Source organism: Rhinolophus sinicus, chromosome 7, assembly GCF_057876585.1.
Source record: "Rhinolophus sinicus isolate RSI-liver-muscle chromosome 7, RSI-T2T, whole genome shotgun sequence".
Lineage (NCBI taxonomy): Eukaryota > Metazoa > Chordata > Mammalia > Chiroptera > Rhinolophidae > Rhinolophus > Rhinolophus sinicus.
Genome location: NC_142507.1, coordinates 47,771,365 through 47,832,312, shown reverse-complemented (window position 1 = coordinate 47,832,312; position 60,948 = coordinate 47,771,365). Strand labels below are relative to the sequence as shown.

The 60,948-nt window shown below is 46.1% G+C and overlaps 1 protein-coding gene across 2 annotated transcripts; it reads left to right on the top strand.

The window, feature by feature from the left end:
• The first annotated feature begins 416 nt into the window (after positions 1-416).
• CD58 (CD58 molecule) lies at positions 417-44,613 on the top strand. Of its 2 annotated transcripts, none has more exons than XM_074319317.2 (6): positions 417-574; positions 16,658-16,948; positions 28,481-28,744; positions 35,340-35,408; positions 37,676-37,709; positions 43,781-44,613. In XM_074319317.2, the coding sequence occupies exons 1-6, from the start codon at positions 508-510 to the stop codon at positions 43,815-43,817; spliced, it is 762 nt and encodes a 253-aa protein (XP_074175418.1). In that variant the 5' UTR covers positions 417-507; the 3' UTR covers positions 43,818-44,613. The 2 variants fall into 2 exon arrangements, with proteins under 2 accessions (XP_074175418.1, XP_074175419.1); XM_074319318.2 differs by having other exon boundaries at positions 41,415-44,613.
• Positions 44,614-60,948: the final 16,335 nt, after the last annotated feature.

The window sequence follows — 60,948 nt, the reverse complement described above, 5'->3', positions numbered from 1 at the left end:
CCCATCCATGGCTCCATTGGTGTTCCCTTTTGGCCTCGCCATATCCTGCGTTCTTATGTGCGAGTGGGACCAGAGACCCCCAGCATGACAACCTGCTTTTAAAAACGCAAGCCACTTTTAAGGGCAAGTTCCGCAGAGCATACAGGGTGTTGGCCATGGGGGCGTGGTGGTGGTGGTGGGGGGACAACAGGAGGGCCCCACTGGGGAGACTAGAGGACATTCCAAACATAGAGGAAAGCGGCCCCGGGGCGCGGGGGCGCGCCAAGCGGCTCCCCCTGGAGAGTGCGAGGACATGCAGGATAGCACCAGCTCCCGGACTGCTCACTGGGGTGAGAAGGCTGCACCCGGGCCTCCCACACGAGAGAAAAGGAAGTGGGCGGAGACTGCGCTGCTTGGGACTCGGGCTGGGCGGGACCAGCGGGGCGGCACCTTCCGGGGTACAGCGACCGCCCTGACAGTGGGCCACAGCCCTCTGGCGCCCAGGCGCGGAGGCCGGTGAGACGAGCTATGGGTGCGGGGAGCACGAAGCGGTGGGCCCTGGCGGTCCTCGGCCTCGTCTGCGTGCTCCCGTTCGGTGAGTGGCGGCTTTCCCCGGAGCCCCGCAGGGACTGGGCAGCGCCGGGTGTGTCCGTGGCCCTACGGGTCCGGAGCCGGGTGGACGGGGGGGGGGGGGGGGGGGGGTAGGTGGGGGGCGCGAGGCGACTGCAAGTTGGGTTCAGGATGGGACGGGAACGGGACGCGGAGAAACGCAGCCAGCGGGACCTTGTCAGGGAGAGTTGTGATTTCAGCAAGTCCCCTTGGGTGCGCAGGAAGAAGTTTGGGCGGTAGAGGGACCGGACTCCACCTCGTGCACCCCACGTACTGTTTCCTGTCTCTGGTGACCCCACCGTCCCGACCCCACCCAGTGTTTCTCCGAAAGGGTGTGCCTTTTCCCCCAGACTCTAGAGGCTGTTGAGTTACAGGCGCGGTACCTTCGCCGAGAACTTGAACTACTTGCCGGGTTTCTACTGCTTGCCCAACCTGTGCACTTTTCCAGAACGGGGTCTGGGTAGCGGGGCCGACGCGCTTGACTGGGGTGAGTCCGTACCCGCCAGCCAGCGTGATGGGAAAGCTGAGATAAGCTCAAAGAACCTATGTTATAAGGCACAGAAGTAAATGTCAAGAGAGGTTGAAGTGTTATGGGTGTGCAGAAGGGAGAAATCAAATATCTTTTGTGAAGCAAAGGTTTCATGGAAGGGAGGGTATTTGAACCTGGCCTCAGGACAGGTGGTATGTGGACGTGCCACGATGGGGGACAAGATTCCAAGAGAAGACAGGGGAGCAGAGTGTACAGGGTAGGCTTGGGCAATGGGACTAAATGTGCCCACGGGACCTTGAGGCCGCAGGGGGGCGCACTGATCGTCCGCCCTTTGGGACTTTGGTTGATCTTCTGCAGGCAAAGGAGAACTAATCTGTCAGCACCAAACACCAAAGAGGAAGGACTGCAGTGCAGAGGAATAGAAGACAGGGAGGCCAGGGCAGAGACAATGGTCCAGAGGGCTTGTGGGTTTCGTATGCTGGTGGCTATGGGAAAGAGGGAGAGACATACCCAGCGCATGGCTGGATGGGGTGACTCTCCTCTTCCAGATGAGCTGGTCTCTCCTTGGCCCCAGAATGCACCTTTGGTGACTGCTGCTTGAACCTGTGGTCTGTCTTCCACTGAAAACCCAATTTCCCCAAGTCCCACCTCCTCCACAAGATTCTCTGAACAGTTCCCTCAGGGTGGTCTCTGCCCCCTACTTCACGCATTCATTCCCCGAGTATGAATACCACCTGCTCTGAATAGGCCTTGCCCTAAGGCCCAGGCTGATGTATGGTACACCCTGCGGAAGGTGAGCCCTCGGGGGCGGAGCCTGCCTCGCTAGGGAAGCTGCCTACCTGTGATTGACAGCATCGGCTCTAGAGTCAGATGCTTGGCGTCAGACCCGGGCCCCACCCCTCCACCTGAGTTATAACTTGTAGAAGTGAGCTCACTTCTGTGTGCCTCAGGATCTTTGCCTTTGAAGACAGAGAGCACCAGTCGTACAAGACAAAGCATAATAACAGTATCGACTTCATAGAATGATTGTGAACATCAGTCATTCAACAAATACTGAGTATGGAGTATGTGTCAGGCACTGGACAAGGGCCTGGAGAGGCAGCAAGGAACAGAATCCTCCCTGCCTTTGTGAAACTGACATTAGAGTGGGGGTGGGGGAAGCCAGAAAGCAAATAAATGAAATATGTACTCATAGACACTTACTAATTAATAAACATGTACTAATACAGAGATTGGTAACAGAAGAAGGGAAGTGGGAGTGGTTTGTATTTCTTTGTAAGTTTTTAAAAATTTGGAACATTCGAAATCTTTGGAATTGTTGCAAAAGTAGTACAGTGAACATTCATGAGTGAGTGCACACTTTTCTCCTTGAGTTATTAACATATTGTCACATTTGGATTACTTCTCTCTCTATACATACACACATACACTGAACAGATTTCTTTTATGCTGAACCGTTTGGGAGTTGCCTTATCTCCCAATATTTCAACATGTCTTCTAAGGACACTTGGTCTTCAGTAAGTCACAGAACCAGTACCACCGAAACAGTGTGACTCATATTTTCTCATAGAGCCCAGAAGCCAGTGTGCAGATGCTACCTTTGATTATTTGGTTAAAGGGAGGTTTACCAGATTTCTCCATTGTAGAGATCCATTTCCCCTTTGTAAAGAGCATGCGATTTATTGATACTTTGACGTTGTGTGACTGTTCTCGTCCCCCACGATCTTTCACCGATGTTTTAGCGTCCAGTGGCCATCCTTCCCCACTGAATATGTACAGAATACTGGATTTTAAAGTTTCTTGGATTAATCTTTTTTTTTTCTTCTGTGTGGTTGTGTATCAATTTATATACTCGTATACTTGCATTAATTTATTTATGTTTCTATTCAATTTTAGGGTTCCCCCCGGCTTTAATTTTTAAATATGTAATATATTAACACGGTTCAAATCAAAACTATGTAAAAAGATTTGCTCAGAGAAACCTTATTGCCTCCTCTCCCTTCCCCCCACAAACATATAACTTGTTTCTAGTTTATCTTTCTTGTTTCTATTTGCAGATATGAATAGATACATATGTTTATTTCTAACTCCCTTTGTTAAACAGCAGGTAACAGACACTGTATTCTTTTGTACCTTGTTTTTGCCAATTAACCATCTGTCTGGAAAATCGTTCCATACCACTTCACAGAGCTCACCCTCAGTCCTTTTGCACAGCTGCATAGTACTCCGTGGCATGGAGATAATGACATTTCATTCAGCCACTCTTTGATGGTTAGCATTTTATATAGTGTGGTCAGGGGAGGGTCTCTTTAAAAGGGTGACAGTTGAGTGTAGACGTGAGGAAGTGAGGGAGCAGGCCAGGTGGCTAGTGGGGGAGGAGTATTCTAGGCAGAGGAGACCTCAAAAGCCCTGCGATAGGCTTATAGCATTTTAGGAACTTCAAGCAGATCATTTTACTGGAAAGTAGTAGGAAAGGAGTTGTTAAGGTAATCAGGGCTGGATCCTAGAGACTCGGGGCCCTTTGAAGACCGATTTTGTATTCCCCGTGAAATGGGAAGTTTTGGAGGGTTCTGAACAGGAGTGAAATTATGATGAGTGTTTAAACACATTATTCTGGCTGCTGGGTGGAGAATAGTTTGGGGTGGGATCGAGGGGGGGGGCAGGGAGCAGAGGAGAAGCAGGGAGACCAGTTAGGAAGATGCAGGAACAATGCAGGTGAGAAATGACCTGGATGGAGGTGGGGGAGAAATGGGAGAAACTGGGGTATAGAGCCAGCAGGATGAGGTGCTCGGTTGCATTGGGGTAATGTGGATAGGACCGAGGTACTGCTGGGCAGGTAGCAAGCACCAAACCCGCAGCCGTTGTATTAGTGTACCCTGTTCTGTCTGCTGCTGTTGACCTTTTATGGATCTTGCCAGCTGTCTCCCGACTAGATTTTAGTTCCTTGTATACAGGAACTCAGTCGTTCACCACTTCTTTAAAAATTCCCTTCATTGATTTGTTTTCTGTTTTTTTGTTTTTAACAATACAGATTGTTAAGTCTGGACATTGGATGAGGCAGTACTTGTCACGCATGCCTCCATTTTAAGTTATTAAGTTACCTTAGACTATTATGGAGACGTGCTCACAGGCTTTGCTGCAATCAAGTTTGACTAATCCACGTCCAAATAATGGGACGCATTCCAGTCGGAAAACTAGACCCAGTGTGACCATGGGGTGTGAATAGTAATAACTGCCGTGAGTTTAGCACAAGCTCTGTGCCAGACCCTGTCCTTAGCATTTTCGGTTTTTGTTTGCATTTCATTGTCACACCTTTTTATATTACTTTGTCGAGAGCACAGAGCTGAGGGTGGTGAAGTACCTTAGCCAGGTTCACACAGCAGGTAAGTAGCAGACTGTGTCAGCTCCCAGGCCTACCTGCATCTTTAACCCGAGATTAGATAAGTAACTGAGGATTGGGGGACCCCTAGGTGACCTCTTCTATATGACATGTGTATGTGTCCAGTGTAATTTTCCTGAGGCGTGTGAAATTATATAGGGCAACACAATTACCAGTCCCATAAGATTGTACTCAATAGCATCATCTAGGATCGGGAGGTAGGAAAACCTTCCTTGGGCCATAGAATTCAGAATGGGGGTCTATATCCATATTTATTTATTACCATTTTGCCACAGTTATACTCTATACACCCCCACTTGACTCCTGGATACTGTTGCATCATCCCAGTAGCATAATGTTTATGAAAATTAACAGTAATCTCCTATCACCTAACTGCTATCCTTATTCATAATTTTTCCCACTTGTCCCAAGAATGTCTTTTTAAAAAAAACCAGGATCTAGTCAAGTTTCACATGGTACATTTGTTGCTGTTTTGGGTTTAGTTTTCATGGGTAGCTTTCAGCTACCGTGGAAGAGACTTAGAAGCACTTTTTAAGAACTGCGTCTAGGAATTTGTGTTACTGCCCTCTGTCACTCTAACGTCTCTTTAGTAAATATAGGCTGTGCGGGTAGGCATTTGTTTCTCTGTTTAAAAGCAGAAGGTTTGCCTGCATAGACCAGCCCTTATTTGCACGCATTTTCTGGCTTTTGATTTCTTCTCACATCATTTTTTCTCGAGGGCAGATGGTTATTTTTTTTCGAAGGTCTCACTTGAGGGCACAGCCCCTTAGATCCTGCAGTCACAAATCGAAACTTCTTTCTCAAGCTCAGGATTGCAAGAGTAACCAGGACCCCACCACTTCCATTTGCTCAGACAAGTTAATGTTTGAATGTGTATGTTTAAAATGGTGAGACGGTTCCCAGAAAAGTGCTGGGAAACATTTCAGCTGATCCTCTTGGGAGGTTGGCTTCCAGTGCGCGGCCAGTGGCCTCAAAGGTAAAAGTCTTTCAGTTTTGTTACAGGCCCCTAGCTCCTCTCTTCCAGCCACTTTCCTTTTTCATTCCCTTTCCCTTGGTGCCCTTTGTCTTCCCTTTTCAGCTGCTGCTGGTACCTATACTGATGAGTTCTTAGCCCGAGGACTCGAGCTCAAAATGAAACAAGTGGAAGCGAGGGAAATTCTTGACCAGAGTCGCTGAAATGAATTCCTGTCTGCTCTCTGCCCCCAGTTGGGAGACATTAGTTCAGAGGTCTACCCTTCTGTGACCTTCATCTGTTCTATCAACCACGAATCCATCTGAGCGAACCAAGTTCTTCTGCGAGGCTTATTCTCAGGAAATGAACCCCTTAGGAATCCTAGTGGCCGTCACTTTTCATAATGTTCCCAAAATGTCTGTTGAGATGAATGTCTGAATTTCCATCAGGCTCACTGGTCTGTACTTTCTTGTACGTTTCCCCCATAGAACAGTTAAAAACTAGAAGGAAATGCAGTTCACATACACATTCAGAAAAACAACAGGAAATTCAGATTAATAAGAAACCAATAAGGCTGGGTCGTACGTTAGTTGTAATAGAGTTTCTTGACTGTGAATTGAATCCATGGAAAATAAGAGGGATTCCAAAGAAAAATTTTAATGGAACAATCGATCGTGAAATACCTTGAGTCAGACTTTGGAAGATGGATTTAAAAAGACTGACAGAGTCTGAAACAGCTTGGGTAAGAACCTTATTCCTTAAAAGCAAGCTCCGATATAGTCTGTCTAAGACAAGAACAGTCAAAGGGAAGGGTGGCTTTGAGTACGGTCGCATGTCGGTATCTTGAAAGCCTAGGTTAGAGGGTTGCTGTCAAACAGACATGCCACATGAAACAAGTGAAATTCATTTTAATATAGTAATTTATTTAACCTACTATAGCCACCATCTTTTCATTTCAACATGTGGTTGATGTAAAAAGGTGTTAACGAGAGATTTTACATTTCCATTTTCATACTCCATCTTTCAAGTCCGGTGAGTACGTTTACGCCCCCAATCACACCTCGTTTCAGACTGACCACATTTCACGTGCTCACAGCCACGTGTGGTTCATGGCAGCTGAAGTGGGCTGCACAGGGGCAATGTCTGGGAAAGGAGGGCTTGACAGGAGGACAGGGAATAAGAAGGAGAGTCGTTTCGCATGACAGACAACAGAGAAGCTCAAATGGAAGTCGATTTAGGGAACCAACAACTGAGTTCTGGTGAGCTCAGCCGAGGCAAGGAGTAGCTTGACAGCTGAGTGCACATGGAAGACAAGTTCTGGGGAGTTTTGGGGCCTCGAGGACCAGGGACTTTATTGCGTGCTGGGAGTCGGGTGACTGCAGTTTCGAATTGACGGGAAGCAGTGGTATTGTACCTGAGGCCAGTTGATTTCTGCCTTTAGCAATCATGGAAACAGAGTGTGTGACAGGGGCCGGATGAGGGTGGAATCAGCAAGGAAAGACCAAGGCCTGTCACACGGTGACTAGCTGCGCAGTCCCCAGAATTAGGGTTGCCCATGTCGGGACCCCAGCTTTGTCCTGTGCCAGCCGTGTGACCTCAGGGAGCTTCTGAACTTCTCTGAGCCCCAGTTTCCTCTTCTGGTACCTGTGGGTCCTCACTCTTTGGAATGCCCTTCCCATATTCCCAGCTCCCTCCCTCACTTTTTGTGGGCCCTTCTCCCATGCCAGTTGTGACCACCTCACATACCACAGCAACCCTCCTCTTAGTCCCCATCCCTCCCCCGCACTCTGCTTCATTTGTCTCAGGAGCACTTAACCCCACCCCACATGGAAGATGCTTCCTTTTCCGTTTATTGTGTTCCTGCCTCCACTGTGAGGTACCGTTTCCCCGAACATAAGATCTAGTCAGACCATCAGCTCTAATGCGTCTTTTGGAGGTAGGTCTTATATTATATAAGACCGGGTCTTTTATATTATATTACATAAGACCGTGTCTTATAGTAAAATAAGACCGTGTCTTATATTAATTTTTGCTCCAAAAGACGCATTAGAGCTAAAGGTCCGGCTAGGTCTTATGTTTGGGGAAACACGGTAAACTCCAAGAGGGCAGGATTCTATCTGTTTTGTTTACTGCTGTATTCTGAATGCTAATTATAGTGCCCGGGACATAGGGTGAGCTAAATATTTGATGAAGGAAAACATGAATAAGACCTACCTCACAGAGCTGAGTTGAGGAGTGGATGGATGGATGGATGGATGGATGGATGGATGGATGGATGGATGATGGATAGATAGATAGATAATAGATTTAGCTTTTAGAACAAGTGTTTGGCACACTGTAAGCCCCACATATAGTCAGTGTTTGTGCCACTGCTGTTACATATTATTATTGAGGCCGAGCTGGCCTAGGGCTCATATGGGTTGGATTTACTAAGAACTAGGTTCAAGAAATGAGCTGCACTAAACTTCCTTAAGTAAAAAGACTGTGTTCTTTACTATCCACATACCTGGGGAGCACATCTCAATCCCCAAACTGGGACAGGGGGTCTGACTAATACGAGGATATTTGTGAACTTAATAAGGGATTATTTGATACCAGTACTGGCCTGGTCACTTTAGGAGAAGGGCCGCTCTCCAGTGCTCCAAATGTGTGCACATATGTGTAGATAGGGATTGTTGCCCAGACTATGAACACCCAGGACTCCAGTGGGTGTCAGCTGACAGTGGGCTATGATGCAGAGAAGTGAGCGGACCGAGGCTGTGGTCACAGGCCTCCCTGTCCTTCCTAAGACCCTGCTACCCCCAGGCCGGACTGAGCCTTCAATCAAGGCATCATTAGTGTCACACATGCAGGGGGAAATACCAAGCTTTATATATTCGGGTACTGAAACATTTAGGGGATTTTTTTCTTTGCATCAAGTGAATTTTTACCTTAACTGCTGATATCTGCAGGGCATGTGAACCCTAAAAATGTTTTAGAGAAAGAAGTATTTTAAAACCACATTGTTCATTTCTAAGGAAAACCTCAAGAAAAGCATTTTCCTCCAAGTCCCGGAGGAGTGGTTAGTAACTGACAAGTCGCGTTTCCTCCAACCAGAGACGGGCTATTTACTTGGATTGGGGCTGACTTTCCTGAGTAGGTATAGGCGCGGGGGGGGGGGGGGGGGGGGGGGGGGGGGGGGGGGGTCGGTTTTAACCACGCCTGTCCAAGGGGTCCCAGGCCATTTATTCTTCGCCTCTAGTTAAACACCAACCTCTCCCTCTCCTTGCCAAGTCAGGGTTTTTCAGCCAGCTTCCACAGCAGTTTGGGGGCTTGCTTGCAAAGCTCAGGGTTTGGGGTGCCTGTCAAATTTCCTGCTGCTATCCTGACAATAAGCCCTGCCTTGTGGACAACATTCATGTTGTATTTTAATCAGTTCAGTTAATTCACTGATTCAAGAGAATGTCCCTATTTTAAGGCCAGCTGATCAGCAGCCTTAATTCTATTTGCAGTACTAACACAATTTAATCCAATTTATTTTTATAATTTGTCCTGTACCAGAATATAGTCACACGTTCAAGGACATAGGCATATTTGGGTGGCCATCCTTCTGTCTCCCACACAAATGTAGAGAGAGAAATTTCAAGAGATGCTGTTAGTAACATAAGAAACTTTGCCATAGAGGTAACTGTGAAACTTTCTGACTCTCTCAGTAACAACAAGCTCTGCTTAGTCAATATATTCATGATTGCAGTGTGGAGTGGACATCGTTCTTGGGAAAAGGGGCCACTATTCCAATACTGTGAGGTGAGGCCTTCTTGGGGCAGTAGTGTCTGTTCATTGTAAGCTATAGGCGCAGTCATTCTGGAAAATTATCGCCATCATTTCCTTGTTCGGTGGGGAGGGTGGGGGGCAGATGCTGCAGAGGGCCTTTTCAGGTTAGGAGCTGGAGTCACTCATCTGTGGCAGTTTTCAAAGGAGAACACTATGGCAGAAAAAGAGTTGCACAGCTAAGCAGTATACTCTGTTTCATTTCTGGGATACGTATACTCGTTTCGTGAAGTAAATACTTATCGGCACGGGATGGAAAAGCACAGTATCAATGTCAGGACTGAGGGAGATAACTTGCAAGTTTCCTTTTTTCCACGAGGTTGATGCCTGAAAATTGTGACGGACACCCTGAGTAGGTCTGAGAGTTCACTGTCGGTTGATTCTCAGGTCTCTGGTATGGGCTTTGTGCAGTGTGGTCCCATAGCTGTACCTTGGGTGACACTCTGGAACATTGCTGGAGGAACTGGTTGGCTGAGATCAAACGCTTCAGTGCACACTGAGGAGGCCATTTTTAGGAAGTTCTTAGCAAAATAATAAATGCCCTAGAAAAAATGGAAGCAATACAAGAGGGCGTACGATCAGACCATGTCTCCCCATCTAGACCCCTATGTTCTGTGGCAACATTTTCCTGCATGTTCCTTTAGAACTCTGTACTTAAAGTGGACATTGAGTTGAGTTTATGTACGATTTCTTTGCCGTGTGTGTGTGTGTGTGTGTGTGTGTGTGTGTGTGTCTATGTCTATCTATTTGCTCAGGCTTTTCTTCCTCCCTGTATTCCGGTCTCTCTTGTTCCCTTCCCCTTCTCACTCTTACAGCTCACATTTTAGTTGCCTTTATATATGAGAAGTGCAAACTTCTAGGCCTTCCTTTCAACTTTGTTTCCCATGTTCTTTAATTATTGAATCCTGTCTCATTATCCCTTTGTAGCATCTTTAAAGAAAACAACACCACCATTGCCACACTGGGGTTTAAATTGGGATTCTTGTGTAACGTCTTGGAGATTTGCGTCTGTCACTATTTTGATAAATCCAACCTCCTCCATTTCCTGCCTACGGGAGGTGACGGAGGGGGTGGGGAGGCTCAGGTGCCTGCTCCCCTAGGTCCTCTGCGACCCTGGGATCCCGTGGTTGGGAACCACTGAGCTTGGTGCCTCGCCTGGGTTTCAGAGGTTTCCCACCTAGAGCCCTTTGACTTTCTCATTCCCAACATCTACTGTTCCCGTCCAGTCTAGAAATGGTGACCTCAGAAATCCGGTATCACGTCAGTCACTGTCTGTAATTGCCATGTGCCACCTAGCAGGGTTCAAAGGAAGAAACAATAGCGAGCGAAGAGCATTCTGGAGTCAGACGGTCTGGGTTCAAATCCAGTGTCGCTGCTTAACCAGCAGGTCGCTTAACCTTTGCGTGACTCAGTTTCCTCATCTTGCAAAACAGGGTTCAAAATAACACCTGCCTAATTTTTGTTTGTTTGTTTGTTTTTGAATTTGTATAAGAGTTTGACTTGAGCCAAACTGAGGACATATGCTGGGGAGCAAGATCTCAAATGCTCCCCTAACATGGTTTTTAAGAGGATTCACTGAATACGTATTTGTGGAGCTCTTCCAATAGTGCCTGCTGGATAGTAAGTGTCAGGTTAAATAAATTAAAGTAGTAGTCAGTCAAAATCCCAGAAAGTGTGCAGAGGAATTTGTGGCTGGTAGTGGGGGTCCCTTTTCATCAACCCAGTAATATGGTGACCATGTTTTCTAAACCAAAAATCAGACACTTCACCTGCAAAATATTTGGGGTCTACTCCTGATTGTAAGCCGTATAACAGCTCAAAACTAGGGTGTAATGATGCTGTTTTGTAAGGATACTGTAACAGATTATTTGAAATTGAAGTTGTTTTTAGATGTGTGATCACTCTACATATAGGCATTAGATGCCCTCATAGCTTTTAAAGAGATCATTCAAAATGCTTCAAAACAAATAGACCTCCAATAGTTTAAAAAAAAAAAAAAAATTCTGGCTCGCATGGAATATCTGCTTAGGCAATCACTGATCATTTTTTTTCCCCTCCCTCTCTCTCTCTCTGTGCTTTTAAACAGCAAAAACACTGTGTGCTCAATTCTCACACATCCACGATCACCCATAGTAAATGCGTTGGTGGTGGCCTGACTCACTGAAAGAAAAAGGGGAAACCCAAGCACAGGGAATATAGTCAGTAAGGCTGCAACCACTGGGTGTAGTGCCAAGTGGGTACTAGACTCATCAGGGGCTCAGTTCTTAAATGATATAAATGTCTAACGACTATGCTGTACACCCGAAACTAATATTCAGGGTCAAAGAGGGGAAACCCTGTTGAACACCTACTTCAGGTCAAGCAGTTAGTAAAGACTCTCAATCTTACTCAACCTACCAATCTTTTGTGAGCAGCCTCGTGATTTCATTTCGTAGCTGATGGAGCCTAGCATGAGAGGGTTTTGAGAGGTCACCCTGGGCCCCCCCAGCTTGAAAGTCTGGGCACGTCCCATTCTGCCCCTGGCATAGTGAGTTAGTCTCCCTGTGGTCCTTTTCTGACCACTCAATGTTATTAGCAAAGCAACCAACTCATTGCCGACTGCTTTGCTTTGCTTCTATTAGTTTGCATATTCATTCATTCATTCATTCATTCATCCATGCATTCATTCATTCATGGTGTGTGACCTTTGAGAAAGAACTCACTCCCCTTTCTCCTCGTCTTAGTTTCCATTGGAAATGATCACACCAGCAACTTACTTAGAGTTAGTCTTAAAGTACAACAGTAAAGACTAGTAGGGAGGAAATGACAGTCACTACGAGTGTGATGACCCCCAACTCTGTGCCTCCTCTTGTGAGTACCCAGTAGCCTACTGGACATTGCCACTCCGGTGTCTTGCAGTGTCTGAAACTAAAAGCATCCTTTTCCAGCTTAAGCCTGGCTCTCGTCCTCAGTGGTCCCTATTTTAGGGACTGACACTACCACTCACCTTTATAATACAGGTAACAAAAAAGTTATACCATGCCAGGAACTCTTATACTTTGACAACAAGCAATCTGATAGGCAAGCAATCTAATAGGAAAAAAACAACAACAACGACAAAGCCTATAAAAAGACAGTTCTCAAAAAAAGGAGATCCCAATAACCAATAACCAGAAAGATACTTAAATGTGTAGAGGTCAGGAGGATGCAAATTCAAGTAAGAATGAAATGTGACTTGATGTCCAGTTGTTAAACATGCAAAAAACATTACGGAATGCCTGCAGGAACGCAAAGAAAAAGGTGACTCAGGCATTACTGATGGAAATGTAAATTGCAAGAGTCTTTTTTGTAAGCAGTGTGGCAGCTTCTATTATAATAAAGAAACGATTTACCCTTTGATTCAGCAGCTCGGGCTCCACTCCTTAGACATGCCCCCATAGATACGAAAAACCATAAATACACAAGGACAGGTACATACAGGTAATTATTGCAGTGTTGCTGCAATAGAAAAGACTGGGGACAAAAAGGGTATTCAATGGTCGTGCTCACTAATTAGTTATGGACCACTCCATGTTCCATACCCTGGAATAATGCGCAGTCATTAAAAAGAATGAAGTCAAGTCATACCAGTGGATTTGGTGGGACTTTTAGGAGGTATGATTTTTTTGTTTGGTTTGTTTTTGTTTTTTATTTTTTTATTAGTTTCAGGTGTACAAAGCAATGTAATAGTTAGATATTTACACCCCACACAAAGGGATAATCCCCCTCCCCCATCTACTACCCCTCTGACATCGTAGATGTAGCTGTTACAATTCCACTGAATATTCCCTATGCTGTACTCCACATCCTGTGACTATATATGTGTTAAATTATAGGTGACATTCAGTATTATTCAGCTTCAGCTTCAGGTGTACAGAGCAGTGGGCAGGCATCTACATGGTCCATGAAGTGGTCTCCCTAATGAGACAAGTGCCCATCTGACACCCTATGAAATCTTTACAACATTATTGATTATATTCCCCAAACTGTCTTGCATATCCCTGTGGCAATCTTGTGGTTACTGATTGTGCTGTCTAATCCCCTCCCCTTCTCCCTCATCCCCACCCCTCTCCCAGCTAGCAACCCTCCGTTTTTCTCTACATCTCAGACTATTTCTATTTACTTTGCTCCTTTATTCTGTTCTTTAGATTCCACATATAAGTGAGCTCATACGGTATTTGTCTTTCTCTGTCTTTATGAGGTATTACTTGATGAGGAAGGCAAGATGTAGAAAAGTGCTCATAGACCATTTTTGTTAGACAAAGGATGGCAAATTTCATAAATATATATGCATTATATGTGAGATGTTTTTGTCTCTATTTGATGATATGAGCAGGGAGAAAAATATCGAAGGACGTTTTCTGAGTCGTTGACGTACATTATACGTCACAAGGGTTGTTGGGGGGGTTGGCGGAAAGGGTAAGGCATCCATGCAAAACAAACAAACAAAAAACCAGAGAAGAGAATTGTGCAAAACACGTATGTGATCATTCTGCATCTGTGTAAAATTCTATGTGTGTCTGTAGAATTGGTGTTTAAATATATGTTTTCAATAAAGAGTTAACCTTATTTTGTCCCCTTCTTGTTTAAAAGTCTTTGGTGGCTTTCTCATCATACAGTAATGGGCAGGGTTTCGTTGGTACAAGGCCCTGAGAGGACTGGTTCTGCCTGTGTGTCCCCCCCACTCACACTTCGTCTTGTGTCATTGCCCTCTTGCCTCGGGGTCTTTCCTAGAGTCGTTGTCTCTGCACATGGACCTGCCCCACTCCTTTGGCACAGCGCACTGCTACTGCTTCTTCAGAACTCGGGGAGCCTGCCCTAACCCCTCATTGGCTCCCTAAGTCAGTGCTCTTAGTGACCAAAATGACCTAGGATAGGGTGTCTGAGTGACACTCTGTGCTTGTACTGGGTGGCGCTGAACACAGTTGCAATTGTTGGGTGTTGGTCTAATCTGTGTACAAAGTCCGACTTCTCTAACAGAAAGTAAGTTCTAAGTGGGCAGGGAGTGTGCCTGCCTTGTTCTCAGAGGTCCCACACAGAATAGATGCCCGGTGGGTATTTCCAGAATGCATGAATGAATAAATGAACGAATGAATGAATGAATGAATGAATGACGGGACCATGCTGTTGTGAAAGGGGAGCTGAACAAGGAGACAGAAAATCTGTGATCTGGTCCCTCTGCTGCCTTAAACTTGCTGAGTGACATTGAGCAGTTGGTACGCCTCTGGGAGCCTGTTTTCACATCTGCAAAATGGGCTGAGCCACACGTCGGCCCATGGATGTGGAGAGGGGTCAAGAGGGGCTCAGGAGTGTGTGAACACACACCTGGCAGGAGTTGGCATTCAGTAACTCGCTCTTCCATTTTCCTTGGGGCCCTGTCACTTCTCCTGTGAAATAAGAAGCTCTTATTTTAACTAAATAAGAGTTTCTTCTAGCTCAGAATTCCTGCGATCTTTGCACTGAAGCCTCCCCTTTCTCCACCCTTGCTTCCCTGCTACTCCTGACTGCTTCCTGTTTTCACTCTACAGGGGACATTGCTTCTCCCAGGGAAAGGCAGACGCCATCTTATGCAGCCAGGGTGCAACAGGTCATCTCATACCTCTTCCCTTCCACCTCCACCCTACCCACTCATTCATTCACTCACCCATCCATCCATCCATCCATCCATCCATCCATCCATCCATCCATCCACAACACAGTTCAAGCCTCCACCGCAGTGTGTGGATAGACTCTCCGCCCTCGAATCCCGTTCCTCTCATCTGCCTTCCCACCTGTTGTTGAGTGGGAGAGAGAGTACATAATCAGCAAAGCAGCAGGAGGATGCGGGTGTATTTTTGAGGGCACTGTCCCTTAATTAAGGGAGATGGGTTCTAAAAATCCTTGCAAATGGACAAATGAGGGATATTTGCTTCTTATTTGAAATTACTGGACACAGTTGCCTACAATCGGTCTACTTAACGTTCTTGATTTTTCCCATGCTCTTTCAATTACCCTGATTGCTACTAGGCAAAAACTTCAATCAAGTTTTAATTTATCTTTACTGTCGTTCCCTTAACAGCTGTTCTTCTCTCTTAACAAGCAAGTCAAATCTGGAGCAGGATGCATTTAAAACCCTTTTGGGGTATCAAGAATACCCCAGTCTTGGTAGTAAGCGTGTCATAACCAGATTGGTGTGGAGAGGGCAGGAGGCTCTGATTTGAAGTCTTAAGTCAGTTTGAAGACCCAGGCTGATCTGACTGGAGTCAACCAGAGACGTGAACCGTGGCTCGTGAGCGATGGTTGGAATCAGCTCCAGCTCACCCAGTCCCTGAGTCTTTAAATCAATGTACTTGGACTTCCTTCCTGTCATTGTTTCTGATCTCGATGGCCCCATGTCAGCAAAGAAAGAGGCCTGGCAGTCACCATTAACCCCTCCCTTCCCCTGTACCCCACAGCTATCAATAAATCCTGTGTTTCTCTCTCAAACTGGTCTTGAGTCTGCCCACTTGTCCATCCCCACCACCAACACTTGGCTGGTCTGTCCGGTCGGCCACTCTCTTGCTACAATACTGCCTCTGTTCTGCTTTTTCTGCCTCCACACTTGTGCCTGTCAACTGCTATCCACTCTGCAGATTTATGTCATGCTGCTCTTTTGTTTAAAACCTTTCTGTGGCTGTCCCTTGCCCTTAGGGTAAGTTCCAAACCCTTGGCATATCTTACCCAACATCCCCCAACCCCCCACTCACATACACTGTGATCTGGCCCCTCCCGGCCTCTGCAGCCTCTTTCCCTACCCGTCACCGCCTTGCTCTCTGCATTTCGGGCATTTGGAACTGCTTGTATTTCCTCAAACCCACCAAACTCCATCTTGACTCAGGGTTTGCCCCTTGGAGGAGCTGCTTCCTCCAACTGTATAATCACCTCTCCTCCCCCTCCTTATGCAGCCCTCAGCTGGCTAACTCCTCTCATCCTTCAGGACTTTGTCACCTGGGTCACTTTCAGCATGACTTCCTGGGGAAGGCCCTTGCCTTGTTGGCTCTCCTTGCCTGCTCAGGGTCTTCTCCACAGAGCGAATCTCCTTGTAGGCCTGTGGGAGCGTTAACTGTCTTGTTTGCTGCCAGCATTTCTGGCGTCGCCCATGGTACCTGGCATATATTGGTGCCCCATATATATTGAATCCACTTGGATTTATGTGGGTCCCAAGTCCCCATTCAAGAGTAAACTCTCCATGGTCAAGCATCTTCTACTTCCTGTACTTTCTCACAGTAGTTTATCAGCTTAGCAAAAATAGTAGGTGATGAATAATTTTTACCACTAAATTTCACGTTTTTTATCCCCCAAAGAACATCTTGAAAGGTAGTTTTCTATTTTCGACAAAGTTATGTTATTTCTCCTAAGCAATTTATTTTTTCCCTCCTAGATTTCATCAGCTGTGATATCCCACCGACATATGGAGTTGTGAATGAGAATGTCACTTTATCTCCATCAAACCCTAAATCCTTTACAGAAGTTTTATGGAAAAAAGGAAAGGATAAAGTCATAGAGTGGGACGAAAAGTATGGTCCCAGAGATTACGGACCTTTTAAAGGTAGGGTTCAGTTAAACACTACCTTCGGTAACCTCACCATCTTCAATTTAACGTCATCGGATGAAGATACGTATGAAATTGAATATGAAACCGGCAAGGAGACATTTGTCCTTCAAATCCTTGGTGAGTATTTCACATATTGGTTTGTTTCAAATGGCAAAGTTCCAACTCTTTAAAGAGACTAATACAGGTTAGTTGTTTACGAGTATGAGAAACAAAATAATTCATTATCACGTTGTCAGGATTTTCCTGTCTTTCTGGTACACACTTTCAATTCCCCTGTCATCCATCATCTGGGTGAGGAGAGGTTGTGACTGAGTTGGGGAAAATAACACCAGCTGGGTGGAGCCGCTGCGAGCAGTTTCACTTGTCTTGCTAGAATGTTCTGGAAAAGGATGTCATGGCAGCAATGAACTCAGAACTATTTGAGTTCCATTAATAGATGATGGTGCACTACAAACTAGACTTCCTACTTCTTCTTGGAGCCCACCCAGGAGATGGATTTGTTGTGTTTTTTTCTCTCTCCTCTATCACTCTAGAACTGGAGAGAGAATACAGGTTCCTCCATGTTTCTTGTTGATGTTTCTGCTTTATTCTTCCCTCGTCTCGAAAGCCCCTTCCTTGTTACAGTCATCTGTAGGCACATGGATACCGCCCAGTGTTTTTTGTTTTTTTTTCAGTTTTATTGAGAAATAATGGATGTATATCACTGTGTACGTATAAAATGGCCAGCATGATGGTGTGACGTACATGTATTGTGAAATGATTGCCACAGTAGGATCAACTAACACCCATCTTCCCACAGAGATCCAATAAAAAGAAAAGAAAGAGGAAAAGAAAAAAAAAGGGATAAAAAAAATTCCTTCTTGTTACTAGAGCTCTTAGGATTTACTCTCTTAACAGCTTTCCTGTATATTCTACAGCCGCGTTAGCTGTAGTCACCATGCTGAATATGACATCCCTAGCAACTTATTTATCTTATAACTGGACGTTTGTACCTCTTGACCATCTCCATCCAATTCTCCCTCCCCTCCCCTTCACCTCTGATCTTTTCTTTTTCTATGAGTTTGATGGTATTTTTTTTTTTTTTTGATTCCACAAGTAAGTGAGATCATACAGCACAGTGTTCGTCTTTCTCTGACTTTTTCCACTTAACATGTAATGCCTTCAAGGTCCATCCATGTTGTCCCACATGGTAGGATTTCCTCATTCTTTATGGCTGAATAATATTCCGTTGTATGTATGTACTGCAAATTTTTTATCCATTCCTCCATCGATGGACACTTAGGTTGTTTCCATGCCGTGGCTATTGTACATAACACTTCAGTGACCATCACCCCATTGTTTCTCGATGCTTTTAGTGCCTGGTTCATTTTCACTGTTCCTGATGTTGCTGCTGTCCTAATTCTTGGTGGTTGTAATATTTAAGTAAAAGTTCTTTCTCATATCCTGACTTCTCAGTCCTTGCTCTCCTGTCCTGTAATGAGCTTGTCCTCCACGCTACCTTACCTCTCCCCATGGATATAATCTAGAACTTGTCATTACCAGTGATTCTGATCCCTCCGTTGTCTCAGTGTCAGGCATCCCTCCTCTTCTACTTGAAGCTCACTTCCTCTGCTATGCTGCCTGACAGTCCTTTAGCCCCCTGATGTCCGCCCTGCCTTCCTTAGGTAGCCCAAGTGCCACGGTCATTTGCTGGGCTCACTCTGGCAGATGCAGTAGCTTCCTTGCTCCCTTTTTTTTTTTTTTTTTAAAGATTTTATTGGGGAAGGGGAACAGGACTTTATTGGGGAACAGTGTGTACTTCCATGACTTTTGCCAAGTCAAGTTGTTGTGCTTTCAATCTTAGTTGTGGAGGGCGCAGCTCAGCTCCAGGTCCAGTTGCCATTGTTAGTTGCAGGGAGCGCAGCCCACCATCCCTTGTGGGAGTTGAACCGGCAACCTTGTGGTTGAGAGGACACGCTCCAACCAACTGAGCCATCTGGGAGCTCACAACCAACTGAGCCATCTCGGAGCTCAAGGTGCCGTGTTCAATCTTAGTTGCAGGGGGCGCTGCCCACCATCCCTTGCGGGACTCGAGGAGTCGAACTGGCAACCTTGTGGTTGAGAGCTCACTGGCCCTTGCGTTAGGAGCACGGAGCTCTAACCGCCTGAGCCACCAGGCCAGCCCCCTCCTTGCTCCTTTTTTGATGGGTCATACTCACCTTGTTAGTCCAACGAGGTTCAATCCATCGTTCTCCCTGTTTTGTGCTCACACACCTGCAGCTGCAGAAAAGCACGTCACCCCACGGAGTCCCACACTTTACATTTCTGATCACTGACCTCACCTAAATCCAGTTTGTCTAGTGTGGTCACTCACCCACTCTCCTAGCACTTAGCTGTCCTCAAACCTTGAACACCTCCTTCTCCAGACCCACTCCTCAGCTGAAGGCTTTGTTTCTTGTTTCCCTGAAGAAAAGAAGCAATCAGAAGGGACCTTCTGCAGCTTTCACCATCAGCCTACCTGCCTACCTGTACCTGAACCTGTGTACCCTGTTCTCTCCCATTGCCTTTTGGAAGTTCCCATTCTGAACTTCCATAGTTCTCATCTGGGGCCAAAGGACCCCACCTCTACCCACTGCTCTCAGATATGACTATAGTAATTGTCCCCTTACAACTGATTTCCCCCATGAGCTGATGGCTTATTGCCATCAGCATGCAAAGATGCGATTATTCATACCATGGCCCCTCTGCCCCTCCAGCTACCACCCACGTTCTGTCTTCAGATTCCAGAAAAATCTCCTCGAAAAAGTTGTCTATATTCACTCTTTGTAAACTCTCTCCTGTTCACCTTTAACCTGCTCCAAGCAGGCTTTCCTCCCCACGGCTGTACCCAAACCCCTCTTCACATCCTCGTCAGTAAATCCAGTGGTCCATTCTCTGCCCACATCTCTCTCCACCATGAGCAGCCTTTGTCACAGCGGATCACGCCCTCCTCTTTGAGACACTCACCTGGCACCCATGACAGCGTCCTATTCTCATTTCCTTTTAACTCACTAACTGTTTCTTCTCAGGTTCCTTCGCTGGTTCCCTTGTCTGCCCAACCTCTTAACACTGGGCCTCTGCCCTTCTCCGCCGGCCTGCATTCACACCCAGGTGGATGAGCCCATCCCCTGTCAGGGCTTAAATGTTATCTCGGTGCTGATTGGGATTTGGAGCTCCAGCCCACACCCCTCCTGACCTCGTTGTATGCGTATCTGACGGCCTTCTCTCTAGCTCCACTCAGAGATCTAACTGGCTTCTCCAATATCACACGTCCAAAAGTGAGTTCATGATTGTCACGTGGGGTGGCATGTGGGGTCTCTAGTCCCACTCCCCACAGAAGAACGCAGGACATGGTGAGGCCAAAAAGGAACACCCACGGAGCCATAGATAGGGGAGTCACACCACTATAGTCTAACTGGTGGCTGGGTTGGAGACACAGGAGGCAGGAGCCACACAATCTGCAACCTGCCATGCTAACTGCAATCCACTCTTGCCAGCTCAGCCACCATCATCTTGCTAGCCCCCATTTGCTGCTAGCGTAGCCATGGCAGTTATATTAGTGGCCAATGGCTCACTGGTTACAGCTGACGGCCAACTAGCCACAGCTGATGGCCATCCAGTCACAGTTGATGGCCATTTACTACCTGAGACAGTACCTTTCCACATGAGGCTGAGAGCCTGAAAAATGCACTCCTGGCTCTGTCCCTACAATGATCTTTCCCTTAAAACCTGTTCCTCCCCAAGTCTTTCCCCTCTTGGTTAATGGCACCGCCATCCTTTCAGTATCTCTGGCAAAAACCTCTGGACATCTCTCTTCCTGTTGAACACCTTGTTTGCTCCACCAGGAAATTTTGGTTCTACCTTCAAACTACAACCAGAATCTGACCGCCTCTCACCACTTCCTGTTGCTGACCCGGCTTCCTTTAGTCACATCTGGAGAATTGCAACAGCCTCCTGGTTGGTTCCCAGCTTCCACCCCTCATCCCCTACCGTTTATTTTTAAACACAACAGCCACAGTGACCTTCTGAAAGCAGAAGTCAGATCACCTCACTCCTCTGTTTAGCCCTTTCTAGCGGCCCCATCTCACTCAGACTTACAGCTAACATCTTTACAGTGACCTGCCAGGCTGTATGAGATCTGGCCCCCGTGACCTCCCCTGGCTCTTCTTTGACCTTGAGTCAAGCGCTTGCCTTTCCTGTGATGCCTCGCTATTTCAAAGTTGAATCTGTGCCCACCTCTCCCCTCTGCACATCCTCGTCAGAGGGTCCCTTGTTTTACCTAGAAGTGGGTGTAGTCCTAGACCTACATCCTCCATCCAAAGGGTATTTTAGGAACTGGTGGCAAAGTGTGGAAGATGGTTTCCAGATGAAGAAGAGACAGAAAGTCCAATATAGCAGTTTAACTCTGCGCTCCCCAAGTTCGGTTTCAGGTAGTTACCATGCAATGGATGTGGTGACTAAGCTGGTGGGCAGCTCTCACCAGTTCACCTACCTGTTCCCCTGGAGACATGGGAGGCAGTGAGAATTTCTCTCTTGTTCACCACGGTAGCTCAGCAAAGGACTTGAATAGCTAATGGCACTCAGTAGATATTTGTTGTATCAATGAAAGCAATTGAACTGGGGTGAATGGGAGGCCAGTGGCACAACTGACAGAAATGGGGGCTCTCGGACTCGGTGGCTGGTTTATCTGGAAGATGATGAACTCCATTTAGATGAACAAAGCTTGTTACGGTGTCCAGGCATCCCATTAGAAGAACCGACAGGTACTTCTAATAAAAGAATCATCTTCCAATAGAAGAACCATCCTATTAGAAGAGCCTTTGAAGAAGCAGAATCTTTAAAACCTGGAAGTTGGGGATCTGGCAGTTGACTGACAATTTAGATAAGAATCCAATGCATTTTTAAGAGCCCTTTTATAAAGTGTGTACAATGAGTTCAAAACATTTGACTACACTTCTCTTTTTAAAACTTGATGAAATGCTGAAAATTTTTAATTTTTAAAAATCCCGTGGTCACTCAACAGAGGTGCATGATTTTGGTCGTCAGACCAACTAGGTAGCCCTTCAGAAGCTGAGTGAACATCTGCAGAGAAGCAACGTACAGGGACCCGAGCTTCTGTAGGAGGCAGTGATACTGGCAGCATTACCTGTGAGACTTCAAGTTCTGGTTCGGGAATCAGGATTTTAGCCTGTGGCAGTGGGAGCCATTGTATCCAAGACTGGAGCAGGGCAGTGACTTGATGAAATCTATTTTTGGAAGATGAATCAGCTGGTAGGTATTCATGGTGGATTCGAGAGGGGTGACACCAGGTTAGAGGCTACTGTGATCACTCAGGTAGACAGGTGTTGGTGGTAGATGTTTGCAAAGGAAAGAAGCAGAAGATGATCCAAGAAAGAGTCAACACTATTTAAATTTTGTTATAAAAAGACCTAAGATGACTCAAGGTTTCATATCTGAATGAGAAAGCGTTTGGTCATACTTTTTTGAGGAAGTACAGAAATGAGGAAGCCATACTTTTTGAAGTTAGACTTCAGTGGCTTGGTGGTCTTCCGGAGACACCAGGCTAACGGAAGACTTTCAGAAAGCGTATTTTAGAAGGAGGGGATTTCCTGGCACCTCCTAAATGAGGGCATCCACTTTCTTCTGTGTGTATGTTGGCTTTCTTTCTTCCCTCAAAATCCCCGTAAAATTTCCACCATCAGTGTTTCTTCTTTAGCATCCCCTGCCAACCTTTATGGCACTGACCATGTTCACGTAAGTACAAGTAACTGCTCTATCCTTAAATGGCCTGGATTGGTGTATGACTTTTTACTAACATTAATGTAAATATACAAATGCCATCAGATATGTATAAGAAATTCTCATTTCTTACAGAGGGGTGAGCCGAATGAACTAATCATAAATCAACGAATTATCTTATCTTTGGGATGAAGTTGGCATATTTCTTGCCTGTTTAATGCTGTGTAAGGAACCGATGTAACTAATATTTGTTAGCTATAGCTGTGGTAAGACCCAAGGGCAGTGAGAGAATAAGAAAGAGGATAGGCGAAAAGATCTGAGGTGTAGAAACTCTGACCCAGACGCTCCAGAAAGGTTTGCTTACTTGTGGTTGAGCTAGATAGGGAATGATGGTGTAATGAAACCAGCAGAAAGAGTTAAGTAGGTTCTCACAACAAATAAGATAATAGCACTTCCACATGTTTCCTCTCACAGCATTTTCGTATTCCACTTGACCTTGACAATGACCTTATAAAGTATTATATTCCCTTTTACCGATGAAAATGACACACACTTAGCAATGGGTTTCTGCATTTGTAGAACAAGAACCCGGCTAGATGATGTCTTAACACGTTGTGTACGGATCACGAGAATCTTCATGAGGGATTTAAACCCCGCCGTACGCAACGTGTTAAGTCTTCGAGCTCCTATAAGAGATGTATTCCAGGGTCACACGCCAAGCGAGGGCTAATGTTCCTACCTGCCAACTCCTGTTCCGTGACTCTTCTGCTCGTATCACATACCCTCCTGGGGAAGCTCCCCTTGCTAGCCTTATGCTCCATTACAGCTAGCATTTGTTAAGCACTTGTCCTGTGCCAGGCACTATAATATAATCCTTGTATGAAGTATTATCTGTATCGACTCGTTTCATCCTCATCACAGTCATGCAGGGTAGATACTATTTGCTTTCTTATTGTATAGGGCAGGAAACCTAGGCACAGGGAGTTAAGTAACTTGCCAAAGGTCAAGTGGCTTTTCGTAAGAGAGCTGGGATGTGAACCCGGGCAGTCAGGGCCCTGAATCCAAGCTCTTAGCCACCGTACCATTCCTTTTTGGAGGTGAGCTATTGAAGACGTGACATTTTATAGAGTGGAGAGAGTAACTTGAAGACTGCCTCTGAATTCATCCATCCATCCAACCGACCATCCAACATCTGCCTTTCTTATTGAGGTGCCAGGATGTGGCTTGTATTAATGTCAGGGGCTGTGGTTGAAAGGGGAATATTAATACCCAGTCTTTACCCTCCAAGTTGCACAGTCTGGCGGGGAGCTCACGATGCTCCTCTGTTCAGTTTAGAAAGCATTTTGATGAAAGACTAGACATTGGCCGACCTAGATCAATAAACTAGAATCTGTAACAGAACACGGAGCACATCAGAATCCCCTGGGATTGTGGGGCCCGGGAATCTGTATTTTAACACACACACCTCAGGCCATTCTTATGCACTCTGATATTTGAACAATGGCTTCTACAGAACATGTCTTAGAAAGCAGGAAGCCTGCTTTCTGCCACTGAGACATGCCCAGCCCTGCTGCAGGGTCAGGCATAAGAACGCACAGTACCTAGGGCAGTCACGTCCCTTTCTCAGCTGTTCTGGAGATACGTGGGGCTGCTTGCCTGTGCCTTGGGGGCTGCTGTGGGGTGGTGCTGGGCGGGCTGGACCTGAGGAGGCTGAGGGGGGAGAGCTCTGGGCTCCCTGGAACAAGTCCTCATCCTTTTTTTATAATTATTAGTTTCAGATGTATAAAACAATGTAATAGTTAGACATTTATCATTTATAACCCTCACACAGTGATAACTCCCCTCCCCCATCCACTATCCCTCTGACATGGCATAAAACCGTTACATTTTCACTGTCTCTATTCCTAATGCTGTACTCCACTTTCCACTTCTTGTAAATATGTATACATATACACACATATATACATATATATGTACATATATGTATATGTATATAAAATTATAGTTGACATTCATTATTGTTCAGCTTCAGGTGTACAGTGCAGTGATCAGGCATCTACATCATCCCTGAGGTGGTCTCCCTAATGAGACAAGTGTCCATCGGATACCCTACCAAATCTTTACAACAGTATTGATTATATTCCCCAAACTGCCTTTTGTATCCCCGTGGCCATCTTGTGGTTACTGACTGTGCTTTCTAATCCCCTCACCTTCCCCCTTATCCCCACCCCCCCATCTAGCAACCCTCAGTTTTTCCTCTGTTTCTGAGACTGTTTCTGATTAGTTCCTTCTTTTATTCTAGTCTTTAGATTCCACATATAAGTGAAATCAGATGGTATTTGTCTTTCTCCATCTGACTTATTTCACTTAGCATGATGTTCTCTAGGTCCATCCATATCGTTGCAAATGGTAGGATTTCATTCTTCTTTATAGCCGAGTAATACTCCATTGTATAAATGTACCACAGTTTCTCAATCTAGTCGTCTACCAATGGGCATTTCGGTTGTTTCCATGTCTTGGCTATTGTGTATAGTGCTGCAATAAACATAGGGGTGCATACATTTTTTCAAATTAATGTTTTGGATTTCTCCGGATAGATACCTAGGAGTGGAATTGCTGGATCATAAGGTAGTTCCATTTTCAGATTTTTGAGATACCTCCATACTGTTTTCCAAGTGGCTGCACCAATCTGCAATCCCACCAACAGTGCACGAGGGTTCCCTTTTCTCCACATCCTCACCACCACTTGTTGTTTGTTGATTTATTGATGATGGCCATTCTGATAGGTGTGAGGTGGTATCTTACTGTGGTTTTTATTTACATTTCTCTAATGACTAGTGACATTGAGCATTTTTTCATATATCTGTTTGCCATCTGTATGTTGTCTTTAGAAAAATGTTTCTTCATGTCCTCTGCCCTTTTTTTAATTGGGTTGTTTGTTTTTCTGAAGTTGAGTTGAATGAGTTATAAATTTTGGCTATTAACCCCTTATCAGATATATCATTGACAAATATCTTCTCCCATTCAGTAGGATCTCTTTTTGTTTTATTGATGGTTTCCTTTGCTGTGAAAAAACTTTTTAGTTTGATGTAATCCCATTTGTTTATTTTTTCTCTTGTTTTCCTTGCCCAAGGGGATATATCAGTAAAAATATTACTCCAGGTAATGTCTGTAAACTTTCTTCCTATATTTTCTTCCATGAGTTTTATGGTTTCAGATCTTACATTTAAGTCTTTAAGCCATTTTGAATTTATTTTTGTATGTGGTGTAAGGAGGTGATCCAGCTTCATCTTTTTGCATGTGTCCATATTTCCCAGCACCATTTATTGAATAGACTGTCTTTACCCCACCGTACATTCTTGCTTCCACTGTCGTAGATTAAATGGCCATATAGGCATGGATTTATTTCTGGGCTCTCTATTCTGTTCCATTGATCTATGTGTCTCCTTTTATGCCAGTGCCATGCTGTTTTGATTACTGTAGCCTTGTAGTATAGTTTAATGTCTGGTCTTGTTATACCTCCCACTTTGTTCTTATTTCTCAAGATTGCCGAGGCTATCCGGGGTCTTGTATGGTTCCATATAAATTTTAGGATTATATGTTCTATTTCTGTGAAAAATGTCCTTGGTAGTTTGATAGGAATTGCGGTGAATCTGTATATTGCCTTAGGCAGTATGGACATTTTAACTATATTAATTCTTCCTATCCATGAGCATGGTATGTGTTTCCATCTGTTTGTATCTTCTTTAATTTCTCCTTTCAGTGTCTTATAATTTTCTGAGTACAGGTCTTTTACTTCTTTGGTTAAATTTATTCCTAGGTATTTTATAGCCTTTGAAGCAATTGTAAATGGAACTGTTTTCTTAATTTCTCCTTCTGATATTTTATTATTGGTATACACAAATGCAACTGATCTGAACATTAATTTTGTATCCTGCTATTTTACTAAATTCATTTATCAATTGTAATAGTTTTTTGGTGGAGTCTTGGGGTTCTCTATATATAGTATCATGTCATCTGCATATAATGACAATTTTACTACCTCCTTACAAATTTGGATGCCTTTTATTTCTTTTTCTTGTCTGATTGCTGTGGCTAGAACTTCTAGCACTATTTGAATAGAAGTGGAGAAAGTGGGCAACCTTGCCTTGTTCCTGATCTTAAGGGGAATGGTTTCAGCTTTTCCCCATTGGCAAGTCCTCGTCCTTTTGAAGGATATCCGTCTGCTGCTTAAGATTAAAGTTGGAGAAAGTTTTCCAGTGCTTAATAAAATATTAAAAGTTCTTTTAGCTAAAGAAAAACTTTAAAGCAGCATATAACAAGTTATGTGAATTAGATTAAACCTAAAAACTGAGAACGCCCCAAGCGGAAAGGGAAGTCATGTGTGACTTGGGATTCTACCAAAACAGGCTGGGTGTCTGAGCGAGAAAGAATTCAGGAGGAACAGATGGGGGAAAGATGAGTTGAACACTCTCATTTTTAGATGATGAATTGGAGCTTTAGTGTTCATCTTAGAGAATACCATTTTTGGGGGCGGTCTGTTAGCTCAGTTGGTTAAAAGCGCGAGCTCTTAACAGCAAGGTTGCTGGTGCGATTCCCACATGGGCCAGTGAGCTGGGCCCTCCACAGCTAAATTGAAGACAACGCTACAGCTGATCTGCCAGAGGGGCTGCTGGATGGCTTAGTTGATTAGAGAGTCTGCTCTTAGCAACAAGGTTGCCAGTTTGATTCCCACATGGGATGGTGGGCTGCACCCCCTGCAACTAGATTGAAAACGGCGACTTGACTTGGAGCTGAGCTGTGCCCTCCACAACTACACTGAAAAACAACTACGTGACTTGAAGCTGATGGGTCCTGGAAACACACACTGTTCCCCAATATTCCCCAATTAAGAAAATAAATACATAGATTTTTAATGACAGTGCTTTCTCATCCTCCATGCTGATCTGAACTGTATTAAAATTTTAAAAATTCAAAAAAAAAACAAAACCAATGACAGCATATTATTCCATCACCTTGATGAACCTTAGTTTACTATAATTCTTTTTAGTAGATGCTTATAATATATTGACATTTTATCCAAATGCTGCCATGACTTTTTTTTTGTATGTTTCATAATATATTTACATGTTTTCTCAAAACTCTTATGATTAGTTTTGTGGGGAAAGTAGAGATGCAAGAAGGCATATGAATTAACAAACAATTGGCTAATGGAACAGACTAATTAGCATTGAGATTTTGGAGGGCAAGGATGGTGCAGTGTGACATGTGTCTTAACCGGTGTTGCTGGTCGAGGCTGTCTTAGCCAGAAAGTGCTGCCGAGAGAAAAGCTGGAAGTGAGGCAGGTCTCTCACAGGGGCCACACCTTACCCTACCTGTCAGCACGGCCTGCCCACAGGTACCTTTTGCAAAACGCTTCGAGTCAGATATCTTTTGAAATGAAACATTTTTCAGATATCAGAAAGGGAATATGAACTATTTCCTCTGTGTAGTTTAAGAAGCATCCCACTTAGTTAGGGAGGGCATCCTGGACTCAAGCATGTGACAATTGTTAGTAAAACATGATAGTGACTCTTTGAAGTCAGTGAGAAAAGTAAGCAGCATAAATCCTCATGTCAATTCTCAGGTGAGGATTTGCAGCTAAATGACCTTGCCACCAGTGGTGTAAAATCTTTTGGCCGTCAGAATCGAGGATGAGGGATGCGGGCCCTCTGTGTGTTCTGGATTTAAGCAGGTCCATGTGACTCAGAAGAGAGAATGCTCTCCCATCAGTGCTCGAGGTGACCTCATCTCTTCAGAATCATGAGGAAGTTAGGAGCTCTTCCTAAATGTGCAGATGACGGGTCTAAGTATTACTCTTGTTGTACTAAATATTACATTTTCCCTCCCCAGAGCGTCTTCCAGATCCGATCCTAAATTGTTCAGTGATTGATGAAAACATTACAGTCAATTGCCTGATCCCAGAAAACTACGACGGCAATCCACACCTAATAAACTACTCATGGCATTGCCCTTCCGCTCAGTGTAACAACAGCTTCGGTTCTGTGATGTATTTTGGGAAGAATGATGACCGTTCACAGAACGTACAATGTACTATTCATGATCCGGTATACAAGAGGACATCATCGATTGATTTGACTTCCTGTATCCCACGTGGTGAGTAAATCACTGTTAATAAATGTGCCGTGGCAGAGGTGCTGGATACAAATGGGGTTCATGGACTAGTGGTGGTTTGTGGGTTTCAGTTCAATTCACAGATATGGTAGCTAACATACATTTCACAAATTTGAAATGTAAAATGAGTTACAATCTTCCCAGATGCCCCATTGTACTTACAAAGTTAACATTTTTAGCACGTTCTGTGTCAAACACCATTCTAAGACATGTGTTAATTAATTCAATCCTCACACAACCCAATGAGCTGGATACAAGTGGTTATTCTTATTTTATGGGGAGAAACTAAGACCCAGGGAGTTTTAAGGTGCTTGTTCAAGGTCCACGGCTAGTAAGTGGCAGAACCTGGTTTTGAAATCAGGCCATCTGGCTCCAGACTTCATGCTCTTAACTATTTACAGTACTGTTTCATAATATTCTTCATAACCATTATGTTCTCAAAGATTGTACATATGTTACAAGAATATGTGTTTGATACATTTGTCTAGGCTAACACTCAGTTAATCCCATGACAGCATGTCCTGCCTGTGGTCATTTCATGTTGTTTAAGTATTAAGTACATTGTGATTTGCAATTTTATTATCTCCTTTTTCCATTATATCTTCAGTTTACAAACAAAAGAACCAGTGATTTGAAGGTGGTTCATTAAAACATAAAAGAAGAGATGAATTATAGTATTGACTATAATTCAGAATAATATAATTGTATCTAGTGAACAGTGTTTCCAGAGTAAATAGTATGGGACTAGGATTTGGAATGATTTCTTTCCAAACAAGCAATTGAAACAGAAAAAAAAAAAAATCAATTAATGAATAGAATGAATATAAAAAAATGTGAATTTTATTTGATTAGTGAGCTATTCTCCTTAAGTCTCCACCGTATCATACTTTTTGAAACTTCAAATAATGACATAAAGCCGTTAAAGTTATGGTTTCTTCTTCAGACAGAGCAGTGTGACTTTTCAGGTAAAACAAACATTTGCAGAAAAAAAGTGTAAAATGAAATCCAGTTTGTAACTATTGCATTTGGTCCCTAAAGTCAAGAAAAGACCAAACCCACTCAGGTGTCACTCAAAGCGGCACCATTTGCATAAGTCACACAATTGCCTAGAAGGATTAAAAACCAGCTGCAAAGTTAATGACAGTTATTATGCTTGGAGCAAACATTCCTTTATTAATTCCACCTTAGTGGGTGTTGCCTAATGCCAAGACATACAGTGTAGAAATGGAGTCTGGGAGCTAGCGGATAGTTGACAAAAAACAAAAACACAAAACCAGTGTGCTTTTGGCTTTTGGCACGTGTGCAGTGCACATAACCAAGGTGAAAGACGATGACCATGTACAGAATGAACAAACAAGTGACAATCTTGGAAAGCTTCAGGTGTTCCAGGAGGCAAAATACTTGAAATAATTTCTGAATAAGATCCTCTATAGAATTATGTGGAATATTTTAAGAGATTTGCAAGCATTTTGCCTTTGTATGGTTTTCAGTTAACCTTCCCATTAGAACTGAATGCTCATGTTTCCCTGTAGATGCCTTGAGAATATATCATCACGATAATATACCTCTCAGTGATATGAAATAAGTGTTACGAATTTGAAAACAAACCCTTTTTGTTATTAAATAATGTGATTCATCTTTTTTTTTTTTTTTTTTTTTACATTTCCCCCCAAATTGTTCACATTATATTGTAGATTTTGAAAGTTTGACAGACATTGCTAGGTAGTTCTTAGGTCCTTTAAATCCTGGAGCTGTGTCGACGTATGAGAGATGTATCTGAGGTCCTGTCCTTGGTCTCCACTAACCAAATGTTGCAGGACCATTTTCTTTTCTGTAAATCTGGGGCCTGAACTTAATGATCCAAATGGTTCTTGTCCACAAAGTATAGGATCTCTTTTTTCTTTTTCCCCATGGTGATTTTTAAATACTATTCTGTGGAGGTGCAAGCATCGTGACACATACAAATCCATGAAGGTGTAGCATTAAAATTCTGGATCTTACTTTTTCAAGCATTGCTTTTTTATGCAGACATTCTAATGCTTTATCAATGATGCATAGTAACCCACATCGACTAGCCTGGTCCTTGTTAGCAGACCCTTCCAAGTATATACTGTTTCAGTCCCTCTTCACGCCCCGCTGTTGTCGTCTGGCCACATAGGAGTTACTTACTTCTTACGAGTGAGGAAGCAAGTTCTAGCACGTGGGTGACTTTGCTAAGTGCACTTAAGTAATGTAGGTAGACTGAACATGTAGGTCTTCAGACCATTCCTGAGTTTCTTTTCCACGACACCATCCTGATTCTGTATTTCTCAAAATAAATCAAATTAAGAAAAATGTTGACTGAGTCACAGAAGTTGCATAATGGAAACCATACCATGTTAAATGATTGTAAAGGTTGTGGGGAGTTCTGCAGGACCAGGGGATCAGGTTTCTTCAATCAATAAATGATAAAAGGGCAAGAAAAAGAGGTGATGGGGGAACTTAGCGATTAAAGAGATTTAAGAAACATGTTAATTCATTGAAAAACATGGACCTTATTTGATCCTGATTCAAACAGAAAAACATAGGAGAAATGTAAACGCTGCATATTTGAGGATATTAAATATTAATTCATTTTTTAGGTATGATAATGGCATGGTTATGTTTTACAAATAATCCCTGTCTTTTTTTGGGGGGTGGGGGTTCATAGAATAAGCGTTTATTATCAGAGCACTGGTGGTCTGAACAGGCAGCGGGTTCACACCTCCAAAAACTGCCTTCGTATTCTCAGACCAGTTAGTGATATTTAAGGGAAAATCGGGGCGTTCCTCTAAAGGCGGTGTGAGGGTCCCAGAGGTCTGCGTGGAGCCTTCCCTCTGGCAATGTGGCTCTCCGCTGGCATCAGCAACCCAGGACCAATGATGGGAGCAGCTTGGAAAGAAGGCTAGACCATTGAGTGTGTGATCATTAAGCCTTTATCTACTGATCATAAGTTTCAGGGTAATTTTCTAAAACAAGAAACTGGGTGGGACAAAGGACATTCCAAGCTCAAGCCTTCTGGGATATGATCTATTGTTAAGCTGTGCTCCCGGAACCGGTAACCAGAAGCAGAAAAATAGGGCAAAAGCTTATTCTATACGAACTGAGCAGAAGGGCGCCAGTGAGCAGTGGAGCCAAGGTGCAACCCCCACCTCGGGCAGCAAAATCGCTTGGCAGCTGCTTCCAGAGGTCAGTTTTGTAGCAAGGAACCTGTCCAGTCTCAGGCAGCCCCCAAGACCGTCCGCCAGCCAAAAGACTTACCGGAAGAACCCCAAGGCTAGCCAGGTGGAGTACCCAGAGACTGAAACCGGAGGCCACCCGAGTCCGGGGTTCGTGCTGCCTGCGCCGCTCAGCGAATAGACCGACACAGGAGCTGGGCCATAGAATAAGCATTTATTATCAGAGCACCGGTGGTCGGAGGAGGCAGCGCGTTAACACCTCCCCAAAACTGCCTTCTAATCCCCATCTTTTGGAAATGTATGCTGAAGTATTTATGGCTTAAAAACTGTGCTGAAAGGATTTCCTGTGGTGAGGCCAGGAAGGCAGGGAGACTCATAAGCAATGCTCACATGAGATTCCTGACCCGAGCAACCAGATGGATTGTGTTACCGTTTACTGAGACTGGAAGACGGGAACAGCAGGTGTGTGGAGGAAATAAAAAATTCCGTTTGGGACACGATGTTGGCGATGCCCGTTAGATTTCAAATGGAGACACCAAGTAAGGCCCTTGGATATAGGAGTCTAGTTCTCTAGTGCATAGTAAGGTCTGGAGATATAAATGTGGGCCTAATTAGAGTATAGCGGGCATTTCAAGCAATGGACTAAATGAGATCACTTAGAGTGAGCAGATGTCAGAGAGAGGGTGTCCTGGGACAGACAGACTCTGGCTTTTAAGGCTGTTAAGACGAACAGGATCCAGCAGAGGAGACTGAAAAGGACTGCAAGAGAGGGAGGAAGGAAACCAGGGAGGTGGTGTCTCAGAAGCCGAGTGAAGAGGAAGTGGCCAACTATAACTGCAAAGGACAGGCCAAGGCGGAAGCACAGAGAAGGAAGAGCTTGTGTTATTGTTGTCCCCCCTGAGTCTCTGCTGTCCCCAAGTGGTGGCAGCATCTGACATTGCCCCATCGCCCCATCGGAGAGAGGTTTCTGAAAGGGACTGTATCAATTAGCATTAGATTCAGCTCTTCAAAAAAAAAAAAATACATCGGTGGCTTAAAATGTAGATTTCTTCTTTCATGTTAAAAAAATCGGAGGTAGGCAGCTCTGGGCATATTGTTGCTTTATGAAGTTGTCACCGACCCAGGTGCAGCCCAGCTCCTGCTGCCTTCCCAGCTATCTCAGAGGGGGAGAAATGGCCTGCCTTATTGCGTTTAGGGAGACTTTTGAAAAAATGCCACCCAACCCTTCTTTGCCCAAAACTTATAGTCACATCGTCAAACCTAACTGCAAGAAAGGCTGAGAAATTAATTTTTGAGTTGAGTGGCAGTGTGCCCAGCTGCAAATCTGAGTTCTGTTACTAAATAGGGGAGAATGGCTGGGGAAGGGGCAACCAGCAGTGTCTGGCCAGGGGCCTTTCACCTCAGACCCATGGTGACTGCCTGTTTGTTCTAACTCACCTGTGTTTCTAATAAGAGGAAAGGGTGTATGTTTCTCTTCTCATGTATTCATTCATTTTCTCCCTCCCCTCTTCTCCCCCCCTCGCCTCTCCCTTCTCGCTTATTCATGTTGCACTTTTGTTAGTAACTCGCCCTCCCTCAGCAGAGTGCGTGGTGGTCATTCTGCCATACCCTTCAGTCTTCTGTCGTTGGGTTTTCGGTAGCTGGATAGAATCCACCTCAGGAACATACCGTACTTACCTGTTGAGGACACTTACGTTGTCTTAGCTTTTGGACATTGTGAGTAAGGCTGCAGTAAATCTCTGTGTACCTTTTTTTTTGGAGGGAGGGGAGGGCTACATCCGGGACAGTTTCTGTAGGTTGGCATCTTAGGAATGGAACTGCATGGTCAGGGGATGTTAGTGGAGCTCCCAATAGTACCTCCTCAGTAGGTTAGTGGTGACAGTTATTCTTAAACGTCTTGACTCAGTGCATGCTGACAACGGCCCTTGGAGAGAGTAGCCCCAGGAGGAAGCCGAGACCCCGAGAGGTGGAGGCACTCACAGAACCCTGTTGTCATGACTCAGTGATGCTGGAGGCACAACTCTTAGCACCGTGTCCAGCTGCTGGGTGGTGAGCATGTTTACAGCTTGCTGTGCACAGAAGCCAGATCACCCCACCAAACTCACAACGCCAGGGTATGCTCCCACTGGCAGTGCGGGTTGGCCGGAAACAAAACTTCTAGTGGAATATCTGCTTCCTTTAGTCAGTAACACTGGGCCTGGCAGGTATGACCCCTGTGCATATAAGTTTGTTTAGAAATACAGTTGATTCTCTTTATTCATGGTAGTTATGTTCTGTAAAGTCAGTGCACACAGAATTAGCGAAAACCGAACCTTTGCTCCTTGGGGAAATACAGAGTTAAGCTCCTGCCAGCCTCTGGTCACAACATCTTTGGCAAAATACCAATACGTAATCTTGTTTTATGTGTGTTTCTGTTTAAAGACTACACACACACACACACACACACACACACACACACACACAGGATGCCAAAAAACGTATACACATTTTCAGAAAGGAAAAAATTATATTGAAATTGTGATACTCAATATATACTGATAACAAAAGATGAATACAAGTCACGTTTGACTTCTGCAATTACAAGGGGTATTCAAAGTGGTTGCCGTCTGCGTCCAGACACTTCTGATGATGGCGGACTACTGCTATGAAGATAACATCTCTTAAAACGTGTACATTTTTTTTGGCACTCTCTCTATATATATACTATATACATTCACATACACACACATATATACATATATATATATATATATATATATATATATATATATATATATACACATACACACACATACACACATACATATTTGATTCATTAACACTGAACTCATAGCCAATAGCACTGTAACTCCTGTCAGCATGAAGCTTATCTATTAGGTTGGTGCAAAAGTAATTGCGGTTTAAAAGGTTTAAAAAAAAAAAGGCAAAAACCGCAATTACTTTTGCACCAACCTGATAACACAGAGATTTTCTTTGTAAGTCACATGATTGCCTTCTTGTGCTTAGAACTCCTGGACAGCATGTCAGCACTATGCTTGGAGGCCGTTTTAAACCGACAAAAAGCACACAAATGTGAAACACGTGGCACTGAACAGGCCACGCATAGAACACTTGACAGTCCGAGTACTGGGACAGGAAGGCAGAGCGTTGCCTTGTTCACACTCAGCTGGGTTATGTGCGTTGGCAGCTCAAATATTTCACTGTCCTGTCCATGGCCACGAATGGCCAAGAAAGTGCTGCGAGTATTGATGTGGGGGATACAAATACATTTCAGCAAGGAGGTAAATTGCAAATACGGAATCTGCAAGTAAGGAGGGTCTGCTGTGTCTCTATTTCGATGAGTTCAGTTACATGTATTTCTTTTTTTTTTTTTTTTACAGAGCATTCAAGGTATAGGTATTGCCTTATACCAGCAGTTGGACTAACAGTAATAGTCCTAATTGTAATCGGTATGTATACTTTCCTTAAAAAAAAAAAAAAATCATGTTTCGAACTTGAACTCGTGTTTCAAAGGCTAGAAAATGAGTAGTTTGATGAGAGAAACAGAAACTTTTGTGTTTTACTTGTTGTCTGGGTTGTAGAGTGTTCTCGGTTCCTTCAAGGATTCTGCGTTATTTTAAGGTAGAATGACTGACTCTTCAGGCAATGGTGAGTTTTACAGGCTGGGGAACACAGCCATATATACCTGAACCTGTTCCACAGCTGCCTCCTGGCGGTGGTCCACTTCAACATGCAGTTAGTTATACTTCTGGCCGCCAAGCCAGATTCTGCAAGAGACCTTACTCTTGGCCATTGTGGTCGTCATGTCCATTTTTTATAGCTGAGGAGGAGGTCCCAAGTAGGAAGGAGCTTTTGCTGAGTTAGGTGATGCAGTGTGGGTAATAATTACCTGCTACCGGTATTACCTGTGTCATCTTCCTGAGCTTTCCTCAGTCCCCCAGGGATCTTGGGCCAACCTAGAAAGCAACCCATAAGCCCTGGAGAACTGCTGACCTGACAAGAAACCCTTCCTCAAGTCCCAAAGGATATTGACCGGGCTATACATGTGGGCAGATGTTCTGGAAGCCCCAACAGATTTCATACTAATTTGTCATTCCCAGAGGGAGTGCTGAAACGTAAGCGCTCTGCAAGGTGGTGGCGTCTAGGGTCCAGATCATTGCACACTCGTATCTTGAAGCAAGTTTGCAAGCTAGATTTCAGTTTCCCTAGACCTGAACTGTACAATATAGTAGGTATTAGCTACATACAGTGATTTACATACAACATGTAATTAATTAAAAATAAAATTTAAAACTCAGTTGCACTCGCTACATTTTAAAAGTTCTCAGGAGCCACATATAGCTACTAGCTACCATATTGGAGAGCCTACATAGAGAACAATTCCATCATTCCAGAAAATTCTATTGGTCAGTGCTGACCTAGACTATTTTGGGATATTGGCACGAGAATATGATTTCCTGAGGATACCGTTTCCATATTATAGGCTGCAAATACCATGAAGACCCCTAATAGATTATCAGTGAATTGACTCTCCTCTAAAGAACTTATAAAAATCAGCAGAAGGAAGTTTTAAGGCACCATCACCAATGAGTACAATATTTGGGGATCTCAAATCTTCTTTTAAAAAAAAGTTGTTTGTAATCCCCAAATAGTGGTATTGTAGTTAGTCATCTCCTTAACAGATTGGTCCCCAGAAACCAAAATCATTTTCCACTCTGTGTTCTTGTGGGTCTTTCATCACAATCCCTGAACCAAAGGAAAGTGCACTGAGTACCCAAATTCCATGACAACTGGTTGATTTAACTTAAAAAAAAAAAAAAAAAAGAACATTCAGTGGAGGGGGCAAAAAAAATGATGCCAGTGGTCCATACTGGTAGCAGCATATAACCTGGAAACAAAACACAAAAAACACAGAAACATGATTCTAAAAAAATAAGTACCTTGGCAAGCAGCTCAACTCTAAAGCCATTAATTGGGAAATGGTGAGATGTCTGGCATGCAGCTTTGAGAAAGGGAGAGAATCAAGCCTGGGGGCTCAGCTGCTGGATCCCCTAGCATGGCTCCTGGCTAAGTCTGGTGCTTTATGGGAAGGAAACTGATACACTACCTGAAACAGTAGCCACGAGCCACAAATGGCTAGCGAGCCCTTGAAATTGGGGGCGGCGGGGAGGGCCCAAACTGAGATGTGCCGTAAGTACAAAACATGCACTAGATTTGTAAGACTTACTATAAAAAAACGGAATATGAACTATCTCATTAATAATGTTTATATTGATTACATGTTGAAATGAAAATATTTTAAGGTGTTGAGCTAATAAGTAAAATCTATGAAAATTAATTTCACCTCTTTCTTTTTGCTCTATCGTGTAGCTACTGAAAATTTAAAATTACGTGGCTCACATTGTCTTTTTGTTGGGCAGTGTGAGTCCAAACCGTTCTAGCCTTCCCTTCATCTTTAGCCTTATGCCCAAGCTGGTGTAGAAAGAGTCATTTTGTCGACAATTTTTGTTTTTCTATCACCTGATGAGTAATTTTCGAACAACTCGTTGGAACACCTCTGTAGCCAGTTTAATTTAAGCGTTCAGGGAATACTAGCTTGACAGGCCTCTGGCTTAGAGTTCTCCAGAGTAAGGTCTCTAAAAGGCAGTTAGGAACTCCAGATTGTAGCTTCTATTTTTCAGTTCTTTAATGGAGATGAAATTGTCTTCCTTTGCAGGTTTTCTGAAATGCCCAAAAAACAACAGGACCAAGTAAGTGCCCTGGTTGAACTGCACGTCATGCACTAGAGCCAGAGCAGCCCTGATGGACAGTGCCTGTTACCTGGGGAGCAGATTCTACTTACCCGTCAGTTGCCTGGACCCGTAATCAGGGACATCAGCAGATACACTAACCACAGTTCATTAAGCGCCAGCCATGTACTGAGCCCTGTGCTAGCCACTCTCCGTGATGCGTGATCTCAGTGAGCCTTGCACGGGGGTGTCAGTACCACTGGCTTAGAGACAGTGGTTGGGAGACTCAGAGGGGTCAAGTCCCATCGCTCAGAAGGGGTAGAGCTGGGATGCAAATCTAGGGCTTCAGACCCTGAGGACGATACTGTCCACCACTACCACATCCCTCCTCCCATCCCAGCAACACTGGAAAGGACTGGGTTCCCTTCAGGAGCCAGGGTCAGAGCTGGGCCTGTATCACAAACAAAAGATAGGACACCGACGTAATTAACGGTGGCAGTGTTGGCTCCAGAAAACATCCTCCTGGCAGATCCCAGTGGTAGTAGGAGGCAGGGGCCCATGAGCTGGGCTTTGAGGGGTGAGGGGAAGCTTAAGGGCCTGGAGTTGTAGAGGGCAGGATAAGAAGTGGCAATGTGGCAACTGGATGGCTCAGTTGGTTAGAGCGCGAGCTCTCAACAACAAGCTTGCCAGTTCATGTCCCACATGGGATGGTGGGCTGCGCCCCCTGCAACCCAAGATTGAAAACAGCAATTTGCTTGGAGCTGATCTGTGCCCTCAACTGAAAAAACAACGACTTTAGTTGGAGCTGATGGGTCCTGGGGAAACAGTTCCCCAATATTCCCCAATAAAATTGAAAGAAAAAAAAAGTGGCAAGTCATCCTGTTTGGGGTAGCAAATGTCAGGGGGCTGCAGGAAGGTAAGGCTGGACCGGCAGCGTAGGCCAGGTGGAGACATTGAGAGTTGCCAAGAGGTTTGGGTCTTTTTTTTCGGCGGAACCACTGAGGATTTTTGAGCAGAGCTGCACTTTAGAAAGATTGCTCTGCTGGCAAAGCATAGGGTGAGTTCGTAGACAAGAGGCTGGAGATGGAGACGTGGGTAAGTGGATAAATGGAATGATCTAGCCAAGCAGAGAGGGCCTGAATTAGGGGGTCACGGCAGAAATGAACATGGAGGGTTTGGTTTGAGAGAAAGTGTGATCAGATTAATAGAAGTTCAGCTGAGAGTGCAGGCTCTGGTGCCGGAGTCCCTGGGTATGTTTGCACCCAGCTCCATCTCTCACAGGCCTTGGACTAGTTACGCCAACTCTCTGTACCTCAGTTGTCTTCTGTGGAAAATGAGCATAACAAGAACACAGAAATAACCGTGGTCGTATACGTAATAAAAGCATAGAAATACCAACATGGAGAAATGAATATAAGTCAAATGCTTAGAATAGTGACTGCCGCGTAATACTGCTCAGGAAACATTGGCTAGTATGAGTATTAGTATTCCTCAAAAAAGAAGCCAAAAGCAACAGGAATTCTGATCCTTGGTGCCCAAAAGATGTGGCATTACCAGGCATGGCAGAGGAGTCAGACAGGCTCTTCTTTGGGAAGAAAAATGATGAATTTGTGCTTTGACAGGTTGAGTTTGGGGTGTGGGCCCATTTCTTGGGTAGTGATGTCCGGTGCATAATTGGAGAAGAGGTTTTAGGAGCTGGGGCTGGAGTTGGGGAGCATCTTTATCAGGATGGTCCCTGATGCCCTCAGCAGCTGAGGTCACCAGGAAAGAGAAGCTAGAGGCCGTTGGATGGTGGGAAGAGGTGGAGGAGCCAGTGGGAGCCATCATGAGGACCAGGGGGCATCCTGTTAGCAATCTGGAGGGAGGACACCGTGTTAGGGCTGCAGAGAGGCAGGGAGACTGGCAGTCAAGACCTTTGTGGAATAAGCCGCTATTTTCCAGAAAGCTCTTTGTCAGTGGCTGGAGTCGGGGTGAAGCAGGGGTTGCTGTGCGGAAGGAGGGGCCTGGGTGAGGTGGGACCAACAGATGGACGATGAGGTTTCCTTTCTCCCCAGATTGGGGGTAGAACAGTGACCAGGTTACCTGGAAGTCAGCTGTGACAGGAGGCTGGGGGACAGGATTCTAAGGAGTCCAAGCCCTGCTAGTCCTGGGGTGCAGGCTGGGCAGAGGCAGTGAAGCCATGAGGGGCTGATGGGCCAGGAGGCCATGGAGAGAGGGGCTGGACGGGAGTCCGGCAACTACAGGTGTGCTGAGGGGAGGCGCAGGTGTGCTAGCAGTGAGGTGAGGACAGGGGGTGACAAGGGGTGAGGGTCAGAGGTGGGGCATTTCAGCTGGGGGTCGGTGTGTGTGTGCCTGGTGTGGGTGAGATCCCTGGGGGGACCTCTGCTGAGATCCAGGTGGTTGCAGTGGAGGCGTGGCCATCACGGACAATGACAGTGGAGGTCATTCAGGGGAGGGCTGTCATTTAGGGCCACCCAGAAAGGCGATGGAGTACTCCAGAAATATCCCTTCACTGGCTCCTTGATTGACTCCACAAACATTTGCGGAGATTACTTGATGGCCGGTACTGTGTTAGCCGATGGCTTGCGGTTGGTCTACGCAGTGAGGTTAGACATTGATGGGATACTAATAAGCGCATATTAGGGCTCTGACCCTCAGGAAGCTTATGGCCACGCTGGGGAGAGTGGAGGAGTGCCTAAGAAGCAGAAGGACTTAGGCAAGAAGCACGTGTTGATGGGCCAGAATGTGCAATGTGGGTGGTCAGGGCTGGGCAGCCAGCAAGGGGAGAAGAGGCCAGAATGTTCCTGAAGATTTTAAAGGGAGTAGGATGCCAGCTGGATATTTTGGGAACTCTGGTGTGGTCTGATCCGGTCTGATCTGGTCTGTCTGGTCTGGTCTATGGAAATCCAGACTGTGGGGCAGACAAAACGCCAAGAATTGGAATCTCAGTATGAAGGGACTTGTTGAGACAAAGCAGCAGCTTTGGGTGTGGCTGAGTTCCTCTTTCATCACCACAGAGGAGAGTGAACAGGAAGAGAATTTGAGCTGGAAAGAAAACCATTCCCAGGAGATTCATGTGGTGAAAAAGGAAATAAATGCTTGAAGGGGTGACCGTTTGCCCACAGGCCTTCCGGTCTCAGATTTGTTATTGGCAGATTTCAGTTGCACCCAGAGACTGAGTTGGTTTGAGGAGACAGGATTGTTTGTGAGTGCTACGCACTGAAAGTGTCGTCTCCGGTGGGTTCAAGACCCGTCTCCGTCCATTCTGCTCCCCGGCACCCTTGGCTTTTGATGGGCTTATTACAAAAGGGCAACTCACATAGAATAGGAGAGTACTGAAGACTCTTGGTCTTAAGATTGACGGCATTTTTTTTTTTTTAAAGAGTTTATTGGGGAAGGGGAACAGGACTTTATTGGGGAACAGTGTGTACTTCCAGGACTTTTTCCCAAATCAAGTTGTTGTCCTTTCAGTCTTAGTTGTGGAGGGTGCAGCTCAGCTCCAGGTCCAGTTGCCGTTGCTAGTTGCAGGGGGCAGAGCCCACCATCCCTTGTGGGACTCGAGGAGTTGAACTGGCAACCTTGTGGTTGAGAGCCCACTGGTCCATGTGGGAATCGAACCGGCAGCCTTGGTTGTTAGGAGCATGGAGCTCCAACCGCCTGAGCCACCGGACCAGCCCAGATTGACGGCATTTTACAAGTTACTAATACAACACATTTCTTTTATAGCTCCAGTTGATTAATAGAAGATGGAGTCAAATACTTAAGTTATTTAACTGACTTTAGAAAACCTCCCTGACTCACCATTCAAGTATTACATCATCTTTGAGGAGGTTTGAAAGTCTTACTGGAGTTCGTCCTTCATCAGAGGTCATGTTTTTAGAAGAAACATCAACAAATGAAGACAAAGCATTAAGACTAGCTTGGTCACCTGGAACTTTATATGACTGAGTGCTCCTTTCATGGCCTCTGGTTTTTTTAATCATAAAATTTGCCCAAAGGGCAAATATATATATATTTTTTGTATAAATTGTATAAATAGATATATATTTGTACATAAGTAACTAGGCCGTCTGGCTTTTTTTCTATTAACCTAGAAAAATGAAATTATCATATGCTTTAGGAAGCTTTTTACTGAAATCTACACTGCATTTCTCTTTTGTTTTAGAGGAAAAATAATTAATTGTAGGATCAGTAGTGGAGCGAAGGAGAAAATGGGCAAAGCACTTGCACTTGTGGAGGTCCGTGGCTGTTGATAGGAGGCACGGACACAGGGGGGTCTTCCCTTTCTCCTGAAAACACCACATCCCCACCATCCAAATGCAGGTGTAGGACCCACGTTGGGCAGGGAGATTTGTCTCATTAAGATCTCTGACCCACTTAGTGTACTGTGTTAGTTGTCACCCTGGCAGGTAAACAGCAGAGAACTTAAAATTGTCATATATGATTGTGGAACAGCAGCCTCTCCTGAATAAGGAAGTGGGGGGCCCTGACTGTCCCCCCCACCCCCCCAGGCAACCATCATATAAACCTCAGACAGGAGCCTACAGGTAAAGGGCTTGCTCCCGAGCCCACTCTGCCTCTGGAATTCCTGTCAGTGAGAGTCTTCGGCTTCAAAGAGGAAATAATGCTTTTCCACTTTAAGGCAGGTTTGTGGAAAGGGTCTCCTTCCAGGCTCCCCGTAGCCATCAGCAAGAGTGAGTCTCCCGGGAAGACCCCACTTCTCCCTAAGTCCCCCCACCTCCAAGTGGCATAGCTTCCTACCAAAGCTTGTCTCCAACTAAGCTTGTCAAAGCCTTTATTCCAGGCCCTATAGGGAGCCCGGGACTTAACATCCTTCATCTTCCAGACTTTCGTCCCCATATGCTCTCTAGGGGCCTTTCTGACTCCATCCATCCACAGCAAAATTCCGCGTGTCCTCTCCTATAAATGTTCCCTATCCATTTCTGTTCTCACTGACACCTGGTTCTCCCTCTCCAGGGGCTCCTGTTCCCTCCCCTGTGCCCCGTGTACGCTGGGCCAGAAGGAGGGAGGGCGTCCTCTGGCTCCACTCTGCTTCCAGACCCTTTGCTCCTTCCTCAGCTTTGGCGACCATGCCAGTAGATCACCACAACCCCCCCCCCCTTTCTACTACAGACTTTAGCACCCGGTCCACATCACTCACATTTCACACTGCTCCTTTCACAATCTGATGCAAATGCAATCCTACAAACGCAATAAAAAGTGCCCTGGCGTGGTCTCCCCCCAAGAAGAGCTTGTCTTTCCCCTCTCAGCAGCCACTGCCCTGGTCCTGATCTTTCCGTTACCCGTGGCGGCAGCCCTCTCCCAGCCCCAGTTCTAGAATGCCCACTCTATCTTCCCCATCACTCCCTCGAGGTCCCCACCGCCAACAATCCCGCAAGCCCACCAGGGCCTGCAAGCCAGTGATTCCAGCACCTTTTCGCTGGCCCTCAACCCCTTGCATTCGCGTTTGCCCTGCCTCCTTTGGATCCCCATTGTGTGTCATTATCAGTACTCCTTTACCGTCACTCTTTCACCCTCTTAGTTATCTTTCTCATTTGGCCAAATCCCACCCACGAGTATGGGTACCTCTGCCAGTTCCCCTCCTGCACCCAAACTGCACGTCCCAGGAGGAAAATGCACTGCAGGCTGCTCATTTCATTTCCATGACCACAGAGCTCATGGAGTTGATATGGGAGAGCCTCCTCGCTATAAAAATTTTGTCTCCTGGTCCCTATTTTCTCAGCTCCTTAGCCCTTAGCTTTGATTACTCTTCTAATCAGTTTCTGAAGCCTAGACTAACGATTGTTCCTGGCCTGAATCACAGAATGTCTCTCACCCCTGCTTTAGCTAACTACTTAAAAGCCTGTGACTTGCCAACTTCCCCCAGGCCATTCCGAAGCTAACTCTTGGCCATCCCAGAAACCAACTAGGTTTTAACTTTCCCCCAGGCCAGCATACTTGTTGATGTCCTTTCCAACCCATTCTGGGCCCAGCTCCTGGACAATTGATGCCACCTAACTGACGGGTTGAATGGCCACAGGCTCTATAGAGCTAACGGATTTATTAATTAAAATCTATTTTTCCTCATTCAGGGGCCTTGGGGATACAGGGGATACCCCAGCAAGATGACCAGTCCCAACCAAAGAAGCCAACGTGGTCTTCCAAGCGGATCTCCAGACCCCTTCCTCTCATCTAAGATGAGACAGGGCGAAAGTTCCGTGACTCCCCCAATAGGTAGGGACAGCTCTACACCACTGCCCAGCAGGAAGCAGATACAGAAGAAAAGACCTTCTGTCCCTCAACTTCCCATAGAGATGTTATGGGGATCATGTCTCTCAAGGGGAAAACAAGGCAGGCAGTTAGAGGTAGGCATCGGGTCTCTGCATTCCTGCACAGCCCACAGAATGTGACCAGACCACTCCTCTCTGCCCCAAACTTGTCCTTTACATTGTAATTATCTACCCCTATGAGGAAGAAATACCCAACTAGATTAAACCGGCCACTCACACCTGTGCAGTAAAGGCCACAATGACCTTCATTTCACCTGGGCCTCATTATACCATCATTATAATATCATACATATGCCCGGAAGTTCATTAATATTATAACAGACTGAATTCTGGGAAGGAACATGCGCAGTCTGAAAAGATGAGGTAATAGCCTCTTGTCAATGACAGGTGTCAATCCAGTGGTCCCAGAAAGGAACAGCCCATTCTAGAGAAAAAAGGAGAAAAACTCCAAATCCTTGCCAGTCCAAGCCTTTTTGAGCCTCCTGAGCCTTGCCTTTGCTCGGGGCCGCTCCAAACCCTTTGGAGTGTACTTTCTCTTCTAATTAGGCTCTTGAGCCATTTTCTGTGGCTTGGGTCCACTTCTATTTCTTTGAAGAGTAGTTTTTCTTCTAATAAACTGCTTTTTCATTACTTTACCTCAGCATCTTGTTCAATTCTTTGCTCAAGACTCCAAAAACCTGGCCCAGTCTCAGGTAACAGAGTCACGGTGTTTCTCAGATGTGCTTATTGCATCACCCTGTTCCATTCACTGTCTCCTCCTCACTCTTCTTAGACCTATAACCCCGTGTCCTGACTGTCGGTTGCTCACCTTGCTCCCCATGTCACTGAAAAAAATAAGAGCGTTCGGAAGAGACCCCTCAGCCTCCCACCACACGTTTACCCACCTTTGCCTCCTGTTACTGTGAACGAACTCTCCTTGCTCCGCCGAAAGCCAGTGTCTCTGCTTGTCTTAGTTGGCTGTGGCTGCCATAACAAGCAGAGACGAGGTGGCTTAAAAACAAATATTCGGGCCAGCCCGGTGGCTCAGGCAGTTGGAGCTCTGTGCTCCTAACTCCGAAGGCTGCTGGTTCGATCTGGGTCAACTCCTCGAATCCCGCAAGGGATGGTGGGCTCGGCCCCCTGCAACTAAGATTGAACACAGCACCTTGAGCTGAGCTGCCGCTGAGCTCCCAGATGGCTCACTTGGTTGGAGCGCGTCCTCTCAACTACAAGGTTGCCAGTTCGACTCCCGCAAGGGATGGTGGGCAGCGCCCCCTGCAACTAGCAACAGCAACTGGACCTGGAGCTGAGCTGCGCCCTCCACAACTAAGACTGAAAGGACAACAACTTGAAGTTGAACAGCGCCCTCCACAACTGGGATTGAAAGGAAAACAACTTGACTTGGGAAAAAAAAAGTCCTGGAAGTACACACTGTACCCCAATAAAGTCCTGTTCCCCTTCCCCAATAAAAAAATCTTTAAAAAAAAAATTAGTGCTCATAGCAAAATATGTATCTGTTTAAAAAAAACAAAAACAAATTTTCTTTGCACAGTTCTGGAGACTGGAAGTCCAAGAGCAAGGGTGCCAGCTGTTCCGGTTCCCAGTGAGGGTCCTCTTCCTGGCTTGCAGATGGGCGCCATCTTTCCTCTCCTGTGTCCTCACAACGCAGGGCGGAGAGCTCTAGTGTAGCTTCCTCTTCTTGTAAGGGCACCAGCTCTATTGGATCAGGCCCCCGCCCTTCGGACCTCATTCAACCTTTGTCACCTCCCCACAGGCCATATCTCCAAATATAGTCATGTTTGGGGGTTAGGGTTTCAACATAGGAATTGTGGGGGACGAAACATTCTGTTGATGACACTACGTATGCATAGGGTCCCACCCCCCCACCTACTTAAGGATACCACCCTGTCGTTATGCACCTCTCTCCCCCACCACCAATTTTTACCTTTCTACTGCATCGTACAAACATACTGTCATTTCTCGTATCGTCAGAAAACCAAAATACTCTTGATTCCACGTCCCCATCCAGCTCTTGTCTCATTGTTCTGCCATCTTCTATAGAAAAGTTCCTTGGAAGTGTGATGTGTTCTTTTACTTACTCTTCTCCCACTCCTTCCTGACCCCACTTCAATCAGGCTTTCACCCCCACTCCTTGTCAAGGTTACCAGGGACTCCCTCCTCCTAGTATCCAGTGGTCAGTTTTGAGACCTCTTCTTATTCTGCTGTCGGCAGCAGTGGAGCACAGTGGAGCACTTCCCACATACTTGTTTAGTGCTTGGTAGGTGCTAGATGGGAGATGACGGCAACTCAGCATCACAGGACCAGTGGACCTGAGAGCACTTGTGAGTATACGAAGTCCTAATGGAAGCAATTGCAAAGAATGGAGGAATTATAACCCTATGACCAGCAGTTCCACTCCTTGGTGTATACCCCAGCAACAGAAAAAACAGACGTCCACACAAAAACTTGGCCGTGAATGTTCACTGCACTCCATGGAAACAAATTAGAAACCAGAGGCAATGCATTAAGGGTGTACAAGTCAAGGTGGGACAGAACTCCCAAAACGGACTTATTCTCAATGACAGGAACTTTATCCAAGTCAAACTATCGATAAAGGAATGTATATTGGTATATGTTAGGTTAACAAAAATGTTTTATATATCTGTATTTTTTAAATTTCTTACATCTACTCACATACATACTTTTACATTAATGCATAAATGTGATTACAGTGGTACCTCGGTTTTCGAATGTAATCCGTTCCGAAAGACCGTTGGAGTTCTGAAACGTTTGAAAACAGCAGATGGCTGGGCCTCAGGCTCTTGCACTCAGCGGGAGCCACGTGACATGTTCGACTTCCGAGGCGTGTTCGAAAACTGAAGCATTTACTTCTGGGTTTATGGCGTTGGAAAACGGAAACGTTCGCGAACCGAGACGTTCGAAAACCGAGGTACTACTGTACATTACATGTGATTGTGTTATATATATTTTTAATTTCAGTGCAGTCTGTTTTCTTTTCCTTCTGTTCGGCTCCCCCCTCCCTTTTTCCCATCCCGTCCTATCCCATGACTGTCCATCCCCTGAAACCATGATGACAATGGGGTCCGGCTCCTGCCATGTTTTCCTCCATGCTCGTTTGTGTTGGTGCACATACACGGGTGGGGGTGGGGGTGGGGAAGGGTGGCATTACTCTTTTTTTTTTTTTTTTATACCCAGAGGATAATTTTATACCCAGTTTCCTGCACTTTGCTTTTCCTCACCAATTATTCACGGTCATCCCTGCGAGGGACCTGATGTAGCTCCACTTTATTTATGTATTTTTGACTAGAGAAGTCTGTGCCATTGTTGGCTGAGCAGTTGAAGGAGGTGAAATGGGAGGAGGGTGTCACCCGAGTCGTGGCCGATCCTCTGGGGCTTGACCTCCACCTGGTTGAAGGTCTTGCCGTGGCAGACGCCCACCATGCTTGCCCACCCTCTCCGGCAGGATGGTCATGTCCCACAGGGGGGTCTTCACCGCCTCCGGCTTCTCCACTGGGGCGGGTGCCGCCTTCTGGGCTTTGCGCAGGCGCTGTCGCAGTGAGTGCTGCTCCCCCGTCTCGTCCTGGTTCAGCCACCGCCACCGTGGGGCGCTGTGCAGCTGCTTCCGCTGCTCCCTCCACGTCGCTGTCTGGAGATGACATCGAGGCAGGACAGTTGTCACAGGTGAAGTGGCGCAGCTGGAACCGTGGGCAAACCGCTGTGCTCCTAAAGCCTCCAGAACCCAGGGGCCACCCAGGGCTCTGCAACTGGTCCAGGTCCACACCGCGTTAGGTGAACTTAGGTGAACTTACAGAATGTCCTTTGCTGCTGCTCCACTTCCGCCATTTTACCTTTTTTTTTTTCTTTTTTTTTCAGAAAGGCCAGTTTATTCTTGTTAATGGTTTTTCCATTCCCAGGCACGTCGGGACATAGTCAACCACTTCCCCTGTGGAGGACATTCACTTTGTTTCAAGGTTTTGTGTCTTTTCCGTCATAAGCAAAAATTCATTATACAGCCTTGTGCATATAACCCTGCATTCTAGTATTTTTATATATATGGGGGAGATTCCCAGGCGTGGAACTGCTAGGTCAAAAGATATATGTATCTTAATTTTAATTTTAGGAGATGTTGCCAGATTGCTTTCCAAAAGGCTGTGTCATCCAAGAGCAATAATTAACCTTTTCCTGCAACCCCACCAGCAAGAGGTATTATCAATATTAAAAGTTTGGTCATTCTGATAGGAGCAAAGGAGTTTCTCATTGCAATTTAAATTTACATTTCTCTGATTACTAGAATCTGAAAACTTGCACTGTTTTTGAGTCATCGGGGATTCCTCTTCTGTAAATCACCTGTTTGTGTCCTTCGAAAACGTTTGTTAAAAAAAAAAAAAAAATCATTGACTCAGTTAATTTTGCAGCTGGTCCATCAGCTTCCATTCCCTGTCCCGTTGGATAAGACTGAAAAATATTATACATATTGACATGTTACTATCATAAACCATTTGAAAAGAACAGAGGAAATGAAAGCTGCAAATGGCTATGAAAGTGATATGAAAGAAGAGGCTAGAAAACCCAGAGCAAAAGGAAGGATGAAATAAAACTAGGATTCTTGAGAGGATGGAAAGTATCCCTGTCGTGCTCAAATTAGTATATGGTGAAAAAATACAGTAAAGTCTTTGGTAATGCAGATTGGTGCAGCTGCTATGGAAGGCAGTGTGGAGGTTCCTCAAAAAATTACGAATAGAATTGCCATATGACCCAGCAATCCCTTTCCTGGGTATCTACCCAAAAAATCTGAAAACATTTATACATAAAGACATGTGTGCTCCAATATTCATTGCAGCTTTATTTACGGTGGCCAAGACATGGAAACGACCAAAATGTCCTTCGATAGATGAATGGATAAAGAAGTTGTGGTATATATACACCATGGAATACTATTTGGCAGTAAGAAGAGATGAAATAGGACCATTTGTGACAACATGGATGGATCTTGAGATTATAATGCTAAGCGAAATAAGTCAGACAGAAAAGGCAGAGAACCATGTGATTTCACTGATATGTGGTATATAAACCAAAAGCAACAAAAGAACAAGACAAACAAATGAGAAACAGAAACTCATACACACAGACAATAGTTTAGTGGTTACCAGAGGGTAAGGGGGTGGGGGATGGGAGATGAGGGTAAGGGGGATCAAATATATGGTGATGGAAGGAGAACTGACTCTGGGTGGTGAACACACAATGGGATTTATAGATGATGTAATACAGAATTGTACACCTGAAACCTATGTAACTTTACTAACAATTGTCACTCCAAGAAACTTTAATTTAAAAAAAGAAAGAAAGAAAAGTCGTGTTTAAGAGGGGTATGCACATTCAAATGCATGCGCGCATACACACACACACACACACACACACACACACACAGTCATTCATTGAACATTTACAATGTGCCAGTCATGGTGCTGAGGGCATGTCTGCTGCATCTCACTCTTCACTGGGAGGTAGGTGGTACTATGATTCCCATTACATTATTCCCATTATACAGATGGGAAGACAGGCTCATAGAAGTATAGTAACATGGTTAAGATTGCATTGCTAATAAGTGGTAGAACCAGGATTTGGGCCCAGGTCTGCTTGACCCCCAAGGCTTTATCTGGTAGATGAGTGGGCCTGAGAACTATCCAGGAGCAAACACTGTGGACCAACACTGCTGGCATTAAGGAGCTCGAGTCTAGACCTAGATTTGGAAAGGGTTACAAAGCAAGTTGGGAGGAGTCAGAAAAGCTAATGCCTGGGTGGGGATTTCCTGAGAAACTGGTGTGGTCAGCAAGACTGAACTGGGACAAGGAGAGCTGGCAGGCACTACAGAACACGAACACCAACCGCTCCCTCCCCCCGGAAGTAATTACCCAGAGGAATAAGTGAGTCACATCCTTGACTGCTACTCACTTTCACACACCATCACACATCACTGTGAAATGAGTGGCACAGCAGTTAGAAGGAAGTGCTCATTTAAGGAACTCTTGTTGACTTAGCCCCTGGGGGACAGAATGGACAGTCTGGTTCTTGCTGAATTCACAGCTGCTTTGACTTTAGCACCTCCCCCCCTCCCAGCCTTGGGGTGACAAGACCTCCTGAGGATGAAAGATCCAGAGACCTGTGTGACCTCCTTCGGGAGGTCATGGAAGTCATGGAAGCTCTGAGCCTGGTCAAACTGACTGCAAGATAAGGGTAACAATGAGTCCCCTGGACTCAGAACGCCTTTGGGATGCACTGTCCCAGTTCCAGCTCCTTATCTTAGAAGATCACCGTGTAGATGCTTACTGATTACAAACTATCGCTTAGCATTTTCCCATTCAGGTCACTGGAGCCACAAGAGATGCGATGACAGAGGGGGGTATCATGAAAGAACAGACCTCCGGGACATCATGCAGCCTCTGGGAGAGCTCTGATTTTCCCTTAAACACCCCCAGCCTGCCTGAGAATGGTGAGGCAATTTTTGGAGGTGTTAACACACCAGACCACCGATGCGCTGATAATAAATGCTTATTCTATGACCCAACTCCTGTGTGGATCTATTGGCTGAAGGTCACAGGCAGCACAAGTCCCAGACTCATTTGGCCTCCGGTTACAGTAACACTCTCCTACCCACCGTGGGCACGGCAGGTGAGGGAAGTGGTGGTACAACATAAAAAAATATAAACGGTCATGTTTGCGAGGAGTTGGAGTGGCAACGATGGAAAAGCCTAGACTACCCATAGGAAGCATTTGAGAGACCAGAGGGACGATGAGGCTGGTTCCATTTCAGCTACAATGAAGGGTGAGAGGTCCGTTGCTCTAGGTCCCCCATCTGGGAATATGGAGATGTTAAATAGGAATCCGTAAGACCACGGGGCTTCTCAGAACAAGCCCCAAGCTCCACCCGCCCCCAGTGGCCTTCTCCATCAGAGCGTCTGCCCTGAGGTGTCTGGGAATCTGTGAAGACTGTTCAGCTGTCGGAGATTCAAGCCTGTCTCAACCCTGGACTCTCAGTGTCTTCACTGCACAGTAGACCAGCAGTACCTGTCCACAGTGAATATTATGGACGGAAGACTAGCGCACAGCACATTTGGTGCTGGATAAACACTTGATGAACTTGAATTCACCGTTTACCGCCATTCTTCACTTTGGTTGTTCGCCTCCCCAGTGAGGGCTGAGGAAAGGAGAGTGGAAGGAGGGCAGATGAGTTAAGCAATTCTGTCAGACACTGTGCTGTGTGCTCTCTCCCTGGAAACTCATCTCACCCTGGCAGCCCCCTGGGAGGGGTGCATTGTTAGCTTTCTTGCACAAATAAGGCACGTGGTGCTCAGGGTAAGCTGTCTCCCTAAGGTCTTACCTTTAGAACCCGGACCTGACACCCAAATCTATTCATCTATCGTACAACGTGCACAGTCTATTCAAATCGAGTTCCTTTTCTCACTGACAAGGTGAGAAAACCTCAAGATACGAAAGACATGCAGATGAGAGAGGTTTCCGACACAGTCTGTGCTGTTAACTATTAAACCATCCCTTGGATGACTAGATCATGACTCCTTTTTCTTGTCTTACTCTGCCTGCACCCCCAGGGTGGAGAAGCCTAAAACTAGAGCGTCCAAGGGGCCTTCGAGGCCATCCCCTCCAGCCTCTAGGAGGGAGGAGACAGAAATTCCAGAATCTCAAAGGCCCAAAGTCACCCAGTTAGAGCCTGAGCTCCTGAGCCTCCCTGCCCCCAGAAGTGCTTCTCCGCCTCTCTGTGCCCGTTTCCCAGGAGCAGGTGTTGGAAATATAGCACGAAGGACAAGGGCTCATCACTGCATTTCCCTTTGAACTGGACAGCTGGCCCACTGGACCAACACTTTCTTCTTTCAGATCTGGGACATCTGATTGCTCAGAAATGAATGTTTCCATAGAAAGTAAAAAATCCTGGCCGGCCCTGTGGCTCACGTGGTTGGAGCTCCGTGCTCCTAACTCCGAAGGCTGCCAGTTCGATTCTCACATGGGCCAGTGGGCTCTCAACTACAAGGTTGCAGGTTCAACTCCTCAAGTCCACAAGGGATGGTGGGCTGTGCCCCCTGCAACTAAGATTGAACATGGCACCTTGAGCTGAGCTGCCGCTGAGCTCCCAGATGGCTCAGTTGGTTGGAGCGTGTCCTCTCAACCACAAGGTTGCCAGTTCAACTCCCACAAGGGATGGTGGGCTTCGCCCCCTGCAACTAGAAACGGCAACTGGACCTGGAGCTGAGCTGCGCCCTCCACAACTAAGACTGAAAGGACAACAACTTGAAGCTGAACAGCGCCTTCCACAACTAAGATTGAAAGAACAACAACTTGACTGGAAGTACTACACACTGTTCCCCAATAAAGTACTGTTCTTCTCCAATAAAAGTTTTAAAAAATCCTTTAGGGAGAAAGACTGCGAAGGGAAGGAAGGGCACAGCCTGGAGAAACGACCGTGCCTTGAGCTCCACGCTCCGGATCGAGGTCCTTCTTCACCCAGGCTCTGGTTCTTCCTTCCCTCCCTCCCCCGCCCCCGCCCCCAGGTGGAGTTCTGCCATCAGTCTGGTGGCTCCTGAGCACTGCCCATCCTCCCCGCAATCAGCCCTCCTTCCTTGGGGTCCGACACACCCTCCGCTGTCTGACCATCTCCTAGGAGTGTTCTTATTCTCATGTTGATTTCTCACATTCTGCACTTGAATTAGGTCTGGAGCATTCTGGTTTTTTTCAAGGCGGGGATGTACCCTGGAATGAGAATTTTCTCAGGAATCTGACGCACCACATTTAAAAACCAGTTCCTCCACTGACAGCTGTGCACTCTGGGAAGCTCACCTTTTCCCTGGTCTGTAAAAGGCGAGAATAATACTCATGTCTCTTGGGTAGGTCTCATGTCAGAGGCAACTGAATTGTGTCCCTAAAAGTGTTTTGCACATGGTATGCCAGGTCTTACGCTCCTGGGAAGTCAAGCCGTACTGCCCAAGGTCCACCTGGATGTACCTAGAGGTCTGCCCTGGTACTGCCAGCACCCTCTGCCCCTGCCTGTGGCAGTGACTCTGCTGCAGCGTCATTCTACAGCACTGCCTCCGTCTGGAGCCACACTGGGCATGCCTCCCAAGCCATAATAATATCCAGGGTGCAATTCTTCATCACACCCAGAAAGGCCTGCCAAGGCCCCAGAAGAAAGAATGATAGAGTGAAAAACAAATGTGCCTTGGAAACCTGGGCCCAACTTTCTGCTGTGTCACTAACTAGCTCTGTGTCTTGGGGTTCTCTCTGTTTTAGCTGCAGAAAGGCATGAGAAATGTCTCCCATCCCTCCTTCCCAGCCACCACTTTTCTTCGACAGGTATGAATTAGGCATCGTGGCATCAGGGATCCATCTGAAAGTGAACGAAACAGGTAAAGTCCCTCCACGATAGTATCATTGAACTCATTGTCGAAGCACAGATACGTCCAATCAAAGCTATAAATGCAGAATTCCACCCTGAGGCGTGCGCCATAGGAGAGGTTCATGGAGGCAGCCGAGTCTAAAGGTGGATTCAGTCTAGTCGGGAGGTCAGAGGTCAGGTGATGTCTTTTGTTTGAAACCTTGATGGAACAGAGATCTGAAGGGCAGGGAGGCTGTCGCTGGCTGAGAGAGGGTGGAAGAGATTTGCAGGCAGAGGACAGGGTCCGTGTAAAGATCCAGAAGTGGATGGGACAAGGGGTGTTGGAGGAACTGGAAGAAGCCAGTGGGAATGCTGGGTGGAGAGTGGGGGCGAAGGGGGGTGCCTTGGGGGGACAGAAGATGCAGGGCCTTTTAGGCTTTGCTAAGGATTTTGTCTTCCATCTCCTAGGAGCAACGGGAGGCCCTGGAATCATTGTAAAAAGAGGGGACAGACATCCAGGAAGTCATTGTTTAAAGAACGAATGAGTCCATTAGCACCTTCTAGCCCCATTCCTTTATTAGATTAAGTCGTCAGTCATTTACCAAGAGCTCGAACACGTGGGACACAGCAGAGGATGTTTGGATGGAAGACATGTTGGTAGACACAGGAGATGGAAAAATCTGAGGTGGCAAAAAGATGAGGTGATGTCTCAGTGTTCAGGTCTGGACACTGGGTCCCTGGGTCCCTTGTGGGGAACTCAGGGCACTGGGCACAGGGCAGAAAGGGATCAAGACAGGTGTCCTCAGGAGGAAAGAGAGGTTGTCCCCAGATCTTTCACACCAAAGATACCTAGCCCACTTCATAGTCGGCATGAGGGCTAGCCATTCTTGAATACATTATAGGTCGAAAAAGAGAAAACCCTAGTGATTGGGCACTTGACTGAGCCAGTCACTCACCCTCCACCAGTGGGAGGAGCCCGTTATCTGACAAAAGAAAACATGTCCATAACTGAAATTCATTTCAATCCTGTGGGCGCGTCAGGATTTCATGTCAGTGTAACCTGACTTTCCACTGTCGCGTGGCATTAACTCCAGGCCTGCCTGCCTGCCTGCGTACAGCAGATGATTCCAGGGCATAGCTACCTGCTGTTCACGGCAAGCTGCTTAGGAACGGTGAACCCCAGTTTCTGTACCTGTGAGTTGGAAGGAATGAGAGTTGGGTGACATGAGAGAATGTACGTACCACGCTTATCATCGGGTCTCCTCCTGTGACAGACAGCAGCTCTTATTCTGGCACTTGTTCTGTATGTGTGATAAAACTGGAAAGCTTCTATGGGGACCAGGAAGGCCATGTAATCAATACCTGCTTCCCCGAAAATAAGACCCAGCTGGACAATCAGCTCTAATATGTCTTTTGGAGCAAAAATTAATATAAGACCTGGTATTATGTTATATTATATTATACTTATTTTACGATAAGTCCGGGTATAATCTAATATAAAATATAGTGTAATGTAATGTAATATAATATAATATAATATAATATAATATAATATAATATAATATAATATAATATAATATAATATAATAACACAATACCAGGTCTGTGGGGACAGAGTCCCAAAGAGCAATTTCCAGGCTCTTGGCCTCCCATGGGGAGGTGCTGGCTCGGGTGGTGGATGACCGTTGGCTGTGATTGGTTGGCCGTCAGCTGTAACTGGTTAGACAATTGGTTACTGATGTAACAGGCAGAGACGTGAATGGCGGACTGCGGATCGTGTGGCTACTACTGCATGTGTCTTGCCCGGCCGCCAGCGAGAATATAGTGGTATGACTCCCCTACCTATGGCTCCGTGGGTGTTCCTTTTTGGCCTCACCATGTCCTACATTCTTATGAGGGGAGCGGGACCAGAGGCCCCGCAGGCTGCCCCGCATGACAAGATCTTATATTAATTTTTGCTCCAAAAGACGCATTAGAGCTGATTGTCCGGCTAGGTCTTATTTTCAGGGAAACACAGTAGCAGGGCAGGCAGTTAGGGACAGTCGGGGGTGGCAGGTACTGTGGCAAATGGAAAATCCTTCCCTGTCCAAAGGGCGCAGCAGCTCAACTTCTGCCCCTGGCTGCTGGGCGAGAACCCAGAACCAGTGCCGTCTGACTATTCCAGAAATGCTGGGAATCCTATTTTGGAATTCTCGTATTCAAGTCAGATTTATTGAAAACCCCACAAACAATAACAACCAAAACTGACAGCATGATGGACACACAAAACAGGTCCTGGAGCAAAGCTGGGCTGAAGGAAGCCAACACAAAGCTACACAGTGGGCTGACTGCTTTTAGGAATCAGATTTGCCCCCCAGATAAGACTAAAAGCACAGGAAAGACAGTGAAGGCAGCCCCCCAAAGGAGGCACTCCTAACACGTGTTTTAAAATGCCAGCCTTGTTAGAACATGCATACACCAGCCTCCCTCAGAAAGGATCTTGAGAAGGGCGGCACTCATTTAGCTTCCTGTACTCGGACCATTGCTCAAAGACAACCCAGTCTTGCATAGTCTCCGCCCAGGAAGTGAGCTCCTGGGAGCTTGGGTCTGTGGTTTTGGAGAGGCTCGTGCAGGGCGGCGATACCAGCAATGTCCACTGGGGGTCTCTCTCATACAAATTATGACATTGCCATTCCCAATTACTTGGGAAGTGGTAGGTCTGGGACCCAGTGGGATGCAAGGCCAGTTCAGTCCGTCCGAGGACTGCCGCAGCTCGGGCCTTCTTCACAGTGACATGACTACCTGTTACATGTTCACCAAAGCCACACCTGGATTTCTTCTTTTAATTGGGGAAGGGGAACAGGACTTTATTGCTTTATTGGGGAACAGTGTGTACTTCCAGGACTTTTTTTCCAAGTCAAGTTGTTGTCCTTTCAGTCTTAGTTGTGGAGGGCACAGCTCAGCTCCAGGTCCAGTTGCTGTTGCTAGTTGCAGGGGGCTCAGCCCACCATCCCTTGCGGGAGTCGAACCGTCAACCTTGTGGTTGACAGGACGTATTCCAACCTACTGAGCCATCCGGGAGCTCAGCAGCAGCTCAGCTCAAGGTGCCGTGTTCAATCTTAGTTGCAGGGGGAACAGCCCACCATCCCTTGTGGGACTCGAGGAGTTGAACTGGCAACCTTGTGGTTGAGAGCCCACTGGCCCATGTGGGAATCGAACCGGCAGCCTTCGGAGTTAGGAGCACGGAGCTCTACCCGCCTGAGCCACCGGGCCGCCCCAAACCTGGATTTTAAGAACAGCTCTCCTGTTTGCCTGCCAGCTTGTAGTCTTTTTTGGGCACAGACGACCCTGGGAGGTGTTCTCTGCACACTCGGACTTCATGTGAATCATAATACTTCTGTGCAGGTCAGCCCGGTTGCTTTCCAGGCCGGGTGTCTCTCTCAGACTCTGGCACCGAGGGACATGCTGCTTCCTTCCCTGATGGGCTGAACAAGAAGAATATTCCAGGTTTCAGGGATGCCCTTTTGGGAGCAGCTTTATCTGGTCAAACATCCCTAACTGAAAGGTCCAAGATCTGGGTTTGGGTTCTGGTTCTGCCACTTATTAGTTGTGCCCTTGGCAAGTTTTAATCTTTCTGGTCTTCAGTTTTCTTTCTCTGCAAAATGTGACAAATACGACTCTCAAAATTTGTTTCAAGTACTAAATAGGAACATGTGTGAAACACTTTAAAAAGGGGAACCTGTGAGTCATTTGTACTAATACTTTAGGGCAGGGCTTGGCAAATGTTTTTTGTAAAGGGCCAGATAGTAAATATTTCAGGCTTTATAGTTTCTGTTGCAACAACCCAGTTCTGCTAGAGTAGCAGAAACGCAGCCACAGACAGTACATAAACTAACGTGGCTGTGTTCCAATGAAACTTCGCTTTGCAAAAGCCAGCAGAGGGCTGGATTGGCCCACAGCCTGTACCAGTACTTCACCCATCCTTACGGCCTGCTCTGTAAGGCCTGTGAGCCAAGAATGGCTTTTACATTTCGAGAGGCTTGTAAAAACCGAAGAATAGGTGACAGAGGCTAGATTGTACGTGGCTCACAAAGGCCAAAGTAGTCACCTTCTGGCTCTTACAGAAGTTGCTGGCCCTTGCTCTCGAGTGTCTCAGGCGCGTCTTAGCCCAGGAGACAGCAGCTGTGTCTCTGAGCTGTGGTGGAACCTGACAGGTAAGTCACAGTAACGCAGGCAGGTACCAGGTGAGCCCTGGGGCCCATGTGGCTCCAGGACTTAGGACTTTCATGGGGGGTGAAGGACAGAGGGAAAATGGGGTCCCCCAGTTCTCTTTTCAGATGTCTATTTTGAATAGGCCCTATGAAAGAGGATCAGAAAAGATTCCACCAGAAAATGAATCAAGTAAAAGAGGCTTTTGTTTCCTGAATTGTTTCTCATGTGAGGCGACACTTGAATGAACATGAACGCTGAGTCGTGGGGGAGCCCAGGACTTCCGCCCACTTGTGGGGTGGGGGTGGGGGGCTCTGACACAGACCAGGTAAGGAAATCTGCAGGCCAGAGACCTGCCCCCAAGCCAGGATGCTGCTTCTCTGTTCTAGAGTCAGGACAGAGGCAGCAGGTACCAGGCCCAGAGAAACAATCCCCAAAGAAAAGAGAGCAGAAGCCTGGCTGAGGAAAGCAGGCTGTGCCCGTGAGACTGTGGCTTTTGTGGGGGAGACCTAAAGCCCCCATGCTTGGAAGTGGTTGTGTTTGCATGTGTGGGAGGCAGGGGAGAGTGGGGTCTGTGTGCAGTTGTGGTTCTGTTTTCACTACTTCTCTCTGCTCCCCAGCTCGCCTCCCATCCGAGATATGATGCCATTGAGTAAATAGTACATGAGTCCCCTGTCTACCATGAGGAACTGCTGGCTCCTCCCAGAATTGTCATAACTCCAGGAAACTGAGGGTGGACCTGGTGCCACTCAGACCCAGGAGGGCTCGGGGCAGGGCCTCCCTCCCCTTAAGGCTTTCCATAGCAGCTCTGGGTATCCTGAAGAAAAAACTATGCCATTTACTGCTTTTTGTGACTAAAAGGAATACATATTTACTGCAGAATACGTGGAAGATATGGACACATGTAAAGAAGACCATGTAAGACTAATTAGGCCGAAAACCAATCTATTAATTCAGGAAACAATGATTTAATTGAACACCTACTGTGTGCCAAGCACTGTTCTTGGTGCTGGGGATGAAGCCCTCATGGGGACTGCCCTCATGAAGCACATATTCTAGGAGAGGAGACAGTCGCTAGAGCGGGGGAAGGGGTTAAAGACTGATAGAACAGGGCACCGTTTTTGATAGGTGACCAGGAAGAATGGAAGCAAGCTAGCTGGGTATCTGGAGAAGAGTGTTTCAGGCCGAAGGAACGTGTGTGGCAGGTGCCTGCCTGGCGTATTCAGGGACCTGAAGGAGACAGGGTGACTGGAGCAGGTGAGCAGGGGCGAGTGTGGGAGGGGATGAGGTAGGTGGCAGCCAGGCAAGGCTGTGAGGGACCCTGCAGGCCATGGGAAGACCTCAGGTTGTCAATGAGTGAAGCAGAAATCCAACGTGGGCTCTTGAACAGAAGAGGGACCTGACCGGCTTTCTGTTTTGAAATTTCATTCTGGACACTCGGGTGGACGGTAGACGGGCTGGGGCTGCGGGCTGGCGAGGGTGGAAGCTGGGAAACCAATTAAGTAATTGGAATAGTGTAGGAGAAAACGTCTTCCTTGACCTCTTAGGGTCCCTGGCTGGGTCTAAGAATTTAAGTGACATAAACGAGAAAAAACAAACCCCACAAATTTTATTAAATTTTTATATACATGAGGTACACGCGAGCCTTCCTGAGAATGAAGACCCAAAGAAGTGACCAGAGCAGGCAGCTTTTATACCTTTTAGACAAAGAAGTGATCCATTTGTGAAGGATGGACAGGACCGAGGGGTTTGCTCGGGGGGCAGTGAAGGGTGACGAGGTGTCAGGTTTATTTATACGGCTTTACCATCTCTGGTGATGCGGATGTCTTCCTCCTGGGCGGGGAGGGCACCTTTTGCTCGGGAGATTTATCTCCTGCTTTCAGGGAGATGAAGCGGGGGTCGGAGTGTCTTTCTTACGCTGGTTATTTCTTAAGTGCCTTTAATGAAACAAATCAATATGCCAGGTGGCCTGTTTGGGGATGACACATTCTGCTCCTACGACCAAGCTGGAAAAGTGGAGGGAGCTCCCTGGTTGAAGGGGTGGAGATGGAGGGGAGGCCGAAGCCCCCCACGCCCCCCCATGGGCTTCTGCTCTTTCTTCTCAGTGGTCTCTGAGGGGCCACTGGGGAACCCCAAGGTGCCCCGGAGCACAGTTTGAAAACCAGTGGACTGGAGGGTCTCTGAGGGCCCTTCTGGCTCTGGGCTCCTGTGCTGTCACGATGCTACTTACCCGGCTGTTCAGAGCTGTGCGAGCAGGCCCAGGGTCCGTCATCCAGGCCTCTGAAAATGGCAACCCGGACACTGGACAGGGGTCAGGGGCAGGAAGGGGAGACACTTTGAAAATTAATTCAACTCCCACACGTAGAATGTGGGCAGCCCTGTGTGGGGATTATAACGATGAGTGAAAGAAAGTGTTTGCTCCAAGGCGCTCATCGGCTGGGCTGGGAGCCAGGCAGTCACACTAATGACCAAAGTGCCCTGTGTAGGGGGTCTGTGGCCCCGTTGCCTGGCGTTTCTTCCATGTGGCCCTGGCCCGGTGGTTTCCAAATTGGCCTGGTCATGAGGTCACTCGGGGAATTTTAGGTAATGTAGACTCTTCCTGATGGCTCCTTCAGAATTCGAATTCCGTTGAGCTGGGTGGCACCTGGGAATCTGTATGTAAAAAGCTGCTGGGGGAAACTGAGGAGCTGCTGGGTTGGGGATCCTTGGGACGCCCCTCGCCCAGTCTCCTCAGCCGCCTAACCCATGCTTAGGGTAACCACTTACTGTCTGAGCACATCTCTCCTGGGCTGAGCGATTGATCTGCAAAATCACTTCGTGGCCTGGAATATCCCCAGGAGACAACCAACCCCGAGGAAAATACTTTTCTAGAGCACCGCAGATGTCACTGAGGGAGACCCCGTACAGGGGGGAACGAGGGTGCGGTAAGGCATGCTGAACAGGTGGGACCCTAAAATTTATTCTAGAGCCTGAAAGAAGAGCAGGTATTTCCAAACAGAAAGAGAGAGAGAAGAAACGGGAAAGGAGAACGAATCTGTGTGTGTAAAGAGTGGTAATTTTTCTCTCAATTACTAGAAGAAAAAAAAAAAATATCAACACCAGACCAAAAGCCACCAACTAAAAAGATTTCTGTGCGTCAGATGTCTTTTCCTGGAATCCGTGAACTTTATCCTTCAGCAGCCATTAATCTAATATGAAGCCACTTAACCTCCTTAATTGTTCTTTCATTGTCGGCTGGTTTTACATTAACCTTTCCGTCTTTCTCAGAACGCAGCCAGACCTGAGCCAGGAGCTCGGCCCCCTTCTCTTCCTTTCCTTGCTGCATGTCCCCCTTCCCACTCCCCTGAAACCTGCCCCCTTTTCATTCTTAATGTGCTGCCAAGGAGCTTTCTGGATGTGG

Coding starts and splice junctions, on each gene's coding strand:
- CD58 (XM_074319317.2), top strand. CDS start 508: ATGGGTGCGGGGAGCACGAAGCGGTGGGCCCTGGCGGTCCTCGGCCTC. Junction 28,745..35,339: donor GACTTCCTGTATCCCACGTG/GTGAGTAAATCA, acceptor TTTTTTTTACAG/AGCATTCAAGGTATAGGTAT. Junction 35,409..37,675: donor AATAGTCCTAATTGTAATCG/GTATGTATACTT, acceptor CTTCCTTTGCAG/GTTTTCTGAAATGCCCAAAA.